Here is a 72,089-nt window from a genome sequence, read left to right as displayed (position 1 = left end):
AGTGAAGTTTGCACAGACTACAGTAGTTAATGACCGATCAACTATATGAATTGCAGATACATGTAGTACACACCAATCTCACTACCTTCCTAAAACTAATTTGCTGGAAATTAGAATAGTGGAAACTAGTTTAAAGATAAATTCCAGTTTTGGTAACGATCGCAAAATGACTTTTTACAGAATCTAATATAACCCAAGTGTCTGTTTGTATGAATAAAAAATATGTGCCAAAGGATTCTGGAAAAAATTGTGTAATTGCTGAGAAATAAGCAAAATAAGCGCGGATTCGGTCACTTCTGTCGGGTCTTTATTCCAGCAATAATAATACACTGTCCCACGTGTGCCTATCTGTGTTGGTGATCTTCAGTGTGAACATTTTTCAGCGTAGATTTCAAGATTTCACAAAGTTCAGTTTATGTAACTACCAGATCGAGATCCTCGATGATATACAGACAATTAAGCCTTGTTTTACAGACTTTCTCATGAAATCGGTGTTTACTGCAACTACTGGAATTTCTCTTTAACGTGTAATGAGAACTGTCGAAGCGATCTTCCAAACCGGTTCAGAAAACCACCTTGGGATGTAGTTTTCAAGATCGCTTTGCCTCGTTAAAGTGGTTTTAGCTTAGGTGAGGACACGATCGTTCTTCGTGAAGCAATCTTCGCACATTTGAGCGCGTTACTCCATATGACAGGTGGAGAATGCCTACACTGCGGTTTCGAATTTTCGCGTGAAACGTGTCACCCCACTGAGAGTGTATCAATAGCAACAAGATCGCTTTATGCAAAGTGATTTTGAAAAGTCCTTTTGTGTGATCAAAAGGGAACGCTAGCAAAGCGATCTTTCAAACTGGCTTCCTGAACCGGTTTCCGATAAACTAGTTTTAGAAAGCGTAATGAGAACGGTGTCATAATGTGTATCGTTGATCTCCATTACACTACTACTTTGTGAACATGAATGATACAGATAATGATCTCTTAATTGATCTTTCCTTCTTCCTGCATTTCTGTCATTATTTTGACTGTTTAGCTTTCTGACAGTTTCAAAATGTGGGCCTTTCTTAGGTTTTTGACTTATGATATTTTTTTTTAGTTAAATCATAAAACTAATTTCCTCCCTTATGAAAAAAAATTCTTATAAGTTTTCTTTTGTAGTGAAAAAGTCAACCCACAAAATAAATTTCCTCCCCTATGAAGAAAGTTTATTGGAAGTTTCATGCGTATCTTTCCATGGCATACAATGTGAAATTTCATTTCATGTTCATTATCATTAAACTCATTTTGGACAATGGTGTTTGAAGTCCATATGGATTACCATTTATTCTTCAACTGGACAAAAGACTACAATAGTATTTTTATTCTATTGATACAGTTTCCTTAAAGCGTGGAATAGAATTGTAGGCGATTAATTGAGAATGGTGAACTTACCTCTAGACATAGGGGCCTACACTGTATTAATAAACATATTGGAAAGTCAGTATTCATAGGGCAGAAACCACAGAACGATGGTGCTCACATTTACATCATATTGACTCTATGATAAAAATAATCTCTCAAATAAAAGAAATAGTCCCCTTAATTCAGCAGTCGCCCCAATGCGAAAAAAAATCGTCCCCTCAAAACTTATTTCCTACTCTAATTTGGATTTGGATTGTCGGTGTGATTTTACAGTAGCATTTTTGAGCCATGCCACAATGTTTGGTCACTTCATCACAAGCACTTAATTCTTCACAGATTTGCTATTTGAGATTGACTTCATACATGTATCTGTCACTTCCCGATTGCCCCCTTTAAGCCTGTATTTGAGGCCGATGCATGTGCACTGAAAAAGGCAACTGTCAAGGCTTCCTTGAAAACGTGCCAAAGATTCCATGTGTCATTTGCGTTAGCTGATCTCCAAAAGTTTTCACGGTTCTGCTTCAGGAATCACTTTGTGTATTGCTTGTTGTACGAGGCAATGACAAGCAAACAATCTGTTGTATGACAGACAAATGAGAGCCTTGGCGGAGTGTATTGTTGTCAGAAACACTTGTGGATACCATGAGATATAAACCAAGGAGATTGGATCTACCTGGATTTAATATTAGCCTCTGGGAAGTTGTTGCCAAATGTTTCACCTATTTGGGGATCAATTGCTGCATTACTGTATGTATATAATGTTCTGACAATGCACCTATTTACATGTATGTACTGGGATGTGCGTACATGAGAGTGTTGATATTAATTGAATTAATTAATCAAATTACAATTTACTTGGCAACTTTAAACATGAGTTTCTAAGCTACATGTGTATGTGCATGAATGCAGGGGTTGTTTGGTTTATAAAAGTATTACTTCAGTTGAACACTTGCCTTTATACAAAAGAATGGTTAATTTGACTGACAAGTATAAAGCTGGATTGCTTTGACTATTAGTGGAATACAAGGATCAGTCTGACAAAGTATGGAATACAAGGATCACTTTGACAAAGTACTGGAATACAAGGATTAGTTTGACTATTGGAATATAAAAAGGATCAGTTTGACTCACTAGTGGTATATAAATGCCCAAGGATTGGCTTGACTACCTTTTGGAATACAAAGACCCCTGTTACATCTGAAAGTTTCCTACCCGAGACCCGACTGAGTCCACTTGCAACCTTGACTGGATTATTGGTGGATTAGCTTCGCGAACGGACCGAGTCCGAAATGTGGTCTGTTTACATCACAGTGTTCATTCCCTCCCCTATCACCCTATCTGTACTGTTTCGAGCGGCATCCGATTGCTGACACCTCTCGATCTAGGCTCCGAATAATTCGCGCGTGCTAATTGAAGTTACCCGAGATTCTGAAAGAATGCTGATGATCCCAGCAGTCGTGGAAGATATGATCGACTTGAAAAGGATACGTTTAAAATGCTTCTTTTCACTCAAATCAAATACTTTATCAATCACAATTCACATGTCGCATGCCGCAAAAACATTCGAAGAACGACGGGGCTGGGGAGGGGATAGCACGCACTATATGACGTAATTTGACAGCTGGCGAACGGACCGAGATAGGTTCGAAAGCTTGTGTGCGTTTACATCTACGAATCGGTGGACCGGGGCCGGCCCGATACCTACCCGAGACTACCTCTGGATGTGGTCTCGGGTAGGTTCGCTAAAAGGTGGCCCGAGGTAGGTTTGGGATGTTTACATCTGATTTCTTTCCGACCCGAGGTAGGCCCCGGGCCGGCCCGAGGTAGGGAATCTCTCAGATGTAACAGGGGTCAAAGAGTGCTTTGTCCATGACAACTTTGACTATCTGCTGGAAATGTGGAATGTTGAAAACTATTTGAAACATAAAGATTGAATGCAAGGATTGGTTTGACTAACTTGTGGAATACAATGATTGGTCCGTTTTGATAGTTGAATACATGGATTGATTTGACTAACATGGAGAATACAACTATAATTTACTCTTTACTACATGTAACTAGTGAAATACAAGGATTAGTTTCACAAACTAGTGGAGTGGAGGGATCGGTTTGACTAAATAGTGGAATACATGTGCAAAGTTTATTTTGACTACTTAGTGGAATATATGGATCATCGTGATTAATGTAGGTAATGCAAATTGGTTTAACAAATGGAATAAAATAATACAAGTATTTGTTTGACTAACTAGATGAATACAATGATTGCGATGGGTTTGACTATAATAGTTGAATAGATGGATTGGTTTCACCAGTGGAATGCAAGGATTTGATTCTTCTGAGGCTGTGTTAATGCTTCCACTTTTGAGGCTAGAATCAGCGTTTCCAAACGTGATTAGTCCAAAACACGGTTGCGTGCATGCTTACTTTCATTTAAACGCTGTTTCAAAACGCCGATCGTAAACTCACAAAAATATGCGTTTGTAAATGTTGTTTGACCAGAATTAGGCTTTCTGGGGAAGTATAAACAACCAGGATCGTAAACGTGTTTAAATGACGTCATTTGGTACATGCTTCCGATGAGATGAAAATCCGCGGGCAAATACAGTTGCATTGTCCCATGTTATCTCTACGTAAAAACAACACTCGAATAAAACAACTTTCGAAAAAAGGCCTGCCCAATTTGACCTTGCTTTCCTGTGAAGCCTGCTGGAGATCGTGATTTCGCCTCTGAAAAGTTGAGCATAAACAGCACTCCCAGAACCATGTTTATGATCGGCGCTTTGAATCGACGTTGAAAATGCCGATTCTGTCCTCGCAATGGAAGCATAAACACACGCTGATACTGCTTGTAAACTTGATGATTTCAAAGTTTCCTCTTGGACTGTTTCCGATGGGCTGCAGGATTTGCGTTGTCATGTTGTGACCGGTGAGTAAATCTGGGTGCAGTTTAGAAAAAAAAGTATGACTTCAGTGATCTAGATTAAAGTACTGGGTAGACTAGTATAGACTGTAGTACATAACTTATGATTGGTAACTTAGGGTGTGTTTATGCTTCCATTGCGAGGACAGAATCAGCGATTTCAAACGTCGATTCAAAACGCCGATCGTAAACGTGGTTCTGGGAGTGCTGTTTATGCTTAACTTTTTAGATCAAATCATGATCTCCAGCTGGCTTCGCATCGTAAAGCGAGGTAAAATTGGGCGTGTCTATTTTCGAAAGTTTTTTTTTTCCGATTGTTGTTATTACGTAGAGATTACATGGAGCAATACGACTGTATTTGCCCGCGGATTTTCATCTCACCGGAAACATGTACCAAATGGCGTCATTTACACACGTTTACGATCGTGGTTCTGTTTATACTTCCCCAGAAAGCCTGATTCTGGTCAAACGACGTTTACAAACGCACCTTTTTGTGAGTTTACGATCGGCGTTTTGAAACAGCGTTTAAATGAAAGTAAGCATGGACGCAACCGTGTTTCGGAGTTTGGACTAATCACGTTTGGAACCGCTGATTCTGGCCTGAAAAGTGGAAGCATAAACACGGCCTAAGACCATGATGCACAGTCATCCAGGAGATAACACATAATTCAATAAATATCAATTTTGTGTTGGTGCTTCATAAAAGCATAACTTTACATTGTAAATCCAAGTTAATTCTGACTTTACGAGACAGCACTTGGGAATGGATTGAACATTTGATCATTTCAATTATAGCATGAATAGCAGTCATGCTGTTCTTTGGCAGTGGATATATATTTCACCTACATTTCGGGTGAACTGCAGAATTGCCCTGTCATCATCTTGTGCCTGTATATTGCATTCATGTTTGTTTTTTATAGATATAGTAGACCACTTTACACTATAATAGTAGTAGATGCATTACATGTATTTCAATATTTTTCTAAAATTGTTGGCTAAACTTTTCACAACATGGAATGAATTCTGCTTCAAGGAAGTTTTCAAAGTTTTTATTGTTATTAGTGTCCCCATTTTCATTCACAGGTTTTTGGTATGAGAGCATTGATCTGTTTTTGATAGTTTTGTTGTAAATAGAATATCATAATTTATTGTTTGCAGAGCTCATGGACTTGGCGTACATTACTATGTACATGTAGAAATACATTGTATGATGAGTGGAAATCAGAACTTTGTACAGTACAGTAGGGCCTACATGTAATAATATGTGAATTCCGTTGTCAAAGTGTCGTATGTTCAGGCACTTTCATATGAACTTCACCTTCGCTTAGTGTATGTTCAGTGGAATGACTTTTTTTTTAGAATTCATCAATTAACCCGTTCTCAGCATTTATGGCTATTTTTATCTGGAAATATGGAACCTTTGCCAAAAGGGGGATACAGGGAGAATTAAATTAGTTTTAGAGAAGGTTAAAGGGGAAGTTCACCCTGACAAAAAGTTTATTGTAAAAATAGCAGAAAAAATAATAAAAAATGTTGCCGAAGGTTTGACAAAAATTCATCAAATAATTAAAAAGTTATTAGAATTTCAATTATTTGATTTGTGACGTCATATGCGAGCAGCATTCCTACATAGCGAATGGTAAAATATCAATGAAATGTCATTTTCTCAGAAAATTGAAAATGGTTTTCACTGCAACTTTTGTATATCAATAGACAAATCATTTCACATCCGATTATGAAAAGAAAACAAAATTAAGTCATCAGGAACCATACAAAATTAGAAATTCATAATTTTATATTACATAACACATGGGGCAGCTGCTCGTTTATGACGTCACAAATTCAAAATTTTGAATTCTAATAACTTTCTTACTATTTAAAGGATTTTCCTCAAACCTTCACCAATGTTTTTTACTATTTTTTCTGCTATTTTTACAACAAAGTTTTCTTCAGGGTGAACTTCCCCTTTAAGCGCCAGGTTTGGTCAAAGGTCTTTCAGGTTTGTTCGGATCATGTAATGGCTTTTACTGGATAAAGATTTATCAGAGGCAAAATGAAAGTGCAGTGAATGATCAACATGTACATGAACGTCAAAACCATTAATATCGTCAGATCACATATCATTGCTCTCATACATATACATGTATGTACATGTATCTCACCCAACCACAAAAGAGTGTTAGATGTTAGGGAAGTTCTTGTAATACATTCCCTGAAAGAAACACCCGTTCGATATGACATTTTGTGCTTTCATACCTTACTCAAGTACAAAAAGATGTTGTTTTACTATTCCAGTGTTAGTATAAAGTACTCCCTAAAACAAGCACCTACAAGGTACATGTAGTACATGTATACTTTCCAAGCTCATGAACTTTTGCAGGGATTTCTCCAGTATCTCAGGGTTATTGTGAAAACACATCAGAAGGACTTTGTGAGGATGCATATAGTTTGTTATTGGAAATCAAGCATCATAAAAAAAGAGAAACGCCAGTAGTTGCAGTAAACACTGATTTCATGAGAAAGTCTGTAAAACAAGGCTTAGATGGTTTCAGACCGCCTCGAAGTTTGTCAGTTCCAGTTATACCCCGATCAGAGAATACCAGGTATTTTGGTAACGCGAACTACACGTATAATTTCCCCGAAAGAAAATATCTGCTAAATAGTAGGTCTCGGCGAAATTACGAGAACTTTCGCGGGGATTTTTCCAAGGTCGCAGGTATTTTGGCAATGTGAAAGCAAATTACGCGAACGTTTAGTCCAGGGTGTCGTTGGGCCGCGGCGTGGGTGGCTGCTGGGCTAGTGATTTTGAATCTCGCCCCTTGTCTGCTTATCAGACCATACTGCGCATGCTCGTAACTTTGGGAACTTATCCCGAAAGGGTATGTTTCAGGGCGGTGTGAATGCAGGAATAACTAACAGGTATTTTTTAGCCTAAAAAAGTTCTTGTAATTTAACGGGGATTCTTGTGATCGAGGCCGTTTGAAACCACCTATAGAGAAGCAGCAACTCGCATCTTTATTAAAAACATCTCTTGGACTGATACATCTGGGGTTTGAACTCACAACCTCCTCATTGTGAGGCGTACTCTCTACCAACTGAGCCAACACACCGGTGGATCCTAGCATTTCCAAATTTGAATTCTCTTAGAGTTAGACCCACTTGTTTATTCTACCGTGGACCTAGGTCCATGATTCTTCTGCCAGTTATGGGGTGCGTTTATTCGACACTTTTTTACCCTAGAATCATGATTAGAATCATGATTCAAATCACGATTCTGCAGAATCACGATTGCGTTTAGTCGAAATTGAATATAATCATGATTAGAATCACAAACATGAAACACGAAAAAGGGGCGTTTGGAAAGACGTTTCTGTAGAATCAGGAACGAAAAAGGTTGTATGAACGATATCGTGATTTGTATAATGTATAATTATTGCTTAGAGCGTCGGGCTCGACGTTCTACCCAAATCCTGTGCTTATTTGCTGATTTCTCAGCAATTACCGGGTACACAAATTTTTCCAGAATCCTTTGGCACATGCGTTTTATTTATACAAACAGACAATTTGGTGGTCATTTCATTGGATTCTGTACGAACTCATTTTGATATCGTTACAAAACTAGCATTTACCTTTAATATTCGAGTGCATTTTAATATTGAATACGGCAATTAATAGGAAGAGTAAAAATATGATGAGGAAAATGAAGGGTGCTTAGGCTTTGATACCATTTGATTCAGATAGGGTGCAAATACAATGTTAAGTAAGTGAAACATAAATTCTGTAATTGGCAATTTTCTGCCATGTCTGTCCATGTAGGGAGATCTTATAACAGTATGGATATTCACAGATACAGTACATGTATTTCATGAAAATTATGTATGATGAAAAAATGTGTTTTTATGTGATACTAAAGGATACAAGTACCACACTCTGTAAAATTGTGGAGGTCTCAAGTTTCCAGCCCATCTCCCTCTACTCAGTGGAACTCTTGATAGAACATTCCCCAAGGAGTGGAGAAGGTGCTTACATTGTTTGCGGTCATGCCAGGATCTGATGACCAGAGTAAAAATATATCTAAAAGCGCTAGAGACGTTCCGATGACTTATAAAGCACTATGTAAAAGCGAAGTATTATTATTTATTATCACACTGAAAGGTAAATGCTAGTTTTGGTAACGATATCAAAATGAGTTCGTACAGAATCCAGTGAAATGACCACCAAAGTGTCTGTTTGTATTAATAAAAGGCATGTGCCAAAGGATTCTGGTAGAAATTGTGTAATTGCTGAGAAATCAGCAAATAAGCACAGAATTTGGGTAGAGCGTCAGGCCCGACGCTCTAAGCAATAATTAAACATTGTCCCACGTGTGCTTATCTGTGTTGGGGATCTTCAGCGTGAACATTTTTCAGCGGAGATTTCAAGATTCACAAAGTTCAGTTAATGTAACTGTGCCAGATCTAGATCCTCGATGATGTACTGACAATTAAGGCTTGTTTTACAGACTTTCTCATGAAATCAGTGTTTACTGCAACTACAGGAATTTCTCTTTAACTTCAGCCAGATACAGATGTTTGTAGCACTTGAGGTGTAATTCCAATCAAATTAAACCAGTAATTGAGTGATTTATTTTATAGGGCTACATATGGTATTTTTCATTCAAGCATTGTACATTGTTGTTGCATGGATTATCCGTGGTTGCTTGAAAGTTGGATTTTGTTTCTGAAAAAAAATAGTTTTTTTGTCAGGAACCACTGAGCTTCCAAATCCAAAGATTATTTCCTGGTGGTGAGGACAGTACTTCCAACAGCAAGGTCATTCACACTAAAGAAATTTGTCTATACGAACATATTTTATTTCATAAATTTTAAGGTCTTCACAATTTTAATATTCAACTTGTCTATGATTATATTAAAACAAGTCAATAGAGGCCTACTTTACTTGGAGGCTATGTGTATTATAGTGGGGTCTCCCTGTGAATGTATTTTTTAAAGTTTGTAAACATGACAATAAATTCTGATCGGATTAAATCTTCAGACTTCAATCAATCAAGGTAGTTTCCTCATTGCATTGCTTCAAAACACTCAGACACCAGTCTGCAGGCTCAGACCCGTTGGTTTTTGCATTTCGCATTAGTGCATAATGCCCACTCTGAAGTAGTGAGACTAGATTCACTATAGTACTGTGGCTGTCACACAGACGAAGATAGAGCCTTTGGCGTTTAGTCTTTAACTCTAGACCTGTTAAGTGCCAAATATGAGTCTGTACTTACAGACTACCCAGTCACAATAAGCATTAAGGTCAATTCCATTGTGACTTATGGGACATTTGATGCTTTTTTCCACATAACTGAGGTGCATATGGTCAATTCCAGCGTAACGGACATGACATTCAGACAATTTTTTGTAATTCAAAGGTTTATACAGTAGAATAAGCTGTCTTTTGATAATTGTTACTAAGCTTATCAGACACATTTAAGTATCAGTTACATACACATAAAATTTCAAATCGTTTCATTGAACAGTTGCGGAGAAATTGCACTCTTTGTGAGCGTAACGGACATGACACGAAATGGACGAAGCATTTTTACCTCCTATTGCTTATCAAAATTCCTGTGAATTCTTAGATTGCATGCACCTGACGTTGGTGTTAATTTAACCTTAAGATCATGTTCTATCCATAAAATGGTGTTTAACAACAGTTTTGCAGTGCATTCTGTATTCCTAGCTCAAAATGTAGCGTAACGGACATGACACACGAAGCGTAACGGACATGACAGTTTCGTCCACTTTTTGTAAACGAAAGTAATTATTTAATTACAAGATATGGTACAAGTCTAATTGTTTACATGTTAAGGCTAGAGGTTAGAGACACATATCATAACTGGTAATCTGTAATATCTCCTATTATTTTGCAATTTGAGAGGGGGTCTTTTTGTACAATATTTGTAAAACAAAAAAATATTTTAAAAAATGTTAGTTTACACCGGTTAACAACAGTTAATGAGTATTTTCCAGTTACTACCATCCACCACACCTAATTAAAGGAGAAAAAGTGGATAGAAAAGATTATTTTTTATTCATGCCCTAATATTTGATAATATACTAGCGTAACGGACATGACACCCTTACGAAGTGAACTTCATCAGCACTTCTTAGTTTGAAAATGAAAGAAATATGAATAATGAATGTAATTACGTAACAGCAAAGTACCTTTACTAACACTCTAAAGAAAAATATGTAGATATTATTAGCAGGTATCATTAATTCAATAGCTATAGCCTAAGTGATAATTTTATATTGAATACAATGTTTATCATATCACTACGGCACACTGAGAAGACCAAATCTCATTTTTTGTGAGAAGAAAACAAAATGTACCAGACCTGTATAAATCCAAGTAGAACATATTATGGAATGTATTTTATGATAAAGAACATGTACTAGTATAAATGTGAGTTTTAAGATTACAAAAAATGGTATTAAAAAGTATTTTAATAAAAATTTAATAGCAGTACCTGGAAACCGGTCTTTCATTATCGATTATGAGTTGAACGATAATCGGAATGTTTGTAATAGCTTCTGAGATTTTTTTCATTCAAAATAACTATCATCCTGAGTAAAATCATCCTTTCATCAAATCTTGGATGTTCTAAATCTTATGATCTTGCTTGCTGACAAATGTGGCTGTATCTAATTTTGTTGTATTGTCCAAGCTGCTTGTGTACAATTGAAGATAAATCATTCAAATCGTGATTATGGCTGACCAAAAATACTGTGATGACATAATTATTGATCGTGCCACATTCTATCAACGGCTCCTTTGCTTTGTGATACTGCAAAGAAGTGCCACTGTAGATTCATGGATTCATAGAGCTACATCATGTAACACAGATATCCGAAAACAAACTTGCTTTTAATTGTGAGCCCATGTCATCACTGAAGAAGTATATGGTGAGGTTGGTGAAAGTCAGATACTTTGAAGTAATATCATCAATGATCATGAATTCACAAGTTGGAGTTTTATCATGCTCCAAACTGTCAGTGCAAAAACCTTAAAGATAATCAAATGTTTGTTCAAACACAAATGATGCAGATTGTGATCTGAGTATGTTGCCAGATCTAGCTGCATCTTATCCTAATATTATGTGGCATACCGTTAATTCTCAGAAAAATCTACCAGAACAAGAGCTGAACTTTCATCATTCACCAACTTCTAAAAATAGCTTGAATGACATGCAGATTCTAGGAAATATTACATTCAGCTATCCTCAAACAATTGAGACTGACCTCAGTCCGTGACACTGAGCCTAATATTTTGTTTTTGTGAATGCTGCCATTTGCCATATACAAGGCGTCATGTCCGTTACGCGAATTGTCATGTCCGTTACGCCATTTTTATGAAAATGAGAAGTGGTAAGGGAAAATGATTGCTACACATGGTAGGGGGTTTAATTCTAACATAGAATCTGAATCTGCAGTATATTTAGACAAATTTCCTGTAAGCTGTGAAAACTTTAAGTGAAAAACGTAACGGACATGACACTGATAATGGTAAAGAAATCACACAAATCTGAAGACAGATTTCTCTAAAATTGATAAATGGCATAAAATTTAACGATTATTTTCTGTTGATTTAAACATTAATCAACTATTCAAAAGTTAAAAGAGACCTCTGGGACCTTGTTTGCTTTTAGTAGAGACAGAAAAGATGAATTGTTTAAAAATAGCCACATTTTTTGCATTTTGCAATTTACTATTCTATATTTTTGATGATGGAAAAAACTACAAAATTTTATCACTATTGCGATTTTTCTATTGGAAATTGAGACTTTAAAGATTACTTTTTAAGAAAATTTGACTGCTTAATTGAAATCTGAAACTTCATTTTTTCTGTAAAGTGAACATTTTCCATGGAATTGCCCATATCTGAAATAGTAGCTGCACAAACATGGATTTACTTTATTAAACTGTAAGAAGAATATTGAAACTTACTATATACAAAAATGTATGCTTTCAGCTTGTTTGCATAGGGTGCTATATCATCAGAAATGTCATTGTGACTTATGGGACGTTGATGGACCACACAAATTGAGCTCTTTTGTTCAAAGTGCCATATCTATCTCAGTTTTATGACAATGTTTTTAAATTTGGACTTGGAGATTAACCAGTGATAGTGCTCACTAACAGTACTTGAATTGGACTTGATTCATTTCATTTGTTTCAGTAGTTGTGTGCAATCGTGTGTGACTTATGGGACAAGTGAACGTGACTGATGGGACCCTATCTAATTTCATGGAATTTACATTTCCTCTCGATGAATTTTTGAGTCAAACTCAATTTCAGCATGAATAAATATTCCCTAATAAGATGATGCCTTTAATAATTCATGCCATTGTGTCAGAAATAAATTCAACAAAGGGCAGAAACATCTTATCATGCACTTCATTTATATAAAGGGAACATTAACCAAAAAAAAGCTTCCTAACTTGTCATCAAGTTTTAAGAACTGTAATCAAATAAGTACAAAATAATCAATAAACAATTACAATCATAAATATTTAGCAAACAGATGAAAAATGAACAATTAGAAAGAATGTACACACTTTCCATTGTGACTGATGGGACATAATGATAGGACATATTTGTTACAGATGGGGCAAATAAATGTTGCTTTTCTCTATCTGTCTCGTACAGTATGGTATTAAGAAAATGACCTTTACAGTGTATACATGTAAGAAAATTAAGACATTAATGCTGTCATGAAGTATATCAATATTCTTGTTAATATATTCTCTTTTGTGTCAAATGCTGATATTTTTCATTAGTTGTTGATGTTTATGATAAAACAGATGGATATCAGTGCACAGGCAAATTTTTGACAAAAAAATATTAAAATTTTTGCATAAATTCTTTAAAAAAAAATTATTAACTGGACTGTCTAGAAAACGGTTGCAATCGATTTCTACTATCTAAACTGTACATGTATACATGTACTTGTATAGTAAAAAGTGTATTCATTTACATGGAAGATTTTACTATTGTCTGTGCAAAAAATATGAAAATAATTGATTTTCATGAAAAATCCAAGATGGCTACCAAAAATTGCCAATTTGGAATCCCATGGGACACGATTTGACAAAGGGAACATCAAGATTCATTAACTATAGACTTCAGGCATTAAAAAAAATGTTGGTTAAAAAATATATCATGGGGGTGCACCCTATCACAACTTCTTTTTTTGCCAGCTGCTTGGGCTGATATGTCATCTCTTTCTTAGAAATTCTGAATGTCTGTTTTAAAGGACATCATCATTTATAGAGTACCAAAGTGATGATGTCAGTTGTCATGGTGTGATGGCGGCCTGGTTCTAAACAAAATAACCAGGGGGCCGTTTCATAAAGCTTTTGTAAGTTAGGAGCAACTTTAAGAATGACTAGTGATCCTTTCTTATATGCTAAAACATTGCCAATTTATGATGACATTTTTCACAAGGATCATGGTCGTTCTTAAAGTTGCTCTTAAGTTACGAAAAGCTTTATGAACCAGTGCCCTTTTACGACTCTCAGAATGATGGTAACAACCAGGGACAACACACATCACCATTTTTGCAAACACAAATGTGTAAGACGATCATGCAGCTGCGACTAGGTTTAGAACCGGCCGATTCGATGTTCATGACATTGTGACATCACACTTCGGTCCTCCTTAAATGCGCATGTTCCTTTCTATTCTCAGGCGGTAGGAATGATTCTGAGAAAACTTGATTGCAAGCTTCTGAACAATTTTTTGGCATTTACAGGGGCTTTAATAGCTCTGCTCATGGTAGCCTTAAATGCATCTGAGGACTGGTGCTCTTATTTTGACAGGATCCAGAGGGTCGCTCAACTACAAAATTTGTGACTGATGGGACATTGACATAGGTTTTAATAGTTTCCATGGAACTACATGTATATACCAAGTTCACATCATATGTAAAACAGTGGATGCATGTACTCCAAGGGGACAAGAAAACCAAGAGAGTGATCTGGACCTAAAAAATGAATAAAAACTAGGGTGAAACAAACCCAATTTACCTGCACTCAGCTTTGCATGTTAGCGATCATATTCAGTTTTCTCCTTCTTTCTGGACTGGGCACACAATGCAAACTTTTTTTTTGTTCAATGCACTGCCTATGATATTCAGACTGTTTTTTCTGACAGTCAGCATACTGTTCTCTATGGGGCGCCAAGTGTCCGCCAGTATATTCTGTGCAATTCAAGCAATTCCGTACACAAAATGTGTTTTTATTCAGACGAAAATCTTTTCGTCATGACGCTGTTTTATTTCGTACACGAAATTTATTTTGTGTCACACAAAATTAATTTTGTCTCAACGAAAAAAATTTCGTCTAGACGAAATGTAATTGCGTCCACAAACTTTTTTTGGCGTGCCATACTCCGTCCAATTCACGCCATTCCGTACACAAAAGTTCTTTTGTTCATATGAAAATGATTTCGTCATGATGCAATTTTATTTCGTATACGAAATTATTCTTGTCACACAAAATAAATTTTCGTCGAGACAAAATGTAATTTCGTCCACAAAATTTATTTCGTACACACGAAATGAATTTTGATCTAACGAAATGGCACCCCAAGTGTTCAAAGGAAAATTCTGTAGGAAAATTTGTGTTTCACTCCAACGAAATTCATTTCGTCATGATGCAGTGTGATTTCGTATACGAAATTTATTTTGTGTCACACTTATAATCAATTTTGTCGAGACGAAATAAAATTGCGTCCTCAAAATTCATTTCGTTGCGATGCGAATATCTATTCCGTCGATGAAATGATTTTGTGTCACATCACAAAAAATTCCGTCGACGAAATGATTTTGTGTCACATCACAAAAAATTCCGTCCATGTAAAATAATTCTGTCTCCTCTTTCTGGCAGGGTATATGAGATCGTCGCTGATTGGCTGCACCTTGCTCAAGCCGATCTTCGATCGATCGATATCCGGCCGCGGGACGGTCACACTCACAGGTCGGCATGTTGGTGAACCTTTCCTGTTTAGCTTAGATTTCACGTTATCATGGTTATTCATGCCAACATGCAAGAGCTAGCTGCAAACAACTTCTCTAATTAGTAGAATGTGGACGGACATTGCATTCGTAAGTTCAGCTATGTTTGAATTACGTTGAAAACAAAATGGGAAATCGTAGTGGTTGCCATACCTGCTACTTTCATTTGCAAGAAGCTGTGTACTGTAAAAATTATAGTCCCATGTATTCAAGTTTGTGTACTGTAGTCAGACAAAGGGGGGGATTGGTCTTTTCTGCACACCTAAGGCCTAAAATGGTGAGGAATTATACAGGCTGAAGATATTTTGGCCTAGAACTTAGCAAATAATGTAAAATTCATACAGAGCAAAATGCTGAAAATTTCATTGAAATCAGATGACAAATATATTTTTTTTAAATTTGAAATAACAAATTTATTCAACAGTTTGGGCATGTTGGGCGGGCTTGGCCGCAACTTGGCGCAAGTTTACCCAGCCTCACTAACCTCATACCCCGGGGCCGGGGCACTTGAACAAAAAAGTGGTGGGGGTGTGCCGCAGGAGAGACAAAAACGGGGGCCTTGGGCTTGGAGCATGGAGCGGGAGTATTGTAAAAAGGAGGGTCCTCGGAACGGGGTTTGGAACTAAAATTTTGTGAAATGGGGGTCCTTGGAAGTTGGAACGGATCGATCGCCAGCGTGTGAGTACGTGCGTATGCATCCCTATGGAACGGGCATCCGTGATGCAGCTAGCGCAGCCTCCGCCGGGTGCGCTCGCTCAGAGACGATGGTCGGACAGCGCTCTGTGGCCGCTTTTCACCAAAATTGCAGCAGATCAATGCGACCGGAATGGCGTAACGAAAAATATGCGAAGCTTTGGAGCGAATTTCTTCTTTTTTCTAGATAAGAACAAAATGCTTTGCCTTGGAGCAGCTTTCTTTGTTTTTTTCTCAATAAGACAAAAATGCTATGCCTTGGCTTGGAACGGAAATTTGGGTGTAAAAATGGGGGTCCCCTCCGCGGCACATACCCACTATGCATTATATACTGAGTGCCCCCCCCCCCGGGCCTCGTACTAGTGTGAGTGCCCTAGCCTAGGCTACTCCACTTACACGTATTGCGATGTTTCAGTCTTGATTCAGGCCCTCTTCAAATTCAGCTCCTCTGTAATTATGCTCTCGCAGACAAAGTCCGGAGGGGGCATTAAGCGTTCCATCTGTCCATTGATTTGCCTGCCTCCCCCCCCCACCCCCACTTGGTTTCAGTGCAATAAATTGAAATATATTTGATTGTTTTTTTTTTAAATTTAGGTGTGTTGGTAGATGACACTCTAGGCACCGTGCCTATTAATTCCTGTGTTAAAAAAGTGAGTGCACGCGAATTAAAAGTTGGACTTAAATTACTAGATTTTAACATGGAACTCCATTAAGAAAACTATTTTTAATTAGTCCCTAGATACTACTTCTTTTCTTGGGGTATTGAAGCCTATTCGTCCAGAACTTGCTCAACTTTTGCGACTAGCCTTGTCGCCATAGGGTTGTACACATCCTCGTTTAATACTGATTGTCACGTGACACGGCAATGTGTGTGTGTGTGTGTCGTTAGGCTGTTTGGCCTGTATTCAAGGCGTTCTATCCGTTATGATTTTATATTGAAGCAGAATACATCAGGTATAGGCCCATGTCAAGTCAAATCGATACAGGGATCGAGGAGGGGGGAGGGGTAGAGCAAAAAATTCCCAGTCACATGGTATGAAAATGATATTTTTTAATGATTGTTCATGCATTAGGGCAAACCCCTGTGTGGCAGGAGCATGATGAGTAAAAAAAATGAAATAGTAGAAAGAAAGAGGCCGAAACATATGGCACGTGGGAATAAAGTTGCTTTATATGTTCCAAGCGAATGAAGCAAGCGAGAAAAAACCTTTCGTGCAAATCTAAATTTGAGACAGATATCTTACCTTACACTTTTCCTAATTTTGGTTTCTTCCCTTCATTATTTTATATCTTGGTTGTACGTAGAACATTCGGGGGGCATGCACTGGGCATAACCCTGGCTTGTGTACCCCAGTGCTAAATCAGCAGGTGGGTTTTGATATCTCTGGATCTTTAGCAATTTTAAAACTTTTTATAGAATGGATGAGAAAATCCCTGCAATCTGATTGGTTGAGAGCAATGCAAAAATTTTACTGGGCTGCATGAACGATATCCCGATAATCAAAACGCAACGATATCCACTGTAAACAAGCAATCGCCCGAAAAGGTCATTGTGATGTCATCGCGCATGTACTGTTACCGTCACTTGTTTACGTCAAAATTTGAATTTCGATCAAAGCAGAATGAATCAAAGGATGCAAAATGATCTGTAAGTACAAATACGGTACCGTAATTGTCATTGGGATTAAAACTGCCCACATACTCGTTAGTTGAGAAGTCCAGACAATGACATACATGTACGATCTAACGTTAGATCTATACTGCCCTGGGCTGGCTGTGCACAGCGAAATATCCACTGCAGGCCCAGGCAGGCGCTGGCCCCCGGCGCGGCCCGCATACACACACACAGCTACATGTATTGGAGGTCGGAGGCTGCCTCAACTGCTCAAGATATAGTCAATGCAAAGCTGTATCTGGCATTTTGGGTATAACAATATCTTTGTGGCAACATTATCCAGTTAAGCCCATATTTATGTTGTCCAGGGTTATCAAAGTGTCTGCGCTCTGCATTAGATTTTGGAATTTTCATGCATCGATCCGGTAAATAAATCATGCGTCCGGTAAAAAAAATCATGTGTCCGGTAAATTAAATTTACCGGACGCATGAAATTATCATGCATCCAGTAAATCATTAATTTTTGTGGTTTATTAAAAAAAAAATTCCATTCTATAAAACAGATGATGCATGGGTTTCTTTCGTGGGTCAGTGGAACTGTGTGCATGTGGTTACCTTGTACACAGAGTTCCTACGCTACTGACCCACTCTAACGCATCATTTGTATATAGATGGCTACTATTTTTTATTAAATCGCGAGTGTAGACCTAAATGTAATTATAGAAAAACATTTCGTTAAGGTTTTTATTTTTTTGACCCCCCCCCCCCATAAAAGAAGGAAAAACAATTATAAATGAAGTTATAATATACACCCCTTTAATGATTTCGCTTTTTCTTCTCTCTTTTCCCCTCCTTTTTTGGGGGGGGGACCTTTTCGTTTATTTCCCAGTCTTCCCTTTCTCCCCCCCCTCTCTCTTTCTTTCCTTTTCTCTTATCTGGATTTTTTTTCCGGTGAAATCCACTAGGGATCAAGGGCCAGCCTGCATGCCCCTGCAGCGGTTTACGCCTCTGCCGTGGTATACGCATGATCTTAACCCTAAAAAGACTGAATCAGCCCCCCCCCTCGACATTTTTCGTGATAAATCCGCCGCGCAAATCTTTTTGACCGCGTTGCTCGCTGACTTTTTACTTTCAAGTCTCGCACAACTTTTGAGACCAAAATTGTGACCCCCGGGTACAGTTTCGAAATTACGCAACATTTCGTTCGTGCATGCAGACCCAAAATTACTCAAAAACGTGAATTTGTGTACAAATCCAATACAAATAGTGTTTTTAGCCAAAATTCATAAATGTATTATTATTTTTCCTTTTACTGCTTAAGATCAATTTATTTTATCTTTTTCATGGTCAAAATAAAGTCCCTGACAATTTCCATTGAAAAAACAATGAAAAACAAAGTCGAAAAACAATGAAATACATAAGAAATTTAGAAAACAATAGAATACATAAGAAAATAAACATGATGTTGAAATTTTTTAAAAACAAATTTGATCAGATGCCTATCTAGAGTAGGTGAAACAAAAATTAGCATTTCAGGGGCATTATTTTATTAATTAGAGCAAACTAATGATTTTACGCAAAAATTAGCATAATTAATGAAACATGAGATTTTTTGCATAATTTGATGTGATAATTTGGTAGATTATGCCATGGGTAATGTGTGCCAATTTTCGTCGCGATCGCGCAATCGACGTCCGAGATCATAAGGGGGCGCTGAATCAGCCCCCCTCCCCAGTCTTCTTAGGCATCGAAATAGCCCAGTCTATTTAGGGTTAATCATGATTAAAACTAGAGGTAAATCCAAGATTTTCCAAAGTAGGGGGGGGGGGTGGGGTGAATTTTCTCAAGTACAATTAGACAACTCCCAAAAAAGGTTCTCAATTAAAAAAAACCGGTCATTTTGTCTCACGTAAAGTGATGGTCACTAAAAATGAAAGTCATTTCGTTCGCGTGATATTCGGCAAGCTCCCCCCAAAAAAATAAATAAGAAAAGGGAAAGTCATTTTGTCCATGTTATATTTGGCAACCCCCCCAAAAAAAAATTAAAATTAAAAAAAAGGTTTTAACTGTAATAATGATCGAAGGTAATTTTGTCTTGCGTAAAATTTGACAAATGAAAAATAAGATTGTCACTAAAAAATGAATGTAATTTTGACCCACATAAAATTTGGCAAGCCCCCCCCCAAAAAAATGAAAAGGTTTTAACAAGCAAAAAAAAGGCTAAAAAGAGAAAGAAGAGACAAGAATATGAACGAAATATATCCCCATTACAAATAATGCTGTGATCATCATGAGGGAGGGGTCGCATAACTAATATAATTCCAAAATATTTACTATAAATCTCAATAGGGGGATCGTGTAGAAATGCTCACCAACAGTGAGCATTAATATAATCCATTTTAATTTCAACTAATTTTATAAAGTATTAAATGTCTTCCCACCAAATGAAAGTCATATCGCATAACTCCAATTTGTATTAAGGCGTACATTTACCAAAGTCTTGGGTTTGAAATCAGATTCAGAACAGCATTGTCCAACCGGCAACCCATATTTTGGGTAATGTCGCCTATGAGGTCCAAACATTAACATTAATCATTGGTACTAGGAGTGTGTGTGTGTATTTTGAGTTTTTGACAGACGTATATCAATCAGGTTTGATTATTTACGTCTGGGACCGACCTTTAATGTCACAATCCGAAAGACGTGATCAGGGCTCGAACCTCTGCATCAATGTGTAACTTCCCCACAGCTTGGAGTGGGTGACACCATAGGAGTGGATGACACCATAGTAATAATAATAATAATATTCCACATATTTATATAGCGCTTAATGCATCGGAACGACGTCTCTAAGAGACTAAGCGCTTTCCAGACTCAGTATTACCACGGTCATCAGAACCTTGTATGCCTGCGTACAATGTATGCACCTTCTCCACTCCCTGGGGAGCACTCCAACAAGAGTTCCAAGACTCAATTGCTAGGCATACTACATTATACATAGGCTTTCACATCCTACCAGGTACCCATTTAACACCTGGTGGAGAGTGGCAAAGTGGATTAACGCCTTGCCAAAGGACGCTAGTCCATGGCGGGATTCGAACACACGACCCTCTGATAGTACAGGCCAAGTTTGAATTTGGAGTCGGCAGGTCAAAACACATTAAATATGCAATTTAGTTTCCGCATGATAATGTCTTTTTTATGAGTTATGAAATATTCTACTTATTTCAACAAATTTGGGTGTGTAGGTAGATGATACCAATACAGGCTAAGTTCGAATTCGGAATATGCTGGTCAAAGATCACAGCTCATTAAATATGCGAGTTGGATTCCTCACGATATCTTATCAAAAGTCATCAGATTTTTTAAAATTTGGGTGTGTTGGTAGATGATGATGCACAGCATTTATATAGTGCCATATATCTGTTAAAGACATTCCAAGGCGTATTGGAGGAGCCAGCCAATCTGGGTCGCCTACAAGGGTGCGCACACAGAACTGTGACCCGCAGGTATCTCCTCCCAATTACTGGTTGGGGGTATCCGGGTGGACCACTACACTGGGTCATTAAATATGCGAGTTGGTTTCTTATAAAATAACATCAATATGAAATAATCACGTAGGCCTTATATAAAAAGTGCAAAGGCAAGCAATTTTTTTTCTTACTTTTTTTGGAACTTTTATATATGTATTTAGGATGTATTTTGTCCTGAAAATTTAACATTCTAGGCACCGTTTGTGATCCTGAACAAGATGTGTGTGTTCTAGATAATTACTGAGAATGCCAAGCACGAACATAATTTTTAATAAGTGTTCTAGCATGATCCTGTTAAGGACTGTTTAACCATGAGGATGGTACATATTTCAATAATGGGAATGCGAAGCACGAGCTGAAAATTGTTGACATTCCGACCTAAAAAAAATGGTCATTTGTTCTATGCACTAGATCATAAAATGATAGGTACGTAACTAAATAATTGATGCGAGTGCAAATTGGGAATTTGAGTGTGGCAAACTGATTCTGTTTGGTTCTGCTTGCGTAGACTGGGGCCCGTTTCTCAACACCGTTAAGTCTTCTAACTTCTTAACTAAATTGGAAATAGTTAGCTACCTGTTAGCGAACTGTTTCACGAATCCCTCTTTGCCAAGATCGGGGACAACTTGACCAAATAGTTATGACATCTCCAAACCTGTCATAACTTACTTCTTTCTTAAGGATCAAGTCCACCTCAGAAAAAATGTTGATTGGAATCAATGGAGAAAGACCAGACAAGCACAATGCTGAAAATTTCATCAAAATCGGATGTAAAATAATAAATTAATGACATTTCAAAGTTTCGCTTATTTTGAACAAAATAGTTATATTAACGAGCCAGTTACATTCAAATGAGAGAGTCGATGATGTCACTCACTATTTCTTTTGTTTTTTTATTGTTTGAATTATACAATATTTCATTTTTTACAAATTTGACAATTAGGACCTCCTTGCCTGAAGCACAAAATGTTAAAATAATGTAATTCCACGTGTTCAGGGAGGAATGACACTTCATTTCACATGACAATGACGAGAAAATAAAAATAATTCATATTTCATATAATAGATTACAAAAGAAATAGTGAGTGATGTCATCAGTTTCTCATTTGCATATCGACCGAGATGTGCATAACTGTTTTGTGAAATGAAGCGAAACTTTAGAATGCCATAACTTTCTTATTTTACATGCAATTTTGATGAAATTTTCAGTGTTATGGTTGTTGAATTTTTCTCTTTTTATTCAAATAAAGTTTTTGTTGGAGTGGACTTGTCCTTTATGTAGTGATATCATGTGGATAGACTGTGACATTCAAATGAGCCTCGAAATTTGAAAATTTTATTACGTAATAATTTAAAGAAAAATGAATTATATAGCAAACAAGTGGGATAAATCATTTAATAGTAATTGTAATGCACAGAAATTATAACAAGTGTTAATTTAAGGTAGTAAAATAATTGAATTGACAAAGATTCTACCACTTCAGGTCATCCATAATTGGACTCGTTTTCAGACCCTTATCAAAATTTTAATAAATTCTTCCTCTAATATACGCATAGCATTCATAAAATTGTGCGTTTAGGTATCTAAAGAGTTTAACAATCCATGATAATATATTTTTTGATGATGTTTGGAATCCTGAAAATCTGTTTGATTATCATCATATTAAAGGCAAAAAGAAGCTGCTGAAAACTGCTTATCTAAAAAAAAAAAGAGCCAATGGAGTAAATTAGAGAGTCAAAAGGGGGCCTAAGCTTTCGATCCTAGCAGAATCTTCGTCGGAGGCAAAATGACAAACATAAAGTGGAACAACCATGATATAGACCACAAACATCCAACAGCAACACTAGAAACCATCATGTTAGGAAGAAAGCCTTATGGTTTACGTAAACTATTCAAATTTTATATCTTGGGATAAATATCTCAATGTCCACTTACATGTGATTTTTTTTATCATGATATGAATTAGTGTTAATTTCATTTCCTCAGAAATTTAATGCCCATGTCTGCATGTTTAAGTACTTTTTAAGCATATTTTGCCTCTATTTTTTGCAACTTTTGGAAAATTTGCTATTTTGTGACTAAGGCTACGTCTGGTATGTACTTTCCACCAATAGTATCAATATGATATTAATGGATTCTAGTTAATCCTTTTGGGTAATTTTGGAACTAATTCTGTGTTTGGTAGATAAATAGGACTAACTTGTCCAGGTGTTGAGAAACGGGCCCCTGCTGATGAGTAGGCCTAGAGTTTTTATGCCCCTGCAGATGAAGCCCGGAGGGGGCATTAAGTGTTGCCCCTGTCAGCCCCCCCCCCCTTGGTTTCCGCGCAATAACTTGAAAAACATTCAATGGATTTTAAAAAATTTGGTGTGTAGGTAGATGTCACCAAAATACAGGCTAAGTTCACAGCTCATTATGCAAGTTGGTTCAAAATTTATTTTTTTTATTATATTTATATGCGTATTGATTTCTGCATGATATTAAGTTCAATCATATTGAATAGATTTCTGATCGCGTTAACTGGGGCCCGGGTTGGCACGTTTTAACCAGTGTGTTTTAAAACACATTTTTTTTACTTGTGTGTTATAAATAAATCCTCTTTCTCTTCCCCCTTTACTCTTTCTTGATTGCTTTGTCATGTTCCTCTTCTCCCTGTTCAATCTTGCACAGCAATCAATATTAAGAATATCATTTTAACAAACAAATCTATGTGATTAGCTCACTTTTATCTACAATAAATTCGTAAACATGGCAGGGCCACACAACATTCAAGACTATTTTTGGAATGCATGCATGGTTACGCAGTTATGATATACACAAGTGCATATTATCAGATTCCGAATTGCTTAAAAACTTGATTTCATGTACAACTCAATGTGAGTCATTGCCAAAATTTGTATCTGTATCATTATTTTCAGAAATTGCTGAAAATTTCTATTAGTAATAAATTTGAAAATCTGTACATAAGAAAAATGAAAAAGTAAAAAAAAAAAACATTACCAGTAACCTACATAGACTGGGCTATTTCATTTCCTAAGAAGACTGGGGGGGGGGCTTTATGATCTGGGCAGTCAATCATGGGATCACAGCGATGATTGGCAAACGCATTACCCATGGTATATTCTAAAAAACTATAATCAAATTTTGCCTAAATCTCATTGCTAATTTATGCGTAAAATCAAAAGTTTGCTCTAATTAACTAAATAATGCCCCTGAAATGATCACTTTTGGTTCACAGACTCAATATATTTCAACATCACACTTATTTTCTTATGTGTTTATTGTTGTTTCAATGGAAATAGTCGGGGACCATATTTGACCGTAAAAAAGTTGAAATTAATTGATTTTAATCAGTAAAAGGAAATATAATGGCACATTTATGAATTATGGCTAAAAACACTATTTCCATAGATTTGTACGCAAATTCACATTTTTCCAGCAACTTTTGGTCTGCATGCACTTCCAAAATGTTGTGTAATTTCGAAAACACATACCAGGGGGTCGCAATTTTGGTCTCAAAAGTTGCGCGAGACTCGAAAAAGTGAGTGAGTGATGCTGTAAGTCTGTGAGTGATGCGGTAAAAAAAATTGCGCAGTGGATTTATTGCAAAATATGACAAGGGGGTAAATCAGCCCCCAGTCTCATAAGGGTTAAAAACATTATATAGGCCTACTGATTGTTTTTAATATACATTTGATCAGAATTCCTGAATTAAAAAAATAAGTAGTTCAAGGGCTATATTTATAGGTTTGAATTGAATTTGTATTTTATGCCCTAAAATTGGTATAATTGATTCAAATGAAATAAAGCATATTGATTTACCCGAAATGAAATTAAGCTTTGAAACCCAATGTATATCAATTTTTCCATTGTGCAAATTCTCCTCGCCCCCCCCCCCTCGATTGACAAGACTCAGGATACCTAGGGACAACACGTATATAATCATGTATTAGGAATGAAATGTCATATTACTTATAAAGTGTTTTTTTGTAGGCATTCAATTTCCATGATTTAGTAATTTGGGGGGAAATATCAACTTTTCTGTTCAAAATTCATAAACAAAATTGTGGTAATCTCTTATTAAAACATCAAGAACTGAAATCTTATTTTATTTAGTGTATAGTTTAATTGATTTACAGAAAATTGCATCATAAAACAATAAAAAAACATTTTGTACTACAATTCTGCGGGGGCATCTGTTTCCTTTGGACACGTCAAACTTTCTTAATTATGTGTAATTGATTCTATGACATGTGTTTACATTTGCTGCAGATTCCCATTCAGCCATTGGACTGAACCGGTACCAAGACCGGAACTGTAACACAGTAAGGATGGTCAATATGAAGCGAGCTTCATTGAATTCCTCCAAGAGCTCTGTACTCTGTTCTGATCATTTTGAAGATGCTTGCTTTGACCTGGGCAGACGATACGTCTTAAACAGGATGCTGTCCCAACCATATTTGATTTCCCGCCTCGTCTTCAGAAGGTACAGTGGATCTATATCATACATGCGTTCTAAAGAAATATATATTCTGTTTTATCTACCTTTGTTTTGATAGAACATTGCTTTAATTATTCAATTTTCAGTAGCAAAATAGAGATGAAAATTATCCTAATCAGGAGGATAACCATGGACCGGGGCCTATACTGTGTATTTACAGTAAACTACTAAATAAATATATTTTTTAAAATTTGGTTTAACTCATAATCCTGGGCTACTTTGAGATTGCATAGCCCAGGGAGGGGGAGGTGGGCTTTTTTGGTCCCCCTCTTCAGATCTTGCCTCTGATCAAAACGAAAACCAATGCACACATCAACATCAATGTAATCTGCAAGCATGGAACTAAAGGTTACAGAATTCATTAAAATTTATTGTTAATAAATTAGTAATGCTAATTTATGCGTAATAGAGAATTCTTTGTTTTAAAGGTTAATCTCTAAAGAATTCCCGAAATTCTATGATTTCTAACAAAGTTGCTCAAAAATAAATGGTAAATGACATTTCTAATCTTATGTATTTTATTGTTTCTATAATTCCATATGTATTTCTTTGTTTTGGGGCCTTATGTATTTTATAGTTTTTTTAATGGGATCTGTTCATGGCACTATTCTGATTATAAAAAGCAAAGATTTGATTATTTTCAACCAATAAGTGCAAGAATAATGATAAATTTGTCAATTATGACTGAAAATAGAATTTCCATTGGATTAAATGTGTATACAAAATAATATTTTTGAGCAATTTTTGGTCCGACATAAACTCATAAAATGTTGCGTAACTGAATATCCGGGTATCTCAAAAGCTCTGCAGAATTGACCAAAAAGTAATCATGGTACCTCATTTCTCATTGTGGACTTATGAAAAATGTGGATGGGGAGGGGAGTTTATTAAGCCCCCCCCCCCCCCCGGGGCTAGATAGGGTTTATATATCATGTATATTTTAAAAAAATTATCTTGTTGCAAGTCACTGCAAAAGGTTTGATTTCTAAACGAATATTGTTCTTCATGGATAATCGAATATTTGATTGAAAAATTATCTTTGAATAGTTATCTTTTCATTCTTGTATCTGTTTTTGTTCAATATTGTTTTTCTTATTTTTTTATTAATTCGTCTCCTACAGAATTCACCCAAACCAAGGTATTTCCCAAAAGACTTTTCGATTCAGCAAACAACCTCCCAGATACTGCAAAGACACCAGTGCCAAAGTCTTCAGCACCTTAATTTCTCGAAGACCACTCCTACTGAATACCAGAAAGTCCAAGAGGGGTAAAGTGGAAGTCAACAACAATAATGGACTGTATTAAAACTTGGAGAAGAGGCTGAAAACCACACAGAAGTCCTACCTTATACATTACTTGCTTTTAAGTTTGGACAAACATTGATTTGCACAACTTTACAACAAAAAATTTACGCTGTGTGGATTCTGATTATTTAAAATAGCTCAATGAAAACGTTTATCACTGGGCATGTAACAAAAATGAATTCATTGAATTTGAAGATGTCTTACAGTATATTCATTCTGATTTGAATGTCAGAAGAGAAAAAAGTTTGTGAAAAGTAGGAATGACGGCAAGCTGACAGAAGAATAGAATACATGTAGGATAGAACAAGGCCACAGTTATAAATGAGCTGTTGGATAGAGACAAAAAGATGAATTAAGAATGGGGGTGATAGAGAAATAGAGACAGGAATTTGGGAGCCTGTGATGAATGCCTGAGAAAGTAAAAATTACCATATTTTATTTTTTTAAGGATTTGAACAGTCAGGAAGAATGTGGTCTTTTTTCTGTTGTTATTTCTCAAAATACTGGTATGTTTTGTGTACAGAAAGGGGTATAATCCTTTGCAATAATCACTCTCACAGAAAATAATAACTAATCAAAAGAAAAGTCAAATATTTCACTGATTTACAATTGTTCGGTCACTCTCATATCTAAAGTTACCCCCCCCCCCATCATTTCAAGGTATTGGAGAGAGAGGTTGGGCAGGACATGGCTGTCAGCAGAAAAAAAATGCAGGGTGGGGCAAAACAATTTTGGGATATGTGCGAGGGAGCGAATGCGACAGAGCAGAATTTTGTGGGGGGGGGATATATGCGAGAGAGCAAAATGACAGAAGGAAAATGCAGGGGCCAAGAGATTTGAGGAATATGTAAGAGGGAGCGAAGTGACCAAGCAGAAGAAATGTAGAGGACAACAAATTGTTGGGTATGTGAGGGAGCAAAGCAACCAATTAAAAAAGGAGGTTAGTCAAAACGTTCTTGAATATGAGTAAGGAAGCAACTTGTTCACTTCCGAGCAGTAGGACTCGTTTTAAAATAGCTTAGGAAATATGTGTTTCCTAAGCATGGTAAACACATATTGTAGGCCTATAGTACAATTTAGGTGCTCTAAGAGTTAAATTCTGAATGAGCTGCATTTGCTGGTAAATCATGCGCAGAGGATCTTTGTCTTTTATCCATTTCTACACTTTTCTTTAGATTTCAGTTTTAAGGCGGGAAGGATCCCACCCTCCTGTGGATGCTAATATTTTGACTGACCCTGGGTAAATAGAATAATTACAAAAACAAAAATGATGTTTTAATATGAGATTTTTTAATGCCCCTTGAAAGTCCACCATCTTTCTCACTCTCTCCATCTTTGTTTTTATTCATTTTAACTTTCCAATTCTTTCTCTCTTGATATCTATAAAGTTCAGGTTCACCCTTTTAACTTGCACTATTCCAAGCCCCCAACCAATTGGCATCCACAGGAATGGGGGAGTGGGGCTTCCCCCTAGAAAATAAAGTCAAACAAAAGAAAAATGTGGAAAATAGAAATGGATAAAGACAAATAATCCTCTACGCATGTCTTACCTACCAATAGTTCATTCACAATTTAATACCTAAATTCTACTGAGTTTACCATACTTAGAAAATGCATATTTCCTATGCCATTTTTAAACAAGTCCCTATCGCTGGGAGTGAACGTGTTGCTCACCAGCACGAATTCGAAAATATTTTGATTGACCTGGGGCCCGTTTCATAAAACATTTGCCGCAGCGGCAACTCCCATTTTCTGCGGCAAATCTCAAAACAGCGGCAAATGACAATTTCTGCGGCAATATTTGATGCAGCTATTTGAGCTGCGTCAAATATTTGCCGCAGATACTTTCAGGGGCAAATGACAATTTCTGCGACAATATTTGATCTATTTGAGTTGCGTCAAATATTGCAGCAGAAACGGCTTTTTCATCAAAATATCAACAATTTGGAGGGCCTAACAACCATATTGCTAAAGTTTTTGATGATATTGAATTGATAAATTGCTTTTTGTCATTCTAAATAGAAAATACAGGTATTTTCACTCATTGACAAATAAAAGTAGATATTTATTGAATCACTAAATTTATTGAATTGAATTTACTGAATTTATTAAAGTCAAATTTATTTCATTAAATAGATACATAGGAACATCCATTGTGTTCCTGCAAATTTACACTTTAAAAAAGTATTTCTTTATCCTGTAAAAGAATGAATAATTGTCTCAGTTTGTCAAAGATGTTGCGTCATTGGCTTTTGAGTTTCAATTAGATTCATTTCATTATTCATAAGTGTTTTTTTGCTGCTGTTGGTTTTTTTCTGATGTGTTTGTTGAAACTCCAGCTGAAGCTGTGGTTGCTGTTAACGTTCCCGGAGTGTTTGTTGGACACCTTGATGTTGTTGAGGTTGCCAGTGTGGTTTTTGCATCTCCTGCAGAAATTGTTGATGCTGCTGTAGTTGTTGCTGTTGGTCAATGTAGTGTTACATCTCCTGTGTGTTTGCTGCTGTTTTTGCTCCTACTGTGCATGTGATTGAAGTACCTGAAATAGTAATTAATTTATAATGCATATGAGCAAGATACTAAACTTATTCCTAATTTCAATTTCATTGTTAACCCTTAATAGAGTGGGGGGGGGGGGGTGGAGGCACCTCTTGGTACTTTGCAAGATTTATCCAAATGGACAAGATCCTCAGGCACTCCCGGGATGACCTACCAGAATAGCCTCACAGTAAGGTGTATTAACAGGATTTTGTACTCATAACATTCAGTTGATTTTGCATGAACTCAATTCATCAAATGAATGTAAAGGGTCTACCAGTAAAAAAAATTCTGTGAGCTTTTTCGGGTAATCTTTCTGAGTCCTTTTACTCCTTTAATGAAATATTAATAATAAAATACATGATGAAGTGAGTTTGACAGTTATTTGACATGTTGCATCTTATGTGCTAGTGGTGGGGTCAATCATTATAGAAATGCAGAATATACATGTACATGTACCAATTTGGCAAGAGAAAGCAAGTCACATTATCGACCAATGATTGATATTGGTTTGTTACTTTTGCAGCTGAAAAAAAAATCATCAACACCTCAAACTAAGAGTTTAATTCTAAAATTTGGATTCCTGACAAAGAGCAAATCAAGAAGACAAAAATCATTCAAATTGTTATTATGACTTACTTTCTATGCCAAAATGAATCAGAATTATAAATAAGTTTAACTTACGTTTAAATCACATTTCTAGGCTCTTTATCTGGCTCTTCAAACCCTTCAGTTGTTGATTCTGGCATGACTTTCTGATACTATTTTGTGTCCTTCTGGAACTGTCGACAAAACCTCACCTGAAGGAATAAATTAAAATTTTCAAAAAATGTTTGGCACTATAATTTTTTTTCTCACATGAATACATTACATGTATATCAAAAGAAAAGAAAAGGAAACTTCATTTGACTATTAGGTTTTTGTCAGGGGGGGGGGGTAAAGGGGTCAAGATGGGTCAATATGATGAACAAAAATGCAATAGTAAATGATTTTCATACAGATCGAGCATACTGATCTTATGATTTTCATTACAGATCGAGCATACTGATCTTAAACAAATAGGAGTAATGCCGAAAATTTGTTAAACAAATTATAGAAATGCAATAGTAAGTAATACATAAGGATCAATCTCTGGTTGAAAAACGTCACTTCATGCAATTATTCCTCATAATTCATCTTGCACACACATATACACATAGTGAGGATGGGTGAGAGAGAGCGAGCATCGTCATCGTACATGCAAAAAGTATTAAATCCATCACTGATGTATAGATGGGGGCCATGCCCCCCAGTCAGACTGCAGGTCCCAAGAGAGTGGCTTCTTTCATCCAAATGATATTCATGACTTGAGATGTTTTGTATATTTAATGAGCTTGACGCGGACCATAACACCTTTTCATTCGGTCATTGCTGCTCTAACTGTGCATCGAATTTCATGAATTTGGTACCATTGTAAAGAAGAAGAATCATTCTTTCATGTCATATGTTTGGATTTATTCAAAGATTTTGTAATATAGGTTCAAAGTTTGATCTAAAATATGCTATAAAATAAATATTTTCACCTGACAAAAGTTGCTATTTTCACACTTTATTTGTGTTTGAGCCCAAATGATTTTTATATCATGATAAAGCTGAATATGTATGCTTTGAAACGATATAGGTTTCAAAATAAGAATTGGTTTAATCGGGTCAAGATCACACTTTTCATTTGCCAAGTACATAAAGCAGTTTGAAAACAAGAATACTGCATTCTGATTGGTCAAATGGACCACCCAGTGGCAAATTCCAACGGTTCCAGTGCCATGGTTCGTAGGAAGGTCACACTTCCCATGTGGTAATCTCCTCAAATACCCTGTGCCTGTTGTTCTGTGAACCTTATCCAGCCAATCAGAACTCTGGATTTCATGCAAGTACAAAATTACAGAAATCTCGTATTGTACCTTAGTGGGAAAAGTGTGATCTTGACCCGATTAAAAGGTGCCGCATATCAAGAGTGGCATTGTGAGAAAGAAAAGAAGTTCAGCTTTATGGTGATATGGATATCCTGGAGGCTCAAAATAAAAAGTTTGCACAATGTGCAAAAGAAAATGGAAGAAGAAAATTAAGTTTTGAGGCACACTTTCAGGCCAGAAATTTACTTATTTAACAAAATATTGTATACAAAATAAATGACCAATATGAAAGAGTAACTTTTACTCTATCTGATAGTGCAATAATATTTAATTTAACTTGAGGTTAAAAAGTAATGCCAGTAGTTGCAGTAAACACTGATTTCATGAGAAAGTCTGGCTTAATTGTCAGTATATCATCGAGGATCTAGATTTGGTAAAGTTACATAAACTGAACTTTGTGAAATCTTGAAATCTACGCTGAAAAATGTTCACACTGAAGATCACCAACACAGATAGGCACACGTGGGACAGTGTATTATTATTGCTGGAATATGAGCTTATTTTGCTTATTTCTCAGCAATTACACAATTTCTTCCAGAATCCTTTGGCACATATTTTTTATTCATACAAACAGACACTTGGGTGGTCATTATATTAGATTCTGTAAAAAGTCATTTTGAGATCGTTACCAATACTGGAATTTCTCTTTAAAACAGGTAAATTCTTAGACTCGAGAAAGAAAATCTCACGAATCACAAGATTTTGCAAGGATTCAGCCACGAGATGATTTGGATGTATCTGGACTTTTTGCTCATTAGCATAGGGACCTGTCTGACTGCATGCGGGGGACGTGATTTGAGGGGACGGTCCCCCCCTAAATTTGTTGTTGATGACTTTTTGCCATTTATTTTCCTAAAGTTGAGAACCTGCTTCAGTCAAAAACCGCCGCCAATGCCCCCCCCCCCAATGTTTAACGACCAAGAAAGAAAAGGAGAAAAAGAAAGAAAGCGAACGAGAAAGGGTGAAATAGAGAGTATTTACTGGATATTATTACGTCAAAATCTTTCCAAATTTTGATTTCTGTATTAAAAAGTTCTAAAATTTTGCACACTCCCTTCGCTCTCTTTGGAGAACTTTTGTTCCATTCGCCATATTTAGCCCTCTCAAAATATTTGGCTCATTACGCCACTGAATTCAATTGTAAGAATTTTATGTTTGCTTAATGTAGACTTAATCTAACCCTAATAAGACTGCCAGGGTATTTTGGAGGCAGGAAAGATGGGCGGAAGGGGAGTGGGGGCCCTCAAGATTGACCGTTAATTGCGCAATTGTGAAGAAATGCAAAATGCCTGCCACAGATGAAAAAATTGTATATTTGATCATTCTAAAATTATTTAGAATTATATATTTTACTAAATCATGCATGAAATTAGAATTTGGCTGGAAATCTATAAACACAGCCCTTGAAGTTTTTGTTCAGACACATAAAAATTAATTGATATCAAATACCTTTCATATGTATTTTTTTCCTTTCTTAAGTATTTCTTTGTTTTTTTTACTTTTTTTATATTGTTGACAAAATTTTCTGATCATAAGCACAATGAAATTAATTGATTTTAATCAGTAAAAATAAACATTAACCGGTATGATACAATTATGAATTCTGGCTAGAAACAGATTTTGCATTGGATTTGTCCATGAAATCACATTTTAGTGCAATTCTGACATGTGTAATTACACAATGCACAATGTTGCATAATTGCAGAACCGGGTACCCAGGTGTCACAAATTTTGTCTGAAAACTCATAAACTTTTTTTAAAAAAGGCTTTATAATGACGCGGCACAATCTTTCACGTTGTGGATTTATCGTGAAAATTTTTGGGCTCCCACCGCCTTTTTAGGGTTAAATCAGATAGCACATCATGATGGGTTTTACTGATATTCATTCTGCAACCCATATTTCAAAGACTATCCATCATATCTGACATTGATTTTTACCTGTGGCAGTATGTTAGTCTCTGCATTTCTACAACTGTGGCCAAATATTCTACTACTAGTTCATTAGATGGGCCCATGGCATTTTTCTTATTGTAGGAGACTGGCAAGCCCTGGCTTTGAAGTTCCTGGTATATCCTTCTCCAGCTGCAATATCTGGTCAGTTGAGGACTTGGGGGCTTTGTGTCAGGAGTGGTCTTGGTAATGGCGGTGGCAATGGTGATGGCAGTGACAGAAGCAGACTTGGTGGTGGTGACTGCAATTGCAGCATTGTTGATGGTGGTATATGCCTCATCACGACCAACATTAGCTCCTGCTGCCATGCTGCTGGTCTCCATCTATTATGTTTTAAATAGAATAAAACATTAAAACAATTGATTATTAACACATCAACTTCAGAACACTAGCATATTGATAATAAAACTTGTAGATTAGCAGTCAAAGCATAAAATGAACTTCCACAGAAGACTACATGTACCTTCTAATAGAATTTCAGACCACCTTGAGGATGTTATGCTCAAAGCAAGGTTTTTATTTGACAACATTGGTCAGAGGGACATGGATTTAAATGTCAGAATACAACTGGTATCATTGGTTGATCAATCATACTGTACAATACCCCATTTAGATATATGTTGCTGTTATCTTCCACTTTACCCCTCTTAGATTTTTGGCATTGAGTAGTAGTCCCAGGGAAGGTGCTGAAGACTTTGGTACAGGTGTCTTTGCAGTATCTGGGAGGTTGCTTGCTGAATCTAAATGACTTTCTTTCGAGGGTTTCCCTGGTTTGTGTGCATTCTGTACGAGAAGAGTGAATAAAAAAAAAACATTAAAAAAAGAAGAAAAATTGAATAAACCGAGATGCAAGAATGAAAAAAATGACTTTAAATTTGTCAAATTAATATTCAATAGTACATTTAGAATAATATTTGTTTAGAAATGAATCCTTTTCAATGGACTTGCAGCAAAATAAACATGTTTAAATATTCATGATGATTTATTAACCCTATCTGGCCCCAAAGGAGGAAGGGGGGGGGGTCTTAAAGGGATGGTCCAGGCTGAAAATATTTATATCTTAATACATAGAGTAGAATCCACTGAGCAATATGCTGAAAATGTCATCAAAATCGGATAACAAATAATAAAGTTATTGAAGTTTAAAGTTTAGCAATATTTTGAGAAAATAGTCATATCATGAATATTCATTAGGTGGGATGATGTCACATCCCCACTTTCCGTTTGGTTCATAAAATCATAATTTTTTCATTATTTCATACATGTGTAAATGATGTGTCTCCATTATGATGAAATAAGTTTCAGCAATTAATATCTAATGTACTAAATCAGTTGTCAATCCAATTTTTCTAGTTCTTGGAGGATAAAATTTAATAAACATAATTTCATATAATAAAATTCAAAAGAACAATTTGAGATGTGACATCATCAGCCCACCTAATGAATATTCATGACGACCGTTTTCACAAACTATTGTTATAAACTATCAAATTCAATAACTTGATTATTTGTCATCTGATTTTGATGAAATTTTCGGCATTTTGCTCAGTGACTTCTACTCTATTTATTAAGCTACATGTATAAATATTTTCAGCCTGGACCATCACTTTAATAAGCCCCCCTCCACATGTTTTGCAATAATTCCACAGTTAGAAACATGTCCTCATATTTTTTTGTTGGTCAAGTCTCGCAGAAGTTTAGGGACCAAGTTTGCGGCATCCGGATACGCAGTAATGCAACAATGTATGAGTTCATGTCGGACCTAGAATTGCTCAAAAACATTATTTTTCTTACAAATCTAATCCAATGGAAATTCTATTTTAAATCATAAATGACAAATGCATCATTATCTTTGTACTTATTGGTTGAAAATTATAAAATCTTTGCTTTGTCTCAAAATATTATATCTATATTTTGATATTAATAGATGCTCTAAGATCTTATCTTTGAAATGGCATTTAAAAAATAAATTCATGCTTGAGCGAACATGGGACGTTTTATACTTTTAGACTTTTGGCTAATCAGCAGACTTATAATATATTCATTATCTTTGCCATAATTTTCGAAAAATGCTGTCAAATTTCACTAATAAATTTATTCATTTACCTGAATTACATTGGTTTTAATTTGAACTTCTTTTACCTTTGAATTTTGCTTCATAAGTAAGAAGAGACTTTCTTGTCAACCCAAGTGAGAAGATTTGCATTTTTAATTGGGAGAATTTGTAATCATTCAAATCCTTTTTATTATGTGAAACAAATTATGTTATGGTACCTTTGATAATAATTATGTGAAACAATTTATGTAATGGTACCTATAAAAGACATGAATCCTATTTTCAAGGGGTCATTGAATCCTTCACCAAGTTTAATTATGTGCTTGACAGGACAAACAAGAAAATATTCATGTCTTTCAATGGCAATGGTGTATTGAGTCAATTTTGAAGGAGCAAGATATGGCAGATCAGGTAAAATGCATTGAAAAGTTGTGAAGCGAGCAAGCAAAAATTTCCAGTTTTTACTAAAATATCAAATTTTGTGATTTTGACATAATATTCAGAATAATATCATATTTCACTTTCTATGTTTTCTGTTATTTTTCTTTCCACTTTTTTCCTTGGTCATAATTTTGTATTGGGAGGGGGGAGCACCCCGAGCCCCCACCCCTCAGTATGCCACTGTTCAAAGGCATCATAACCTTTGCAGAACACAATGAAAGGATTAAAAAAAAAACACGCTCTACCATAATTTGGTTTTAAAAAATGTTCTTGCCTAAGGAAGGAATATTCAAAACTAAAAGAGAACATATTAAAAAGGAACAACACCACAACTATCCAAATAAATAAGTAGATTTGGAAATGAATTTTGACTGCATAATTCGAAAATTATGGCAAAGATAATGAAAAGGTTAAGAGGAATTCTGCTGATAGCAAGAAGTCCGACCATCATATTATGCCATTTTGGCGCAAGCTTCCTTTTTTACCCCAGACAAAACAAAAATTTGTGTTTGCGTAAGCACGAACAAAACCAAATTATTTTAATAGCATTTGAAGGATAAGACTCCATAGCATGTATTGACACCAAAATATTGAGATCATAATTTGAAACAAAAATTTTATAGACTTTTCAAATCTATCCCATTTTTTCATACGCACTGTAGAACTTGGGAACTTATTTAGAGATTTACTTAACTGTACAGCAGAGAATTCTCTATTTATGCATAAAATAATTTATCAAAAATGAATTTTAATAAATTATGAAAAATCAGCAATACACCCTTAGCTTTGCAATTTCAAAGAAGCTCATGCTAATTATGTAGGGCTAAACCAAATTTTTAATTTGTTTGATCATTTAGTAAGCGTTAACTTAAAATACACAGTCCCCTGGTACACAGTATAGGCCGAGGTCCATGGTGACCCTAACGAATAGGATAATTTTCATTTCTCTTTGGCTACTGAGAATGGAATATTCAAAACATTGTTCTGTCAAACCAAAGGTAGATAGATAATACAGAGATTATATTTCTTTAAAACACGTATGATATAGATCTACTGTACCTTCTGATGACGAGGCGGCAAATTAAATGTGGTTGGGACAGCATCCTGTCTTAGACGAATCGTTTGCCCAGTCCTGTCAAAGCAAGCATCTTCAAAATGATCAGAACAGAGTACAGAGCTCTTGGAGGAATTCGATGAAGCTTGCTTCATATTGACCATCCATACTGTGTTACAGTACCAGTTCAGTCCAACGGCTGAATGGGAATCTGCAGCAAATGTAAACACATGTCATGAAATCAATTATATATAATTAAGAAAACTCTAGGCCTACTCAGCAGCGGCCCGTTTATCAACACCTGGACAAGTGAGTCATATTTATCTACCAACCACAGAGTTAGTTCCTATCTTTAGGATTTTTAACAAGAAATAATCCATTAATAACGTTATATTGAGACTATCGGTAGAAAGTACAAGAGATGTAGCCTTAATCACATAATAGCATAATTTTCAAAAAGTTAAATTATGATAAAACTTGCAATTATTGTGATAAATCAGGAAATACATCCAATCAAAAAATAGCAGAGCCAAAACTAGAACTAAAGCTTCGGTCTCTGTTAAAGGGGAATCCAACCCAAATAAAAACTTGTTCTTAGGGGAATAAGAAAAATCAGTCAAGTTGATAGGTGAAAGTTTGAACACTATCTGACAAATAATAAGAAAGTTATTTTTAAAGTTGTGAATATTGGTAATCCCTAGATCCACGAGACTGCAAATTGACCACATATGTGATGTCACAGTGATGTAAGGCAAGGACTACTCTTCCATGTACTCCAATACATAAAATGGCTAATATGTCATTTTTTCAAATGTTTTACTTCAAATTTTTATTTTTCTTTCACATGAGGACATAAAACAATATACTACCAGGGTTATATTTAGATTACTGCCCCAGGGGAAGGGCAGTTAGGAGAAAAACACAAATCCCTGATAATTAAGTACATGGCCTATGGGAAAGTTGTCCTTGCCTCTTGTCATAATTTACTTACCCAGTTGCCACTTTGAAATCTACATAATCATAGGGATTTCAATTTTAAAGCAGCCATAACTTTCTTATTGCTGGTCCGATTTCTTTCAAACTTTCACCATTCTGTTTTATCTAATTTTCTCCTTTCCAACACTATATTTTATGACCAAGGCTGGATTCCCCTTAAGTGTAAAGGCATCTGGCCGAGCGTTGTTGGAGCGGTCGTGGAGCGGAGAGAAAAAAAAATCATCACCGCTCGCTACCGTTTACCATTTTCAAGTTCGATTTGTTTTTTTGTTTTCGATTTTTCCCCCATTTTGAGAGAAAAATTCTACCCTCTTTCCCTATCGCTCCAACAACGCTCGGCCGGTGTGACCATGCCTTTATGTTGGTTGTTCAGCTGAATTTCGTTGGCTTCACTCACCAAATACAGAAAAAGATATAAAAATACTCCTCGAGACAGAGGGCTGCCAGCTGTCTACTAAAGGCAAAACATGCATCAAACATAATTAAACCATGCAGACTTGGGGATTAAAATGCCGAGAAAAATGAAATCATCACTAATTCATTTTGAACATGACTAAAAAACAAGGCAAAAGCAATTTTTGTCTCGCCCACTTATGAAAATAACCAGAAATATTGTGATTTGCGAGGGCACGCAAGAATTATATCGAAACTTCATTGTGAAATTACTGGGATGGAATAACACTTGTCATACCAGCCTTGCACGTAAACTTTAATATTGACCTGAAAATGACCTTTGACCTTACCATGTGACATCCGACTGCAGCATAAGTCTGCAAGTTTGGTTGAAAAGTGACTTACGGTTGCGGAGTTAGGTGTCATAAGAGAGTCTTGCATGTAAACTTTAACCTGTAAATGACCTTTGACCTTTCCATGTGACCTCTGACTGCAGCATAACATGCAGGTCCCCCAAGTCCATCTACCATCCAAGTTTGGTTGAAAAGTGACTTACGGTTGCGGAGTTAGGTGTCATAAGAGAGTCTTGCATGTAAACTTTAACCTGTAAATGACCTTTGACCTTTCCATGTGACCTCCGACTGCAGCATAACATGCACGTCCCCCAAGTCTATCCAACATCCAAGTTTGGTTGAAAAGTGACTTACGGTTGCGGAGTTAGTTTTCATAAGAGAGTCTTGATGTAAACTTTGACGTTGACCTGAAAATGACCTTTGAACTTATCATGTGACCTCCCACTTCAGCGTAACATGTGCAGGTCCCCCAAGTCCATCTACTGTCCATGTTAGGTTGAAAAGCGACTTACGGTTGTGGAGTTAGGTGTCATAAAAGTGTTGCATGTAAACTTTAACGTTGACCTGAAAATAACCTTCGACCTTACCATGTGACCTCTGACTGTAGCATAACATGCAGGTCCCCCAAGTCCATCGACCATCCATGTTTGATTGAAAAGTGACTTATGGTTGCGGAGTTAGGTGTCATAAGAGAGTCTTGCATGTAAACTTTAACCTGTAAATGATATTTTACCTTACCATGTGACCTCTGACTGCAGCATAACATGCACGTCCCCCAAGTCTATCCAACATCCAAGTTTGGTTGAAATGTGACTTACGGTTGCGGAGTTAGGTGTCATAAGAGTCTTGCATGTGAACTGTAACATTGACCTGAAAATGACCTTTGACCTTACCATGTGACCTCTGACTGCAGCTCAACATGCAGGTCACCCAGGTCCATCTACCATCCATGTTTGGTTTAAAAGCGACTTACGGTTGTGGAGTTATGTGTCATTACAGGTTTGTGACGGACGGACAGACGACATTTGGATCCCTTAGTCTCGCCTTCACCTCTGGTGGGCAGGACAAATATGTCATACGGACGTTGAGATATGCCGCGAGAGCTTTTCTCGAAAGGGTGGGTTGAGGAGGAAAGTCAAACAAAACACACCTTTTCGGGACAACCGGGGGAACTTTCCATGAAAGGCTGCATGTGTTTAATATTTTTTCTGAACCAATCGTTTCTATGAAAATTAGTCTTGAAATAACAATATAACAGTAATATAGACACTAGACAGAGGTGCATAGATGGGGGGAGGCTTGGGATGCTCTCCCCCCCCCCAAAAAAAAGGGAAAGAAAAATGAAATATAACATTTTCTGAATATTTTTATGTCAAGCTACAAAATGTGATTTTTTTTAATGAAAAGCTTGCTCGCTCACAACTTCTATTGAATTTTGCCTGATATGACACATCTGACTCCCTCAAAATCTTGGGCTCATTTTGTCTCTGATTATTAGGAGAAAAAGAGAGCTTGCAGTTTTTGTGATTCTGAATAAAAATTTCATATTAATGAAGTAATTCAGGACACAAAATAATTACACAAAGCCATATGGAATTATGAGAAATAGTAAACAAATATATCAGGCTTTGAGAAAGTATAGTTGAATTATTTATCCGAGGTTGGTCTGACAATTACTTCCTGAGGGGCGAAGCCCCGAGGGAAATATAGTAGTTTTGCCAGTCCAACCGAGGATTAATAATTCCCACTATGCTTTCGAATGAAACGCCTGATATATTTGTTTTTTATCCAACTTTTTATAATTTATAACCAAAATCTATGTGATGAGCTTGCAAAGTCCGGTTACTTGAGTTGAATTACCTACTTTTCTCTGAGCCATCGTGCTCAGCAGAACGCAGATCAGTGCCTGTGCCGACACATCGCTGGACTTGCCCGGGAGAGAGAGCGCGCTGGCCGGTGTGCCTGAGAGTTTAGCTAGATCCAGTGTTGTGAAATAATGATGTCAGACCTCGATATACTAGTATCCAAAAATATATCGAGGTATGACGTCAGAGTTGAAATATATTCGGTCACATGATGCTACTTGAACCAATAGTACTATACATGATTTACTCTATGTAGGATATAATGTATTCTATTCTATAGGCGTAAGTATTTGCATAGAAGTGTGATGAAACAAATCAGTGGCGAAGTGAGCCAAAGTTTTGAAGGGGCTAGATATGAATAATTGGGCAGATCTTTTTTTTGTGAGCGAGCAAAAAAAATAAAAATATTTAACTTTATAAATATCAAATGAAAGCATAATATTCAGAAAAAATATATTTCACCATTTTCTTTTCTACTTTCTTGGTCATAATTTATTTTTGTAGGAGAGGAGAGGGGGCAAGCGCCCGAAGACCCCCTCGCCTCATCTGTGCACTGAAGAAATTACTTTGAAACTGACTTTCCTTTGCAAGCTGCTGGATAATCTTTATATAATAGTTACCATGCAAGGACGGCTGCACTGCCGAGACTATTGAAAATAAATACATGAAAATGCGCAAAATTTGTGTTTTCCCTTCTTTCCTTCCGTTTTGTTTCACCTGCATAGGAGAGTAAAATTATATTATAGGCGCTGTTTTTCTGACGGTGGCGGCATCAACACCAAATCTTAACAAAAGGTTGTGTTTTTTAAATGAAAACTTAGAAACCTAGTTCATGAAATTTGGGCATAAGGTTAATCAAGTATTGCTAAACGTCCTGCCTGAGTTTCAGGTCACTCAGTTGTTGTGTGTCCGTACAGGTTGTGTGTCCACACGATCAATGTTAGAAAGTCATTTGAAAAAAGTTAGAAGCGAAGTTTCATCAAATTTTAGTACAAAATGTTGGGAAATATAAAGAACAAAATAGAAGATGATTACAAGTATTGAATTCATATTTTTAGTGTAATCCAAAGACAAAAAGGAAGGCTTCAAAAAGATTGTTTACATTCATAATTCCGAAGCTTCGTTATTCCGAAGGTTTGGATATTCCGGAGGTTCGTTAATCTGAAAGCGAAATAAGGTTCGTTGTTCCGAAGGTCGGACGATCCAAAAATTGAAATGACGTTCGTTGTTCCAAAGGTTCGTTAATCCGAAAAGGAATAATGAGAGTCATAATTCCGAAGGTTCGTTAGTCCGAAAAAAATGAGGTTCGTTGTTCATTTAGTTTTTTCGGATTAACGAACCTCATTTCGTTTTCGGATTAACGAACCTCATTTCGTTTTCGGACTAACGAACCTTCGGAATTATCACTCATTATTCCTTTTCGGATTAACGAACCTTCGGAATTACGCCACAAATGTTCGGATTAACGAACCCTTTTTCGATTTAACGAACATTGTGGTTCAGGCAATAATGAATTCACGTGTTTTGGAATTACGAACCTTCTGAATTACGAAGTGTAACCAAAAGATAACATGTCCGGACACTGGACCCCCTCCTATATTAGTTTTGTTTTTAAAGATCGTGATGTTCCATGAGTTTTATATTTCCCCATAAAATCCCACCTTTGTCACTCGGAATATCAGATCGACTTAACGGACACGATGTTCAGCCAGATGGAGCGTATAGTAGTGGTGGTGAAGTGGAGCCGGCACAAACATCGCTCAAAGTAACTAAACTTGTACTAGTAATGAGTGGGGCTAGGACCTAGGCCAAACATACTTAGGCTACCACAACAGGCGATAGGCTTTCTTACCCCTCCAAAGATAACTTCTTAAATTGGAGTTAAAATTTTACCTTCTAGGGTGACCTTTTCTTGGACTTGCCCTATACCCTGTACCATGAACCGTTTTGGCAGTGGATATCTAAGTCAGTGGGTCGCGCATGGGATCTCATTCTCACTTCTGGTGTCCATACCACATGATTTTTCTGTGCGCGGTGGCGCATCTTTGGGCCCGAGCCGAGATAGGCCTCGACTCTAACATTAGAGTCTACGGACAAGCCCAACTCATAGTCAAGGGTTCATTACATGCAGAAACAGATCTAGAGGGGGGGTTGCAACCCCCCCCCCAAAAAAAAAAAAATCTGGGGACCATTTTTTTTAAATCTTATCTTTTTTAAAAAACTTGTAATTTTATTTTATTCTATTTCTATGTCTTCATTTAATTTATTATTATTATTTATTTGGGGGGAGGGTTGGGCGAACAAATGTCACATAGTCCTTTTTGCCCCCCCATCAGCTTTTTTGAGGACACGGGCCACCGCGGAAGTGACAATCTAGGCCAGGGTTGCCGATTCTCATCCCCAAACAAAAATCCCCCCATTAAAAAAAAAAAAATGGGGGATTGCAACTTAATTTTACAAATTTTCATGGGGGTTAATTTGGCAACGACCTCTATATCAAAAATAGTGGTGTTTTAGATGCAAGGAAACGCCATTTTCACACACAGATTTTCAAAAATTTTCCCTACGTGGGAGGGGGGACACCCCCCAAACACCCTCGCTTGCTCCGCTCGGTTGGACTCGGTCGCTACGCTCCCTCACATACCACCCCAACCCCCCCTTTATAAAAGCTGGATCCGCCCCTGACATGCCACAGCGCACAGAAAAACCAAGCCATTACTTAGAAGTGGTGTGTTTAATGCCTTATGGACGTGGACATCACTTGCAGAAGTGGGATCGCAGCAAGCCAGCATGCGCGACCCACTAACTCATTAACTGTCAATTCGAAATCCACTGCCAAACATGGTTCAATGGTTTAATTTACCAGTATTAATACTAACCTCGCAATGCGTGTGGGTGCCCAAGCTAAAGCTGTTTTTAATAATCTAAAAATAAAATCACGTCAATCACTGACTCAGACAGTCAATAATTATATAAAATTTGTCATCCAATGAAGTTTCCAATTTCAACATGCATTTTGCTCTGAGTCAGTCTGAGTATGAATTTTACACCATTAATCAAAATCTAGGCCTAAATATCAGCCTGTATAATTCATTACCATTTTAGGTGTGCACAAAAGACCAATCCCCCCTGGCCTGGCATGGGCATGGTCGACTACAGTAGGACCCTACACAAACTTGAATACACGGGACTATAAATTGCACAGCTTCTTGCAAATGCAAGTTTGGCAACGACTAACGAATTCCCATTTTGTTTTCAACGTAATTTTGAAGTCGAAAACATAGCTAAACTTACGAATGCAATGTCCGTCCACATTCTACCAATTAGAGAAGTTGTTTGCAGCTCTCGTTGACATGAATAACGTGCAAGCTAAACAAGAAAGGTTCACCAACATGCCGACCTGTGAGTGTGACCGTCCCGCGCCCGGATATCGATCGAGCGAAGATATCGGCTTGAGCAAGGTGCAGCCAATCAGCGACGATCTCATATTCCCTGCCAGAAAGAGGAGACAGAATTATTTTACATGGACGGAATTTTTTGTGATGTGACACAAAATCATTTTGTCGACGGAATTTTTTGTGATGTGACACAAAATCATTTCGTTGACGGAATAAATATTTGCATCGCAACGAAATGAATTTCGAGGACACAATTTTATTTCGTCTCGAGGAAATTGATTATAAGTGTGACACAAAATAAATTTTGTATACGAAATCAAACTGCATCATGACGAAATGAATTTCGTTGGAGTGAAACACATATTTTCCTACAGAATTTTCCTTTGGACAATTGGGGTGCTATTTCGTTAGATCAAAATTCATTTCGTGTGTACGAAATAAATTTTGTGGACGAAATTACATTTCGTCTCGACGAAAATTTATTTTGTGTGACAAGAATAATTTTGTATACGAAATAAAACTGCGTCATGACGAAATCATTTTCATACGAACAAAAAAACTTTTGTGTACGGAATGACGTGAATTGGACGGAATTTACCATCGGACATTTGGTGCGCCATTTTGTATGGCACGCCAAATGAAGTTTGTGGACGCAATTACATTTTGTCTAAACGAAATTTATTTTGTGCATTTCGTCGAGACGAAAATGATTTTGTGTGACACAAAATAAATTTTGTGTACGAAATTAGAAAAGCGTCATGACAAAAAGATTTTCGTCTGAATAAAAACACATTTTGTGTACGGAATTGCTTGAATTGCACAGAATATACTGGCGTACACTTGGCACGCCATAGTTCTCCAGCTTTTAACCATTCTAGTCTCTCTCTTTGCTGTCATGGACAGCTTTAAGGTGGCATGGTTTTTGGACTGTATATGTGACTTATGGGACATGTGACTTATGGGACTTAAATCTATGTCCCCCCAGTATAGCTATTTCAAGTCCAATACAGATGCAGCTTGATTTGTTGATGCAAGCATGTACTGTGGTAGATAAAAAAGTCCAATACTTGTCTGCAGGAGTCTATGGCAGCATATGAGGGAAACTTAATGCTCAAAATTGTGACTTATGGGACATCAAACATACGCACCTTGAAATGTATTTTGTGCCTCACAGTTTCACTGCAGCGTGTAAAACAACACAGCTAATGGTAAATTGTTGCTTGGAGGTCACATGGACAGTGGAATTTTTCATCAGCACCCTTTGCTTGCCAGGTGCCAGGGATGGGTGAAAGTTGTACACTTTCTATGAAATCTTAGTACCAAAGTGCAACAGAGTGCACATTGCGTATTTTATGAATGAATAAGGGTATAGTAAATAAAGGTGTGTTTTTGTAAACCTTAAACTGTATACTTATAAACAGTATAAACAAAATTGCTCAGAAAAGAAATTTTTGAAAATGGAAAAATGCAACATTTGGCTGGAATTGACCTTAAGTGTTTATGAATCACTAGACACTTAAAAATAGCAGTAGATAAGTGGACACCTGAAACGTTCAACAATGGGCATTTCATGCTTCATTTGTCTGTTGTTGGAACTTGTATAGATGAGACGCTGTACTTTCTCATTCTATTTTAATACTGTATATATTCCTCCTGTTCTGTAGTTTTTTATTTTTCTCAGGTTCGTCCTGTTCCAACCTATGTAGATAGATAAAGTGGAACATAGATAAACTTGTGGAAATGTTTTGGGAACTTGATATGACACTGAACATGTACTTTCTCATTCTACTGCATATTCCTCCTGTTCTGCAGTTTTGAAGTTCTCAGGTTCTTCATGTTCCAACCTACATGTATGTTTGTTATACAGTTGTTATTCAGATAAAGTCTTTCAACAAACATTATGGCCTGTATTATGAATTTGGGTTAACTTATAAAACTCAGGTTTACAGTTGTGGTTTAAGTATGGGAAGCCAAAAGTATCAAAAACAAATTTTGAGGTGTACGTTTCTTATGTTTACTGTGCTCTTTCCTGATTCATCGATGGTGAAGACAATAATCTATATATACTTCCTAGAAAATTATGAATGATTTGAGAGCCAAATGAGCTGAAATATTATATCTCTACCGTTGGTGATTAATGTAACAATTGGCTTCCCATACTTAAACCGCAAGTTTAAACCTGAGCTTAAGTTAAACCCGACATCAGAATACGGGCCTATGCATACAGTCCTTTGAACATTCCTATGATATCAGTGTGTGAAGTGTGTTTTAAGTGTGTATGGATTGTCTTTAATAGGTTTGTTTGTTTAGAGGAATTTATCTTGATTAGTTTCAAATATCAATCAGGGGAGTGTCATGTGAAGTGCCTTGATGGTGATTTTGCCAAATGGTATTGCCTTCAGCCAATCAGATGAAAGAATTTCAGTGGCTTATAACAGTTTTCAGTGAAAATGTGACATAATGCTGCATGAACTTTCCAAGGATCCCCCTGACTAGTCTGCTGTGCAAACCCTTCACTTGAGTTAAAGGGGAAGTTCACCCTGAAGAAAAATTTGTCGTAAAAATAGTAAAAAATATTGGTGAAGGTTTGAGGCAAATCCGTTAAAGAGTAAGAAAGTTATGAGAGTTCAAAGTTTTGGATTTGTGACGTCATAAACGAGCAGCTGCCCCATGTGTTATGTAATATAAAATGCATGAATTTAAAATTTTGTATGGTTCCTGATGACTTAGTTTTGTTTTCTGTTCATAATCGGGTGTGAAATGATTTGTCTATTGATATACAAAAGGTACAGTGAAAACCATTTTAAATTTTCTGAGAAAAAGACATTTCATTGATTTTTTTACCATTCGCTATGTAGGATTGCTGCTCGCATATGACGTCACAAATCAAATAATTTGAATTCTAATAACTTTTTAATTACTTGATGAAATTTTCTCGAACCTTTGGCAATATTTTTTAAATATTTTTTCTGCTATTTTTACAATAAACTGTTTGTCAGGGTGAATTTTCCCTTTAAGGGTCTAAATTGCAGCCTACACACAGCCTACCTTGTGTACTGAAGGTCCTGTGCTAGTCTTTGCATGGAGACACACTTGTTGATCAGTTTCAATCCGGGTCTGTGCCTGCAGACTAACCCCTAACTAGGATGTACATCTTGGCCTATGTAATACCGAATCCGCATTCATTATTATGAAAAGATGTTAACTTGTTTTCCTTGATTTCCTGAGGTACCTCGTAAATAATTCAGAGCCCTGTCTTTTATGTGGGAAAACCCGCAAGCGGCATTTCATTACTAATTCTAACATTTTATCATAGAGAAAACAATGGGAAATGAATAAAATCTGACATGAAGATATTGCTTTCAAGGATTCCTGCTTAAGGCCTGGTCCCAGTGCACTTGAGGATGCAAAGAGGATGTAAATAAAAAATCTTGCCATCTATTGGAAAACACTATGCATTGGTTGTTAACTCATTGCATAGCTTTTTCATACGCTCTATCCATCGAGCATCCGTTCCCTGTGACTTTTGCCAATTTTGTCTAATCCTGGAGCTCGGATGAAAACGGATGGAGCCATGTCTATTTCTGGAGCTCAGATGAAAACGGATGGAGCCACCCCCAAAATTCGCTCGTCTGTTCGTCCCTTACACGTATGTATGTACGTTTTGTGTCCATAAGGCCACTGGAACCATGCCTTTAAAGGGAAGTTCACCCTGATTAAAAGTTTGCTGTAAGAATACGAGAAAAAATAATAAAAAATATTGGTGAAGGTGTGAGGAAATTCCATTGAAGATTAAGGAAGTTATTAGGTTTGGGATTTGTGATGTCATGAACGAGCAGCTGCCCCATATGTTATGTATAAATATAAAATGCATGAATTTTAATATTTTGATGGTTCGTGATGATTTACTTTTGTTTACTTTTGTAGGAACGGGTGTACAATGGTACATGTATGTCTATTGATATAGTAAATGTACATTGAAAACCATTTTCAATTTTCTGAGAAAATAACATTTCATTGATTTTTTACCATTCGATATTGGAGAGCTGCTTGCATACATGTGACATCACAAATCAAATAATTGACATTCTAATAACTTTTAATTCTTTGATGGAATTTTCTCAACTTTCGGCAATATTTTGTATCATTTTCTTCTGTTATTTATACAATAAATTTTTAGTGAGGGTGAACTTCCCCTTTTAAGATGTAGCACGGACCTTTTACAAGGTACCCAATTCCCATTGACTTTGCATAGGGACCAATCTGTTTCATTTCGCAATGGGTTAAACCTACAAAGAGAATCCATTATAATCTTTGTTTCTTCCCCCCCCTTTTCATGCTTCAGGTGGTACTGCGGTAGTAGTCATTCATTCAGCATGATACCATCATCTATTGACTGAGGTCTACCTGACATATGGTCATTGTGATGACTTCACCACAGCCCGTAGCCAATCACAGGCCTCCGCTGCTCCCTGCCAAACCGGAGGCCCGCCCCCGGCGGCCCCTGCATCTCAACCTTGAGGAAGGCCAGTTAAGAAAAAGGATTCATCTGTTTGAAGAGTTGACCAATTCATGTTCAAAAGGTAATTAATATGCTCGAGGCCAGGGGTCAGAGGGGTTGTAATATGCTGAGATTTCAAACATATCGCTTCGTAGTGCACCTAATTTGGATCCACTTGGAATAAATCTGAGTTCCATTTGTATCAGGCAGGACTAAAGACTTTTTGTTCATTCGACTAACAAATGAAAACAGAATGGCAATATTAAAGGGGAATGAAACCTTTGGAACAAATAGGCTTGTGTAGAAACAGAAAAATCAAAGAATAAGAATAAAGAAAGTTTGAGAAAAATCGGACAAATAGTGAGAAAGTTATGAGCATTTGAATATTGCAATCACTAATGCTATGGAGATCCTCACATTGGCAATGCGACAAGGATGTGTGATGTCACTGATGAACAACTTCCCCTTTGGTGGACTATAAAATACCCTCAAAATGTTTCTTTTTGCTTTTTCTTATGATGATACAAACTCTTTATCCATGATGTATTCTTAAAAAATTTGTACATGCCTTCATGTAGAAAGAACAGTATGATTTAGTGATAGATGTGATAAAAGAGGCAATTCAAGTGAAATATATTCTAAAGTAATGGGGAGAGTTGTTCACAAGTGACATCACACATCTTTGTCGCATTGCCAATTTGCTATCTCCATATCATTAGTGATCGCAATATTCAAATGCTCATAACTTTCTCATTATTTGTCCGATTTTTCTCAAACTTTCGTTGATCTGTTTCTTTAATTTTCTGTTTTCACACAACCTATCTTGTTCCAATGGTTTCAATCTCCTTTAATGATGATAATCATAAGCAATTGTTGCAGATTACCTTCATGGCACATTACTTTAGTGGGTTGTGTGTTGGGCTCCGAAAGTCTTGTCAGCCGACTGATTATTAATGAGATTTGAAGCCTGACAGAAATTACAGACTGGTTAGTGATTCCTTTTAAAACACCTCAGTATTATCAAATTCTTTTGTTTACTGTTATATTGCACCACAGATGAAGGGAAGGGTGAAGACACCAACCTTCGGTGCAGGCAACCAAGGGTCATCAGCCCTGACCAGAAGCGCTGGACGCAACTGGATTTCACCAATGACGAGCCGGGCAATCGGAAGGAAGTGTCACGACAGAAGCATGGTCAGCATAGCATGCATCCAGGTCACAAACGAAGCCCACTGTCTCCTCCTCCTCCACCCAAGCCCCTTCCGTCACCTAGGAGAAAAGTGGAGATCAAAGTGCCACTATCGGAACCATTGGTCAACGGGAAGTCAGTGGTGCAAACAAAGCGGGACAGGCCTCTCACAGGAGATACTAGAGCAGTGAGGGAGGAGAATGTCAGGAACTCTGTGTTGGCAATTGTCAGCGCATTTGAGAATGGCAAGTCCTCAATGGCTGTCGAACGAAAGTCAAAGATGTTGACTGTTCCAGAGGGCGGTAGGATACGCACAAGCAGTGAGTCCACAGCACCTAATGGCACCATGTCCCTGACAAGGAGTGGAGCTGACAGCCTAATGCCTCCTGCTCCTCTACAGAAGAATAGAATGTCTCGTAGTATGGACAGCCTGGTGCTTGAATTTGAGTCAGTTGCATTTGATCTAAGTCAGACCAACACAAGACATAAAAGCGATGGTAGTTCATCACCCGATTCTGTTCCCCGTACCCCTAGTCCCATATTTCATAAACCACATCCTGTTCCCCACAAAGCAGACCATGGTCCGCATAGACCAAATCCTGTACTCCCTAAGCCAGATCCTGTTCCTTGTAGACCAGATTCGGTACTCCATAAACCGGATCTTCCTACTCACAGACCAAATCCTGTACTCCCTAAGCCAGATCCTGTTCCTCATAGACCAGATTCGGTACTCCATAAACCAGATCTTTCTGCTCTCAGACCAGATTCTGAACTCCATAAACCACACCCTGCTCCACGTAGCCTAGATTCTGTACTTCCTAAACCGGACTCCGTACTCAATAAACCACATCCTGTTCCTCATAGTCCAGATCGTGTACTCCATAAACAAGATCCAGTTCCCCATAGACAAGACCCAGTTTCTCATAGACCAGATCCTGTACTCCAAAAACTAGATCCTGCTCCTCATAGACCAGATCCTGTTCCCATTAAACAAGACCCTGTTCTTCTTGAACCAGATCCTACACCTGCTAAAACCGATCCTGTAACTGATAGAAGAGATTCCATTACGTGTGATGCAAACCATGGTCCCCAAAAACCAGAAAGAACTTTCGAACAGGACATATACAACCAGAGTAAGCTTGAGCAGAGTAATGGGCAGGTGCTAATCATTGTGAATGACGAGGATGAGGAAGGTCAGAACCTGTCCAGAACCAGATTGCCCGAGCCAAAGCGAACTAACATTCAGGATGCGTACGATAAGAGCAAAGCGTTGCGATTGAAACATTGCTTGTCAAATGGTGACGTCTTGAGGGAACTGAAAACTGGTCAACCAGTGCCAAGAACAAGAAGTGCAAGGAGAGCCGATGGGTCTCCAGAATACTATCGGGTTAACCCTGAGAACTGCAGTAGAAATTGCAATCATAATGTTGAAACAGAAGATAATACCTCTCTGAATGGATATCATAAATATGAGCAGGTGTCTGAGGTTTATCCCAAACCTGGGAAAAAGGTTGTTGATTCTCTGGTTATTGACAAAAATAATCAGTCGTCATTGTTGAATATCCTTAAGTCACCTGTGGGTCGGAGACCTAGGCTGGCATCTCCGTTACCTAAACAGGCAGAAGTCCACCCAACCTCGCGACCCCCTCCAATACCCGAAACTCCACCCAAATTACCAAACCACCCCCCACAAAGGCGTCAGCCACCTAACCTCAAACTGATATCTCCAGAAACTGTCGCTAAGGAGAGATCCAAGCTCTTATCACCGCCCACATCACCGCTTGAAGATTCAGGATGCGTTTCACCAGAAACACAGCGGCGAATGACCGATAGTGCCTTGATACCGAACCTTTCACCAAGGACCCATCGGAGAAATGTGGAAGAAGCACGGAGGACTAATTTATCCCCCATTATGGGAGAATACGCTGAGCCTATCCTCATCAAGAGGTCATTGAGTGATGAGAGTTTAGCCACTCTGCGGAGACCATCCCCAATCGTTGATAGCCAAGGGTATTCCGTTCCAGGAAGTCATTTGTGGGAATCACCAAAGTTCCACACCATGAAGCCTAAGGTAAGTCTAATACTTAAACTGTGGTCTAAATATGTGGTTTAACTCTAGGGCCCGTATTCTGGTCGGGTTTAACTGAAACTCAGGATTAAAGTTGTGGTTTAAATATGGGAAGCCAAAAGTCAAAATTTTTATTAAGTTGTATGTTTCTTATGTTCACTGTGCTCTTTCCTTATTCATAGATGGTGAAGACAATCATTCATTTATACTTCCTACACAATTATGAATGAATTGAGAGTCAAATGAGCTGAAATATATCTCTACTGTTAGTGATTTATGCAACAATTGGCTGTCCATACTTAAACCACAACTTTAAACCTTAGTTTAAGTTAAACTCGACTTCAGAATACGGGCCTAGGTAGCCAAGTGTGTCACAAATGTTAACATGAATGGAATATTATCATGTTCACTTGCCAATCTGAATATAAAATCAGATATGGAAAAGCGGAGGAAAGGGCCTGATAAGGGTTACTTGGAAAATAAATATTATTTTATGTTTAGATTTCGAACTCTTTTCTTTTTCAAACAACTGGTTGAGCAATTTTCTAAAAAACATGATCAATTGTTCTTTTTTATATGAACTGTATCAAATTTCTCAATCATGTTATTATTATTGTCAATTGAATGGCTCAAAAAAGATGAGATCACAATCGATATTGTGATACCTATTGAAATGTAGCTGCTTTGGACTGTAATATTCAGCAGAAATCTTTTTTTCTTGTCCTCCTACTTTGACATTTAAAGTAATGAGGATTTGGAAAGTTAATGTGAATTACTGCATGCATTTGTGTAAGCAGTATAAAAAAGCAATGAACTTAACATTTAAGAATGGCTTTGTTTTTAGCATTTATAATTAGCATGTGGATTACTGCAAGCATTTAAAAAAACCTATAGCTATTAACATGATATATTAACATCTGCTTTGCAACAAAAGCATGCTCTTCAAATATCAGGGACTGTCTCATGAAGCAAATACCCAAGTGATTTTACAGACTTCCTTGTTCTCAGCCAATCAGATGCAAGGATTTCAGTAGCTTATAACAGTATTTGTTTCATGAAATGCTCCCTAGCATTAGACTGCTTTCACACAAACTCATTAATCTACATTGAAAACCCATCGTCATGATCACAATTATGAAACAAATCATTCTGTTTCTTTCATTCTAGATTATGTATGTATAATGGCCTTCATTAAGGCTTCATTTTGTATATTTCCTCTTTTACGATTACGTTCATTTATTTGTCATGTATTTTCATTGTGCTATAGTGTTTGCTATTGCACTATTCATTCAACATCGTTTAAAGCAAATTATTGCAGCTGTGTGTGAAGTCCATACATGTGAGCAAGGTTTCGAACAAACGGGAGGAAATGGACTTTTTGTAATAGGTAAACGGAAGTTCGTCTTGTACATTGTAGAGCGTAAATTGACTTTACTTTTACATCATTATCTAAACTAACATCACCTGTAAAAATCCACAGGTTTTCTCTTGTCAATTTGTTTTGTTTTTAGTCTAATGTGGAAGTTCTTGTCTATTCTTTCTTTTGAATTCTTTATTTAAAAAATGCATGTATACAAACATGTTTTGTTTTTAGTGTTATCTTGTTGTCCACATACATGTAAATGTTGCTATTATTTCATAACAGGGAGAAATGAAACAAAATTGAAATTTTGTAATCAGGTCATCAGGCCAAAGTATATCATTTTCTCATAAAGGCTCAACAGATTTTTGAATTGATGTATCACAGGACACCTTTTATTGCTAGTAAGCCATTGTCTCTTGACCATTTATTTGTTTGGTTATTGGATTGTGTCTCTTTGTCCACAGATCATCATTTCTGCAATCTGAGGACCTTTTCTGCCATTTCACATCACAAGTGCATTTTCATTCATATCATGCACAGTCCGGTTGGCAGTTGGTAGTGTCCAAAATCTAACATTACACATCATTCTGTTCAGTTTAGTTTTAATAATATCCATATTTTACACATTGAACACATATTTCATTGTCATATTCATCTACGTGTACATGAATTGCACTATAGATGTATACATTTTTTGGAATTGTTCACCAGTGAATAGTTATTCTTTGTCCTATGTTCTTCAGTTTGATATGAAGCTAGCTTGTCAAGCATATTGATACCAATTGTTTTTTTTTCATTATAGTCTTAGTTAAAGCTTATAGAAGTGCTCTACTTGATACAGAGTGCTACATACATGTAAGCACTTGCCCGATTGCCCGGGCAAGTAAAAGTTAGAGTCGGGCAAGTGTTATGAAGTAAAGACCACAACTACTTGCCCGAATTGGGCTAGCGAAATTCTCAAAGTAGAATGACCAAAATTAGGGTTGATACATGTATGATATATTGACCCTAATTTGGGTCATGGCAGGCAAGATAAAATCACTTTGGAAAAAGAAATGCAATAACTGGCATTTATCTTTAAGTTGTAGCTGCAGCATTGTGAAGTGGTCCTTTGGAAGCTGCAATGAGAAATAATATTTTTCACTTCTCAAGTTTAAATCTAGTATCTACATACTATCACACTCTGTGGGACACACATGATATGCAATGTAGTACATGGATTTTTCTTCTAAAAGGAGACCACAATGTAGTTTCTCTGCATATGTTACAGTCTATGAGACCTTGGCATTTAAAGCCATGTTGTCAGAAGGATAAGAGCAAAAAGGATGTTACCGCAATACCTGTTATAAATCTGTAACGTCCTTTTAGCCATCTACAGTCGCTATCAATGTAAAAAGGGGGAGACATTCTAATCTCATTTCTATGCTGTGCTATGAGTAGGAGTCAAGAAGATTAGCAGTTATGACTGACTGGTTTAGATGTTTTCACTTGTTCAGAAGCTAGACAGACTTTTTAAAAAGAGTGTTTAAATCTCAGTAAAGTGCATTGGCCTTGATCGGCATACAGTGGATATATGTGCAGTAAGTTGGTTAATCTGAAGTTAATGTAGTAATTTGTGTAACATGTTGTCCTTTACATATGAACATCATTTCTGGAAATAGAGAGAAGGGAGCTCTATGAGTACGATTCCTTGACATATGTTCGGGTGACAGTTGCTCCAGTGGCAAATTAGAATATTCAGAGAGGTGCACAGTTTTTTGAGGGCATGATTGATCTGTGTTTGCTCTTTAAATTGGCAACATTTGTTAATTTCCTATTCATTTTCATACTAGTTTCTTTGAAAAAAAAAGAGAAAAAGTATGGATTTACATATACATGTATGTAGGCCTCTTATCAGTCACAATTTACGATGTTATAGCAAGGGATGGGGGGGGGGGGGGGGAGGGGGCAATGTAATGCAGAATGGGCAATAGAAGAAAACAGTCTTTTTATATCAGACAAGATGGATAAGGGGGAGGGGGATGCTAGGGGTGGAGGAGGCTTCCATATAAAGGATTGTGGGATTGGCAGGGAAGGGGGGGGGGGGGTGGCAATAGAATGCAAAATTGATGATAGTTCAGAAGAAACAGTTTGTTATTAAACAAGATGACTGAGGCAGGGGATGGAATAAGCTTCAACATATGGTTGTCAGACTTGTAGGGGAAGGGGAGCAAGAGAATGCCAAATGGACAAAATTTCAGAAGAAAACAGTTTTTTTATCAGACAAGATGGAGGAGGATTGTGGAATTAGGAGGGGAAAGCGGGGGTGGGGGGCAGTAGGATGGGCAATAGTTCAGAAAAAACATTTCGTTATGATACAAGATTTTGGGGGTGAAGCAAGCTTTTATACAAAGTATTGTGAAGTGGGTGAGGTGGGGGGGGGGCTATAGAATGCAAAATGGACAAAAGTTCAGAAGAAACACTTATCAGATAAAATGAAGGAGGGAGGGCGGGGCAAGCTTCCACATAAAGGATTGTGGAACTGGAAAGGGGCGGGGTGTGGATGGGAGAGGATATGAGTGTAGAAGGAGTAAAAGTTTGAAACAGATGGGCAATAGTTCAGAAGAAACGGTTTGTTATGAAACAAGATGTAGGGGAGTGGAGCAAGCTTTTATACAAAGTATTGTGATGTTGGTAGGGTGGTGGGGGGGGGGGGCTATGAAATGCAAAATGGACAAAAGGTTCAGAAGAAACACTTATCAGACAAAATGAAGGATGGAGCAGGCTTCTGGGGTGTGGACGGGAGAGGATATGAGTGTAGAAGGAGCAAAAGTTTGAAACAGAAATAAATTTGTTAGCAGCAGGTGAACAAGAGAGGGAGTGGAGGCTAGTATGCTGACACAGACCGTGACTCTCGCCTTGTAATCAGAGGATTTCAATCCCACTATGGCCTAGTATCCTTTGGCAAGGTATCAGTCCACAATTTGCCACTCTCCACCCAGGTGTTAAATGGGTACCCGGTAGGATGCGAAAGCCTATGTAGTATGCCTAGCAATTGAGTCTTTGAACTCTTGTTGGAGGAATCCCCAGGGAGTGGAGAAGGTGCATACATTGTGTGCAGGCATGCCATGATCCGATGACCGGGGTAATAATATATTTGTAAAGCGCTTACAGACGTTGTTCTGATGTATTAAGCGCTATAAAAGCGGATTATTAGTATTATTGTTATTACTGAAACTTTTATCAACAAGTGGGTCTTCACACAAGACTAGCACAAATAAACTTGCCCCCCCCAAAAAAAAAACATAGAAAAGAAAAAGAAAAAAGAAAGGAAAAAAAAATAAATATTTGAATTTTACTTTTTTCCATTTTAAGGAAACAAATGTTAATAATATGATATATACTATGGCGAAAATAGTCAAATTGACTGGTTGCCAAATAAAAATAAGAACCCCCCCCCCCCGCCAATTCAATGAGACACTCTTTGTACACAGGTCATTGACAGGTACATTAGGCTGTACAATCAGACTGCTCTCTTTGAGTGAAGGGCTTGCACAGAATACTAAGTAGATGTCCATGGAGCAAGCTTTTGGGTAGCTGAAGGGGAGAGTAATGAAGAAGGGAGAGGGAGGGGTGGGGGTAAGTTGGCGATGACGTAGAGTAAGATAAGAAGAAAGCTATTTTTTAGAGTGGGAAGGGTGGAGGGGAGGGAGGGAGTGAGTGAGTCTGTATTGATCCACAGTGGGACAAGGGAGAAATATAGAAGGGGGCAACGGAAGGCGAATGTTTATGGGTTACGAACAACAAAGACAGATACAGGAGGAAGTGAGGAGTTGAATTTCCTGTTTTGTAAGCCCTTGTCAGTCCCACTTGGGCTGAATTTTGTCATCAGAGAAGATCGCATTCGATCTCGCACTCGAGACAGCCCAAACTGAATATGATTGGATTGTCAAGCAGCCATATATTTCATTCACAGAGATTTTATGTAATATTGACAGGGCTTGGAAATTGTTTTTGTTCCAGACACCAAATCATTTATTTTTCAAACAAACAGATTCAGAGTGCAGGATGATATTGAAAATAATGATCAATATGTAATTATTGGAAAGAATCAGAAATAGAAAATCTCCCCAAAATTCTTGTTGGGAAATTGATCTTGGGTCTGGGAGCACCAGAATTACGTTGCTCCATTCCTGAAAACATTGAACTGTGTTTTTACTCTCTGTTGATGAACAATAACCAAATAACTTTGAAATATGGATGCAATTGGTCATCTCAAACTGAATTCATAGGAGCGAGCTTTCACAATGTCTTTTTACGGACAAAATTTTGATATGGGTATTTTCTGATGCTAAAATCACACACAAAAAACAAATGTCAAAGTGGTTCATGGTACATGGGTAATGATTTTTCTAGAGTTGCATTTCAGCAGTGTGACTTTGGCATGAATTTCTTTCTGTCTTTTATTTCTTACTCCTATTAAAGGAGTCCATTTTTGACACCCCGCCCCCTGGCTAAGCCCATCTGACAACCTTCCCCTTCCATGCTGAGCCTCTCAGTCTCAGCATCCTCCCTCCTCTTGCTAGCTGAGCCCACCTCAGTATCCTCCATCCCTCTAAGCCCAGTCCATCTCAGCATTCTCTCTCCTAGCTGAGCCCATCTTGGCATTCTCCCCCTCCTAGCTGAACCATGTTCTGCATCTCCCACTCCTAGCTGAGCCCATCTCAGCATCCTCCCCCTCTTAGCTAACTTTGCTAAGCCCATCTCAGAATCACCTCCTTGCTGAACCCACCTCAGCATCTCTTCTTCCTAGCTAAGCCCATCTCAGCATCCCCCTCCTAGCTAAGCCCATCCCAGCATCCTCCCCTCCTAGCTATGCCCATCTCAGCATCCTCCCCTCTTAGCTGAGCCCATATCAGCATCCTCCTTCTGCTGAGCCCATCTCAATATCGTCCATCTCTACGCTGTATCCATCTCAGCACATCTCAGCTTGGCATCATACTCCTAGCTGAACCCATATCACCATCCTAACCATTCTCACTGATCCCATCTCAGCATCCTCCCTTCCTAGCTGAGCCCATCTTAGCATTCTCCCCATCTCAGTTAGGAGGGGAAGGAAGCTAAGATAGGCTCAGCAAGGAGAAGGCAGAGATGAGATCAGCTTGGAAGGGAAGGATGCTAAAATGGGCTCAGCTGGTAGGGGGAAGATGATGAGATAGTTAGGAGGGGAAGGAAGCTAAGATAGGCTCAGCAAGGAGAAGGAGAAGGCAAAGATGAGATCAGCTTGGAAGGGAAGGATGCTAAAATGGGCTCAGCTGGTAGGGGGAAGATGATGAGATGGGCTCAGGTAGGAGGTGGAAAATGCTGAGATGGGCTCAGCTAGGAGGAGAGGATGCTGAGATGAGCTCAGCAAAGGAGGGGAAGGATATTGAGACAGGCTCAGTTAGGAGGGTTTGGGATGGTGAGATGGGCTCAACCAAGAGTGAAGGATGCTAAGATGGGCCAGGGAGGAGGTGGAGTACTAATGGGATGGGCTTAGCTGGGAAGGGATGCCGAGATGAGCTCAGCAAGGAGGGAGGGAAGATGCCGAGTTAGGCTTAGGTAGAAGGAGACGATGCTGAGATGGGCTCAGCTATGAGGGGGAAGATGCTGAAATGGAATGAGCTACGACAGAATGGATAATCAGCTGTTCTTAGCTAGTAGGGGAGGATACTAGAAAGGGCTCAGCTAGCAGGGAAGCTGCTGAGATGGGCTTTAGATAGGAGATGATGCTGAGATGGGCTTAGATAGGAGGGGAGGATTCTGAGATGGGCTCAAAGGAATGGGGATGCTGAGTTAAGCTCAGCTGGGAGATGCTGATATGAGCTAAGCTAGGAGGTGGAGGATGCTGAGATAGGCTTTAATAGCCAAGTTAGCTAAGAAGGGGAGGATGCTAAGATGGGGTCAGCTACGACAGGGAGGATACTGAGATGTTCTCAGCTAGTAGGGGGGATGCTGAGATGGGCTCAGCTAGGAGGGGAAGATGCTGAGATGAGCTCAGCTAGGAGGGAGGGAGGATGGTGAGATGGGCTCAGCTGGGAGGGGGAAAGATGCAGAGATTGACTCAGCAAGGAGGGGGAAGATACTGAGGTACCCATCTTGCCAAGCCCATTTAACACCCTTTCTCTTCTTTCACTTCGATATGTCATATTTTTGGCAAAAGTTCGAGACATTTCTCTTAAAATGTCACATCACCGCAAATACCCCCAATTACCTTGATCAATCGAAACAGACAAGGTTAGTTTTCATCAGCCTCAGTTACATCGTTTTGGTATTAAATCACCCAAACTTTCCCAATAAGCCACGCTACCATTGTATGATCACATTTCAGTGATTTATATTAAAAATTATCTTGAATAGATGTACATTCCGGTGTTGTGTTCTTACTTTCTTTTTATCAACGAATATCCAGTGGAAGTTTTAATGAATAAAGTGCAACAAATCCTAGTTGATTGAAAGAAAACAAGAACTAATGGCCAGGAGTGTGTAGGCGAAGCAGCCACCGCACATCGTTCACATTCTTCCGCATCAGTCGTAGTACTGACGTTTCGCGTAACAGCATCATACTAAAACGCAAAGACGAAAACTGCAGCTTCTGCCCTGATTTTAGGCTACCTGTACAGTGGGGTTGTCAGCAATAGCCCCTGAATATTTTCTCATGGCATACACAATTTTGATATTCCCAGCTCAAGCTTACTGGGTCTAATGATGGCACAACTCCAGAATCACAGTCATTGTCATTTCTATACACTTGAGAGAATGAATAGAATACATTGACCTCAATATCACCCTCTCTTCCAATGACTCAACAACCCGTTCCTTGTAGTCATCTTCTGTATTCCTTTGAAGTAGCTTTGGTGTAGGATTCACCTCTAAAGTCTAATCAGAACTTCTTAGAGCAGGCACAGGTTAATCCTTGTGCCTGTATCTTCGTTCTTTATAGCTGACTGATAAAGCCCATCTATAGTCATGAGGTAAAGTGGCACTTGTGTGCTTTCCATTTGGTCTCATCCCATATATCCTAGTAAAGAGAAGGGTGCTCTGCCTCCCAACTCCCTGGTAAAAATATTAATCAAAATACGTAGGCCTATGCAGGCTCTCAAAGATGATGATTTTTTTTCATCCCACTGCTGACACCAATAGTCCAAATCCCTTTAGATATTGGTGGGTTTTAGAGGAAACCTGAATTTCTTTCTACTTGGTACCCATCTAATGCACCTTGGTTACAGTGGGTATAATTCTGAATTGCCTCTTTGTCTACACCCGCTATTTTGATTTTGTGTTTTCAGAAGATGCCAGCCTGCTTATAATATGCGGGGTTAGAGTCTCCAACAGGCTATAGCTATGGTCTAGATCTCCATGTAAAAAAAACCCCAAAAAACTTCAAGCACATAAACAGATCTTCTTTCCTTTCATATCATGTTAGTGAACAACTGAACATACTTACAAAATACAAAGGCCTGTTTTAACGGAGCAATTATATTTATGTACACAAAGTCAATTGAGAACAATGTAAAAATGACATGTATCTGAAAAATACATACATGTACATGTATCCTTTTTCAGGTCAGGCTAAAAGAAAACGTGTTTTCCATCATAAAAACTTCAAGCTCATGAGAACGTCCTTTTAAATAAAGATTGGATTGATTTCATGTTCCAGAACATGCTATAACAAATAGAATTTGCAGTGATCGTGTGTACACAAATTCAATGGAGAATAAAAAGACCAGGATATTTGGCTTCTTGCAGGTGTTCAGGTAATGTGTCCTGTTGTTTAATTAGGAAGTGAGCCACCTAGTGTTCTGATAAAAACACATTTCCTTTGTTTGGAAAGAGACGATCTGGGAATCCAAAGTTTGTTTTACATGAGTCACTTCTAAACTGTACATGAATAGGTTCACAGGTTCACCTAAATGCAGACCACGGTAATCGTGTGCGTCACAATTGCGCAGAGTTTCACAGTAGTTTATGCATACAGTAGCCATATTAGCCGTAAATGTGTATTACATCATGTATATTTCTATACATCTTTGCACCTAATTTTGTCAAAATAATTTTATAAAGACTCCACAGGCATATTGATGCAATTTCTTGAACATGATTATGGTATACTACTAGTATCCTTTGTCTTTTTGGAACTCGTTCACTTTTTCTTTTCTCCTAGGCATTTTAATTCACTTGTTTAGCCACCTTACTACTTGTCATTGATCACAACTTTTTGGCCTTTTAGGACATGGTTTTGTGACTTTTGTCATAGGTTGAGACTTGAGAGTTGATATTTTTCCTATTTGTTTTGTTTGGTGTCACCCGTGCCTGAGAGGCAAAGTCAGACTATATCACTGTTATCTGCTGGTCATTGCATTTTATTGTAGTTTTTAGTATAACAAGGACTCAGTAATTATCTTGCTTGGAGTTTAAGAACATTACAATCATTTTATTAGGCTACACATTTAGTTGGGTTTTTGTGATGACTAATTTTAGATAAAGTTTGACTTGAACCTCCTTTGACTCTGATCCCTTTTTTGAAAAAGAACAACAACAAAACCTTTGACTTCCTTGTCTTTTCCTGTTAGGAAACGGATATGATTGCAAGAGGGAGAGAAAAAAGAGACAGCGAGAGAGAGAGAGAGAGACAGAGAAAAAATTATTTTACAGTTTAATTTATGAACTCTTTAAGGTTTCTATCTATTCAAGCAGTTACCGTATACTTGGATAGGTTGGATTATTTCATCGGGTAAACTGCGTTCGTTCATAATGAAGTGCATTGTCAGGCTATTCTTGTTCAAGTTGAAAGACAGAGAGGAAAAAGCAAATAGTTGGTTTTGCTTTTTTGTTCAAGCGAGTAGTGACAACCAATGCAAGTGAAACTGATGTATTTGCTCAATGAGTCTCCACTTTTATGCTTTCGGAACAATCACTTTGGAATAATATTTGTCTTTGGAATTGTATTGGAATAACATCCATCAAGGTTCAGTTATGAGTGCACATCTCTATTTGTACAAACATGACTTGATAAGTGGCCATCAACTGGGATTCCCAAACGCTACTAATTTGCCTCATCAGACTCACACTTCATGACCTTGGAAATCAGAGAATTCCTTCTGTCCTTACTTTGATATCTTTTTGAGGAAGTCCTTCTTTATTTAGACCAGGAAAGGGAAAATGGCTTGGTTCTCATGGTTATCCCACCATGAATAAAAAATTGCTGGTTCGCGTGACAACGAAGGACATCATTTTGTAAATAAGGATTTTGGAGCATGTTCCTGAGCCAGTTCATGGCAGAGAAAAGGTTACTGGTACTTGTAAGAACAGTTGCTTGTGGGTAATGTGGCAAAGGAGAATATTTAGGAGAGAGACACATGAATGTGTATACCTTTCAAGAAGACAATCATAAGTCATTGTGCCAAAGCTAACATGAATCTGGCTGAACAAGGAATTTTGCTTTAAGAGAGGTATGGTGAAATATATCAGAGGAACTTTATTTTGAGAGTTCCGTGTTCTGGACACTAAGAGGTCAAGATTTAGAAGACAATTGCTTTTGTGATTCTAGGGGAAATTCCAGTCAATATTTCGTTGGGTTAACTTGAAAATTCAGTTGAATAGTCAAAGGTGAGGGTTGACTATCCAAGACTTTTCAACAGATCAAGACAGACATTGCCATGCTGCAGATGAAGTGCTAATTAATGTGGCCTTTGGGTTGTGATCTCTGTTGTTCACTGACCAATCACATGAAAGAAGCCTGTGTCGGGAAACACTGCAATGTAAGACCTCTTGCTAATTGTTGATAACATCTTCAATGGTGCGGGAAGTGTGACTATGCTGTCGTGCTCCTTGGGAGTTACAGTGGAAATTCAGAGATAAAAGAAAGAAAAATGAATCTGCATTCAAAAGCAAGCATGTTCTGCAGCGCATGGTTGTGATTCAAACTTACTTTTAACTGACCTTACATTTGTGACCAGTGGTCATTCCAGTGGACACTCTACCAAAGACCAGCTACCAAGAGAACCCTGAAGCAGAACTGTCAGTGAACTCAATTTTTTTTGTGTGTGTGATGTTCATCTGATTGTGACATACCTGTTACCGTGACCTTGCATTTGTGATCAGTGGGAGTTCTACCATAGACTTGCCACCAGGTTAACGGAATCTGCAAGAGAATCCTTAAGCAGAACTGCCACAGATGGTTCTCAGCAATCACCGAATGTTTTGTAGTGATGCTCCTCCTGTCCTGACCTACCACGAGTTCAAAGTGGCAGAAGAGAGATATGCGATGAAGTTGGAGGAGGATGAGGAGGACGACGAGGTCGGGGAGAGTGATCCTGAAATGTCTCTGGAAAGCTTCATCGAGGAAGATGATGACGATGACGAAGCCTTGCACCTTGGCCTTATTCTTGTATGTGTACATAATCTTTTTAGCAGCTAATATCTTATAGATATAGTTTCAGTGTTCAGGATCCCATTGATGAATTGAATGTTGAGTATTATTTCTTCCCATGGAATATACATGTATTATGGATATCAAAGTTACTATTATCATCTCATTATGGGCATACAAATTTTAGTAGCGAAATATGCATGGTTAGAGTAACAAGTATTGTTTTGGTGCTTCAGTCCAGCTAGGACTGATACTGCTACACTGGGGCCCATTGCAGAAAGAGTTGCAATCAATCGCAAGTCAAAAAATCATGCGCAACTCGGTTTTCAACCAATCAACAGCGCGCATTTTTGACTTGCGATTGATTTTTTGACTTGCGTTTAATCGCAACTCTTTCTGCAATGGCCCCCTGATCTTGCTTTAGTTTGTACCATGGTAAGGAGACTTAAAAATATAGAAACATGGTTTCTGTGGTTGTTACTGTTGATGGTATGTTCTGTGTAACAGGGTTCTAGTTCTGATGCAAACAGGGCCCAACCATGTTTGATAGAGGTTGGCCTTGCATTTCATCAGTTGATCTTTCCAATTCCAGTTGTTACAGCATATGCATCAAAGGTGGTGTGGGAATAAATTTCTTGAACACATGTCTTCACATACCATGAATACCCTGTGAAAAAAACTAGAGAATAGAGTTATGTTTTATAAAACAAAGTATTAATAGTATATCTCACCTCCCTTGTAAAATAGATTTAGCTGCATGTGCCATTTTAGGGTTTAGTCCTGCCTGAAATTTGTCATAAAAATGAAAAAATAAAAAAATAATAATAAAGAAAAATATTTTTGGGGGCATTTAGCCTCCCACTTTTTGTCATAGGCATAAGCAATATGTACACCATGCGATTAATTGGAGGGATTTTGTTTTTAATATTGTGCTAAATTTTGTAATTACATATATATTGAAAATGGAATTTGAAATTGAAACCTTATTTACCACATTCTTCATAAAGAAACATACAAATCAAGAAATATGAAATATTTCAAATAAAATACATAACATAAGGGAGTTTATTTAAGAGTAGTGGAAGGATCAAAGAAAGTTATTACAAAGAACTTATAAATTGATGATCCTGAAAATAACACAGTATTAATAGATGCATTCAGGAAATACAGAACAAATACGGTATTGCTAGTAGTGTTGTGAACCCATTAGAAATTTCTAAATGTGATCGTTTATAGTTAAGAGCACATAATACTCAATAACTCGGAAATGAAGTGCAAAGGAAGACAGTTTCTGTTTTACTCTCCTAGTATAGGCCTTAGTATTGAAAAAAGTTCCCATAATATCTGTTGCGTGAGAAAGCATTATTGCAACACAGCAGTATGGGGAGGGGGAGGGATGTTTCAAATGCATGCAAAAATAATTCATAGCGGAGATTCAATATTTAGATTTCATTGGTTAAACACTGCTTTAAAAATTGATTTTAGTTTCTAATGTGTTGATCTTGTTTGATTAGTTTAAAGAATTTTTGTTGCTTTTATATGAAACACAATATTTCTATTACTAAAATAAGCCATTAATCCAGGAAATTATGGATTTTTTTTTGTCGGGGGGGGGGGTGAGGAGTGGGTCAGGCCTTTTATTTTTATTCTTTTATTCACTGAGTGCGAGGTGACAAAACTGGTACATTATACTGTAGATGTGAGCATACATGCATGAACACACATATTCAAAGCCTGCATGTGTACAATTATACAAATTGTGTTTTTATGGTTGTTTCCTGGATACGGGGGCCGTATATTGAGTATATTTAATTGAAGGAAATATTTAAATAATTACAAGGATATTTAATTTGAAATAAAGTGAACATTTTTAATGTGTCGGAAAAAATTAAAAAAGGGGGCGCGGGCGATTTCGTCCCAGAAATGCTCAAAAGAGCACTGGAAAATGAAAAAGAGCCCTGAAAAATACACATTCACTGTAATATCAAAGCTTATTCAATGTTTCAAATTTAGGCAGTAGAATATGAATAGAAGCCCGAAAATGTAATATTGATATTCGGCCTGAATATCAGTATTACATTTTGTAAATGTAAATGTCGTGAATGCCTGCATGATTCAATATGAGCATGAAGCCTGTATAAGTTGTATGCCTGCACGTGCAGAACTACATTTTAGTTGCATGAAAGAAAACTTGTTAACGTCTAACCTCTCTGCACCTTTCCTAACTTTGTTTCTAACGTGGTGTATTTTTGTCTTTTTGTCTCTTCACGTTCTCTCAATCCATCCTTTCCTCTCAATGTCTCATCTCTCCATGTGGTGTCCTGGTAATTCTATCATTCTATCTTCACCTACACTTTCCAAAATGGGGGGAATCAAATCACAAATTCAATGCTTTGAAATAATCCATCATTCAATTCTTAAAATTTAAAATTCTGCGACAAAACGCTACATTCTTTGTTGCTGCTTCTTGCAATAGTCATCGGCAAAATTAGTGATAGAACAAAGACCTCACTTGAATACAATTTCTCAGCCTGTACTCAGACGAGAGAAACCCCCAACCAAATTGCCTACCCACTTGGAAGTGGAAGAGTCCAGGGATAAGAGTTGGAATGGATGCGCACAGGAGGTGATGGCACGTACCACTAAGGAAGCAGGGTTGGGCAGTCTGGATGGCAAGAAGGAGGGATTCAGACAGAGGAGCAAATTGCTGACAGTGAGTTGTTGACGATAATTTTTTTTTTTCTCATCTTTTGATTTTTATCGTTCTTTTCTTTTCCAGCAGAAGAAGCATGATTTATGATTACAGACTTTACTTTTGAAGTTTTGTTTTAGTGACGGTGTACCTTCCGGTCCTCATCCAAAGGTTACTTTTTCACAACTGTAGCCCTTTTTATTAAAGTGGATTAAAGTGGATTATATAAATTCATGCAGTCACTTTGAAGATGCAAAAAAATAAACTGATTCACTCAAATACTGAGTAGTGTTTCATGAAGCATTTGTCAGTGATGTTCACTGACTAAATTATTCTGAGCCAATCAGATGCAAGGATTTCAGTAGCTCATAACAGAGGTTTCATGAAATGCTCCTGTGGTCACATTTGGGACCATTTTCACTTTTCAATCCTCTCAAGAGAAATCTCTTTCAATATTGATGGTCTTCTTTCAAATAGTAAATTTCTTGCCCTCTGGTTAAAAAGTTTCATTAAAAACATTGTGATTAAGTTTGATATGATAAGGTAGAAATAATTTTTTCAGTGTTTTTATTTCTAGGATGCGCTTTAGAGTTTAGGCCTGTCTAACAATGAATGGCTAATGAAAAAGCTTCACACTGTACATGTATATTACCGTTTTCATACTGAAGGCGAAGTGGAGTTACTCCGAAATAACTCCGGATTGAGTTTATACGCTTGTACTGCGGACCGACCTTAAACCCCCTTTCATGTTGGCAAGCACCGCAGCAGTGTATCCGCAGTCGTTGCCATGGTTTCCAAGCGAGTTCGCGCCATACGTGTGGCGAGATCACAGTGATAAGCGCATTACGCTTTTCCGGTGCGGAGTAACTCCGTTTGTAACCCTCTTCTTGAAGTGGGTTGAGTACTCCGCTTTAAATCCGGATCGAACTAATCTCAGAATTTTCATATTGCCCTCCAAAGTGGAGTAACTCCTCCTGGACTCCGGACTAACTCCACTTCGGCTCTCACTATGAAAGGGGTATATGATGTCATTCCTATCAATATTGTTATCAGATCGTGAGCAATAATGCATTTCCATGTGATTCAGACTCTGGCGGCAGTGACGTTTTTCTTTTGCTTTGAACTTTTAATGACAAAACCATGAACAATAGTAAAATGACCTTGACAAGATTATACATCAGTAAAGTTCACTTCAGTAGCTGGCAGGTTCAAACTATACACTTGAAATGATATTGGTCAATATTATAATAAAAATCATCTCAATATGGTAATTCCTATTGATAGACTTGTTGGCCAAGAGAATAAATGAATTCCAAACTTTTAAGTTGTCTTTGATATTCTTTGAAAATGCACACATTTGTACAAAATGCGATATGTGATGTACATTGTATTTTAATAGCAGTAAACAGTACTTCTTTCAGAAGTCGCAATTCGTAAAAATCTTGAATGTGGGTACATCAAGGTTCAAGGTTTATTCACATCAACATTTCACATGTTCAACGAAATCAACAATTTGATAAAAAAATTAATATTATATAGTATAAATTATCATAGATAAGCATAAATAAATATTGTAAAATATGAAATGTATACCTAATATAACAATAGAAAAAAGTACTATAATGTATTCTTGTAATTGGTTCTAAAATAATGACAAAGAAAGGAAAATGAGAGATGTGGATATGAGGGAGCCAAAAGTAAAAGAGTACAGTTGTTGTTGTATTCTGAATGTACCATATCATTATTACACATGTGTTTGTTTGTATATGAATGAATGTATCATTCTTTTTCATCTTTGTTTTTAATTGTGTCGTGGGGGGGTAGGGGTAGCAGCCCAACATCAATACATGAACCATCATGAAACTTAAACTACAGAAAGTGATCACTTCTCAATCTCATTTTGTGTTTTTTTTTCACTGTGGAGTGTGGAAGTTTAATCATCATTCTTTTTTTTAATGTCATCCTACAGTATTCCTTTCTATTCGCTTTTATCTTTTACCATTATCTATTTTCATATAAAGATATTGTTGTAAATTTTTTATGTGTGTTTGGTAATGCCAGTTCAGTATAAGTTCAGTATAAGTCACATTTTATCTGAACATGCTTTTCCATTTCCTGACCAGTTCTGTTTCTCATTAATATAGATCTATCAGGGAGATAGGGTAAGAGCGATTTAGCTCATAGTCAGTCCCTCCCACCCACCTTTTTGTCGGTACTAGGTCATTACAATGCACATTTATTTATTTGCCTCTATGACGCATGACCTTACCTGCATACGTGTAAAAACATTCTTTTCAATAAAATTTTGCAATTCGTACTAGTTCCTTCTTGGTTTTCTTTTCAATTTCAACTCACTGAGGCATGAAGGTGCCGCCTGTCGATCCATGCACACTTATAGGTCTACCTGTTCGTCTCTTTCCCCACTTTAAAAAGATTGTTCAGCAATGCTACAGGGGAATGTGAACCAGGAAACAGTTTTTCAGCAAACAATCAATTATTTGTTAAAATATCTTGGAGCAAATACCTAGTTCAGTACTCAGGCGTATCTATTCAGCAAAAGGTGTTGTTACATGTATGTCCTGGGTGGCGGGGGTTTCGCTTTTGGTGAGCTCATTGGGCCAGTGAATGAAAAAAATATTAAGCTGCTGTTAGAATATCACTTTTGACCAGGATCATGAATACACTACATACTAGTGAATAGTACATTGTATATACCATCCTGGATAGCCCATCTTCACCTTGAGGATTCATATGACTTTGGAAGAGTAACTTGAAGAGCAGTAGAGTTTGGCATCTTGCTCTACAGTTTTAACCAGGATCATACATTCTGGTGAATAGTACATTATATATCCCTTCTATGGCAAGACTATCTTCTTGAAAATTCTTTTAGATTTGGATATTCTAATCCAGAGATAATCTGATTTGCACCTGAAGTGAAAGAGTACTGTATCTTGAAGAACAGTAGTGGTTGACATCTTGCTTTACACATTCAACCACAACCAGGATCATGGATTATACTACCTTCTGGTCAATAGTAAATACTATTTGAAGTTTTGTACCTGCATCGAAAGACCAAACAGAACAACATTTGTTGACAGTTTGGCAGCTTGTTGATCAACAGGAGATTTGGCATCCTAGTTCAACCCTGGATAGCACAACCCCCTCTTCCTCTTGTAGAGCTTGGTATTCCGATCTGAAGACTGATACAATCACCTGGGTGTTGATGGGATCCTATGGAGGAATAATACTTTGAAACCCAACACATGTCAAATTCCAAATTAATTCTGAACTGCGCAACAAAGCACATATCAATCTTCAATGTAGGCTACTGAAAGCATACATTGTTCTAGACAGTGTAACTTTATGTATTGATTCTACTTTTGATTAAAACAGTTCTATTACATTTGTCTCTCAAGGAGGATTGAAGGAAGTGTTGGATACTAATAGTACTTTTTATCAGTTGATAGTAAATGTTATCCCATGGCTATCCGAAGGCATGATTGGGTGGGCAGTTTATTCTCAATAGTTTGCATGATTACTAATTGAAAGTGATAAGCAGTCTGTGTAAACTCTCACTTCCAGTCTATTAGGCATGAAATGATTAGAAACTTGAACTTGACTGCGTGTATAATCTACATTCATTGTAACAATAAATTGGTCTTCAAATATTAGATATTGAACTTTGACGCAACATAGTAATGCATTTGGCACCATGATTCTTCTTGGATAATATATATTGGAATACTTCGCTTCATGTGTATCTCTTTTGTTGTGTGGAGAAATGAATGACCTGGCATACAAGGAACAGGACAAAATGGCTATTGCTGAAAGATTGTGTCCTTTTGAAGAGGTAAGTGGGCAAATAGTCTAAACTATTGCATGATTTGATAATTCACATGTCACAGCGATATGCATTTTATATTAAAGCAAATTGGTAGATGACTTTTGCTATATATATTGAGAAGAGCCTGTAAATATACATATGCTAAATGTTATTTCCTTTTCAATCAATTATTGTTTCATGCATAAATGAGCATGATCAGTTAAGGGTTCCCATTGAGGTGAAAATTTTTTTTTTAGGTACTTCTATCAAATTTACTTTTAAAATAATCTTTGATATCTCAGGTTTCAAAAAACTTAGTTTCATGAAGATTGATGATTCCGAAAGTACCGGAATAGTCCATTTTATTCATGGGGGTGCTGCTACCTCTCATCACGGACGGACATTTCTACTCAAATTAAATTCACTCTAGTTTTATTGTGTTTAAAGTTACTCTTATTTAGTTTGGATGTTCTTGCACTCTGAATATTACTCTATTATCAGACATAATATAGTAGAAAAAAAATATTGGGAAGTAATTTTTTTTGTAGGTTTTAACATTTCCATTTTGAAATTTCCGTCCGTGATGGAAAAGAATAAGAAAAGTTTTTTTATTCTTTATCAGAATAGAAATAAAAAATAAAAAGGTGTAGAGGTATCTCTCTAAACACTGTACATCATTTTATTTGAACATAGCTGAAATCCATACATTTTATCCATATCATAAACTCAATCAAAAATGATCACGGACGGACATTAATTTCATCACGGACGGACAAAGTTAATTCACTCAAATTCAATTCACTCTAGTTTTATTGTTTTCAAAGTTACTCCAATTTTTTTGATGGTCTTGCACTCTGAACATTAATCTATCATCAAACATAAATTAATAGGAAAAAAATATGGGAAGTAAACTTTCCTTGTAGATGTTAACATTTCTGTCCGTCCGTGATGAAATTAATGTCCGTCCGGGATCATTTTTATTAGGATAATGTGTCTATGGATTCAGCTTTTTATTCTTTATCAGAATAGAAACATAAATAAAATTGTGTAGAAGTATTTCACTGGACACTGTATATCATTTTATCTGAACAAAGCTAAAATCCATACATTTTATGCATACAATAAATCAATAAAAAATAATCACGGACGGACATTAAAGATAAATTCCAGTTTTGGTAACGATCTCAAAATGAATTTTTACAGAATCTAATATAATGACCACCCAAGTGTCTGTTTGTATGAATAAAAAATATGTGCCAAAGGATTCTGGAAGAAATTGTGTAATTGCTGAGAAATCAGCAAAATAAGCGCGGATTCGGTCACTTCCGTCGGGTCTTTATTCCAGCAATAATAATACACTGTCCCACGTGTGCCTATCTGTGTTGGTGATCTTCAGTGTGAACATTTATCAGCGTAGATTTCAAGATTTCACAAAGTTCAGTTTAATATGTAACTGTACCAGATCTAGATTCTCAATGATATACTGACAATTAAGCCTGGTTTTACAGACTTTCTCATGAAATCAGTGTTAACTGCAACTACTGGCATTTCTCTTTAATTAATTTCATCACAGATGGACGAGTGAAATACTTGTGGAAAGATTCATATATGCAAATGAGAAACTTTGCTGAGCAGATTATGAATTTAATTTTAGCTTCTAATTGCAGTGAGAAGTGGCTCTGAGAATTATTCAGAACTAAAATGGAGTAACTACCTACAACTCGTCACATTTTTTTGTGATATCTTTGTTTGGCTGTTATTGGGGCTATATTTTTGTCAGGAAAAATTGTTAAACATTATTGGAATGCAGATGGGTTGGAAAACTGCATGTACATGTATACGCCAAAAAAGTAGGAAATAAAATGAGGCAAGAACAAGTCCAAAGCTGTAGATTTCATCAATTCAAGCTTGCAGAAAGTAATGGAGAAGAAAGTAAAATGCAATGCATAATCTGATATTAGCAGAAAAATCAATTTTTCCATGTACAAACCTATGGATTCACAATGCTTCTAACAGAACATGACATCACAGTCTTGAGGCTTG

General features: G+C 37.2%; 3 protein-coding genes across 8 annotated transcripts; 2 read left to right on the top strand and 1 right to left on the bottom strand.

The window, feature by feature from the left end:
* The first annotated feature begins 15,239 nt into the window (after positions 1–15,239).
* On the top strand, positions 15,240–28,946 carry LOC121422110. Of its 2 annotated transcripts, none has more exons than XR_005971118.1 (3): positions 15,240–15,469; positions 25,494–25,707; positions 26,844–28,946. XR_005971118.1 is itself a non-coding variant. In XM_041616942.1 (3 exons), the coding sequence occupies exons 1-3, from the start codon at positions 17,714–17,716 to the stop codon at positions 27,025–27,027; spliced, it is 405 nt and encodes a 134-aa protein (XP_041472876.1). In that variant the 5' UTR covers positions 17,586–17,713; the 3' UTR covers positions 27,028–28,946. The 2 variants fall into 2 exon arrangements, 1 of the variants encoding a protein (XP_041472876.1); XM_041616942.1 differs by lacking the exon at positions 15,240–15,469 and adding an exon at positions 17,586–17,720.
* Positions 28,947–29,349: 403 nt separating this feature from the next.
* On the bottom strand, positions 29,350–44,127 carry LOC121422109 (THAP domain-containing protein 5-like). Of its 4 annotated transcripts, none has more exons than XM_041616939.1 (6): positions 43,917–44,127; positions 37,021–37,226; positions 34,107–34,247; positions 33,453–33,787; positions 30,246–30,361; positions 29,350–29,562 (listed from the first exon to the last, which is right to left on the bottom strand). In XM_041616939.1, the coding sequence occupies exons 2-5, from the start codon at positions 37,177–37,179 to the stop codon at positions 30,358–30,360; spliced, it is 639 nt and encodes a 212-aa protein (XP_041472873.1). In that variant the 5' UTR covers positions 37,180–37,226; positions 43,917–44,127; the 3' UTR covers positions 29,350–29,562; positions 30,246–30,357. The 4 variants fall into 4 exon arrangements, with proteins under 4 accessions (XP_041472873.1, XP_041472872.1, XP_041472874.1 ...); XM_041616938.1 differs by lacking the exon at positions 43,917–44,127 and adding an exon at positions 42,516–42,771; XM_041616940.1 differs by lacking the exon at positions 43,917–44,127 and adding an exon at positions 40,622–41,000.
* A 4,206-nt stretch (positions 44,128–48,333) lies between these two features.
* LOC121422108 (titin-like) lies at positions 48,334–66,276 on the top strand. Of its 2 annotated transcripts, none has more exons than XM_041616937.1 (3): positions 48,334–48,603; positions 49,578–51,781; positions 66,062–66,276. In XM_041616937.1, the coding sequence occupies exons 1-3, from the start codon at positions 48,435–48,437 to the stop codon at positions 66,254–66,256; spliced, it is 2,568 nt and encodes an 855-aa protein (XP_041472871.1). In that variant the 5' UTR covers positions 48,334–48,434; the 3' UTR covers positions 66,257–66,276. The 2 variants fall into 2 exon arrangements, with proteins under 2 accessions (XP_041472871.1, XP_041472870.1); XM_041616936.1 differs by having other exon boundaries at positions 66,008–66,276.
* The last annotated feature ends 5,813 nt before the right edge of the window (positions 66,277–72,089 follow it).

Source organism: Lytechinus variegatus, chromosome 9 (assembly GCF_018143015.1).
Source record: "Lytechinus variegatus isolate NC3 chromosome 9, Lvar_3.0, whole genome shotgun sequence".
NCBI lineage: Eukaryota > Metazoa > Echinodermata > Echinoidea > Temnopleuroida > Toxopneustidae > Lytechinus > Lytechinus variegatus.
The sequence above is the reverse complement of the archived record's forward strand: the minus strand, read 5'-3'. Positions and strand labels throughout refer to the sequence as shown.

What these genes read in the sequence shown, in the direction of transcription:
- LOC121422110 (XM_041616942.1), top strand. An exon ending in TCCCGCCTCGTCTTCAGAAG is followed by an intron (nt 25,708 to 26,843) that starts GTACAGTGGATC and finishes CGTCTCCTACAG; the next exon opens with AATTCACCCAAACCAAGGTA.
- LOC121422108 (XM_041616936.1), top strand. Translation starts at nt 48,435, where the DNA reads ATGGTCATTGTGATGACTTCACCACAGCCCGTAGCCAATCACAGGCCT. An exon ending in GACCAATTCATGTTCAAAAG is followed by an intron (nt 48,604 to 49,577) that starts GTAATTAATATG and finishes ATTGCACCACAG; the next exon opens with ATGAAGGGAAGGGTGAAGAC. An exon ending in TCCACACCATGAAGCCTAAG is followed by an intron (nt 51,782 to 66,007) that starts GTAAGTCTAATA and finishes TTCTTGCAATAG; the next exon opens with TCATCGGCAAAATTAGTGAT.
- LOC121422109 (XM_041616938.1), bottom strand. Translation starts at nt 42,561, where the DNA reads ATGGTACAGGGTATAGGGCAAGTCCAAGAAAAGGTCACCCTAGAAG. An exon ending in AGAAAAGGTCACCCTAGAAG is followed by an intron (nt 37,227 to 42,515) that starts GTAAAATTTTAA and finishes CATTTGCTGCAG; the next exon opens with ATTCCCATTCAGCCGTTGGA. An exon ending in ATGCCAAAAATCTAAGAGGG is followed by an intron (nt 33,788 to 34,106) that starts GTAAAGTGGAAG and finishes AAAACATAATAG; the next exon opens with ATGGAGACCAGCAGCATGGC.